We start from the raw sequence: 64,842 nt of genomic DNA, 5'->3' as shown, positions 1-64,842 counted from the left end.
TCTCCAATCTCCACAGAGGAACTCTGGAGCTCTGTCAGTGTTACCATCAGTGGTGGAAAAAGTACTCAATTGTTATACTTGAGTAAAAGTAAAGATACCTTAATAGAAAATTACTCAAGTAAAAGTCACCAAGTAAAATATTACTTGCGTAAAAGTCTAAAAGTATCTGGTTTTAAATGTACTTATGTACAGTGGTGTAAAAAGTACTCAATCATCATACTTGAGTAAAAGTAACAAAGTGAAAGTACATGTTATACATTAAATTCCATATATTAAACAGTGGTGGATGTTTTCCTTCATTTCATACTTTTACTTTTGATACTTAAGTACATCCACCACTGCTTAATATAAGGAATTTAATTTGATATTTAAGTACCTCCAGCACTACTTAATATAAGGAATTTAATTTGATACTTAAGAGCCGTAAATCCAAAAAACAAAATTGCCAGATCTTTTATTTGGTTTGAGCTTTTCTGAAAGGATACAGTCTTACAGATGCAAAAAGAGCTCAGATAAAAAAAAGTGGATTCTCAAACACTTCAAAATACATCTCTTACAGACAAAATACAATTATGTCTTAATAATGAAGGAATATAGCCAGTAAACATAAGAATTTATGGTTCATGTTCAGTAAAAGCTGTTTTCAAAGTTTCTGGAATCCAGCCTTGCTCTCCTGGGGCTGAAAACAAGTCCTGCAATGCTGAACAGCCTTTCACAGGCAGCTGATGCAGGTAAGGGTGTGTTTAACCTCAGAGACAGCTTACAGACTGCCGGGAAGGACTTGAGCAACGCCGTATGATCAGCTGAACAGGCCAGGTGTCCGTCCAGCTGTTTGGAGCTTTCTTGTACTTGAGATGTTTTCATGGCAGAGAAGAAGTCCTCCTCATCTGATGAACTGGTGCCATCACCTAGCTGCAGCAAGGGTTCTTCCAGGTGGTCCTTGATGTAGTCCATTCCTGAAATACAAGGAAGATGACATGAGAATCATGCAGTTATGAGCCAACATTAATTGATCCCCATCCCCAATATATGTTGTTAGGTTCTAATTCTCAGAGTAAAAAATTCAACAAACACTATGAAAGCTTAACCAAGTTTATTCTTCCGAGAGGATCAATACAGCTGCATTAGACAAAAAACATTTCCACACAAGCACTGATTTTTTTTTATTTTATACATTTTTATTTCACCTTTATTTAACCAGGTAGGCCAGTTGAGATCAAGTTCTCATTTACAACTGCGACCTGGCCAAGATAAAGCAAAGCAGTGCGACACAAACAACAACACAGAGTTACACAAGGAATAAACAAACATGCAGTCAATAATATAATAGAAAACGTCTATATACAGTGTGTGCAAATGAGGTAAGATAAGGGAGGTAAGGCAATAAATAGGTCATAGTGGCGAAATAATAACAATATAGAAATTAAACACTGGAATGGTAGATGTGCAGAAGATGAATGTGCAAGTAGAGATACTGAGGTGCAAAGGAGCAAAATAAATGAAATAAATAAGTATGGGGATGAGGTAGCTGGATGGGCTATTTACAGATGGGCTATGTACAGGTGCAGTGATCTGTGAGCTGCTCTGACAGCTGGTGCTTAAAGTTAGTGAGGGAGATATGAGTCTCCAGCTTCAGTGATTTTTCCAGTTCGTTCCAGTCATTGGCAGCAGAGAACTGGAAGGAAAGGAGGCCGAAAGAGGAATTAGCTTTAGGAGTGACCAGTGAAATATACCTGCTGGAACACGTGCTACGGGTGGGTGCTGCTAGGGTGACCAGTGAGCTGAGATAAGGTGGGGCTTTACCTAGCAAAGACATAGATGACCTGGAGCCAGTGGGTTTGGCGACGAATACGAAACGAGGGCCAGCCAACAACAGCATACAGGTCGCAGTGGTGGGTAGTATATGGGGCTTTGGTGACAAAACGAATGGCACTGTGATAGACTATTGAAACGTTCCTCATAGGCTGAGTCTCCTCCAACACATCTGTACAAACATCGTTCTTTACTGCTAGGCAGGACACTAAGTGATACGGGCCATAAACTTTTATTTCTCCCTTAACGTGACCTGACCTGATCTCGACCCCCCTCCATCACTAATCCATGGCTCTCTCCCCTTATCAATGTCTGCCACATGTGATCGCTTCCCTGCACTCAACACACGGCTGCCATGGTGCCTGCTACCAAACTGTGTCTCTTCTCCTCCCAGAGGATCCCTTCCATAGGATCCCTGATGGCTAACAATAACATATCCTGACATAATGTAAACGCTATACATTACTCTCTCTCCCTCAGTGACATGAATACGTATATTTCATATTCTCAGAACCCAACAATATAAACCAAGCAACAGGGCTAAGTAGGCTACCCATTGGACTGAACCACAAAGTCAGGATTGTAGTTTAAATGGGTGTTTCTCAAATCTTTGAAGTATCAAAATGTACACCATACACATTTGTTTATGAATAATAAAATACTGCTAATAAACCACATTGTGTCTTACCCATTCTGATAGTGGCGTCATCCTTTGTTCACGTTGTTTTGAATTTGGGGAGAAGGATTGCAGCTGCTATCAGCTCAGGGTCATGAAACATGTGGCTGAAGCGGTCCTTCAGTCCCAGTTTTAGCGCATCCACCAGAGGCTTACAGTACTTCAGGGACAACTTGATTCGGTCAAGTTTTGTGATCAGCAGGTCGATAGTTGGAAGTAGCCACCCCATCTGGACATTGGTTTCAGCCTGCAGGACGTTGATGGTCTTTGTGACTGGGCTCATGGTGGCAGCAAACTTTGTGAGGAAGGCGAGTTCAGCTGGATTGAACATATGAAAAAAAAAGTATAATAATACTGTGTTTCCTAACCCTGTACAAAGGGGACCACTAACCATTTCACCTGACTTAACTACTTAAATCAATGCCTGGATGAGTAGTTAACTACATGGATCAATGATAGTGTATGGCTAAAACATGTGAAACAGTTATTTGTCCCCAAGCAAAGGGTCAGGAAACACTGCAACAGATTTAGACAACATTCAAGACCTTAAATTATGACAAAATAATACATCATCCTTACTTACATTGGAACCTCGAAGTCTGTACAGAGAACTCTGACGGCCGCGTCTCTTTTGTCTTTGACGATCCTCAGGAGTCTTTCTACAGCCATGAACCAGGAGTTCCACCTTGTAGCATTTGGGTGCATCAGCTGGAGGTCGCAAGCATCTTCAACCGTTTCGGCTCCAAGTGTGGATCTTCCACATTTGTTCCAAAGTGCTTGGCACTTGCCAAATGTTGAACTGGATACTTTTTTGTAAGCCTCACTGGATGTTGCTTTCAGGACATCAACTGTAGATACTAAGATGAGTAGGTGGCAAGCACAGCGCTGGTGCTTCGGCAGTTGTTACTTAAAACCATAATCTTCATTTAGGATCAACAAACTCCACTTCTTCACTCTGCTCTTGTTCCTCTTCACCATCTTCATGTCCTGGTTGAGCTGCTGAGGTCAGGCTTGTCTATTACATGTCCCTGGTGCTATGCAGAATATCAGAAAGGGAAGAGGACAGGAGGAAACATTGTCTTCATATGTGAAAATATCTGTTAAACCATGTGAAGGGATGGTGTGATTAGTGGGGAACCAATTACTGGTTTCCACAATGTCTGTGCACCAGTCACTCCCTCCTTTGGCCTTGGGGGATGTGTGTGGTAGTGTCTAGAGTTGACAATTGATTTATGCCATTGGATGAGTTGGTGTTTTTTGCTAGGAGTAACAGGAACAAGATAGCAACCTCGTCTTAGGGGCCAAACTGAACGATAATTTATAGCGAATGTTATCTGGCTACGGGATACTCCTTTCTCATTTATAAAGTCTCACTTTGTGAACTGTTCCTAATATCTGTGGTTTGTCATGTCGACTAGGGGGGTGGATCTTTGCTATAAAAGATCTCAGTAGCCATTGTGTTGCCACTGTCAACGGATCATTAGGAAATGGTGAATCGTTGACAAGTCATTGCTATTGCAAAGCTCTTATTATTAAAGATATAGTTTAAGTATAACTCTGACTTGTGTGATAAGTTTGTCTCTCCTCATTTGATAGTAAAGAAATAAACCACCACAGTAGCCACCCTTTGCCTTGATGACAGTTTTGCACACTCCCAGAATGATGCAGAAAAGCTAATCCATGCTTTTGTCACTTCTAGATTAGACTACTACAAAGCTCTACTCTCTGGCTACCCTGATAAAGCACTAAATTATACTTCAGTTAGTGCTAAATACGGCTGCAAGAATCTAGACTAGAACCCCAAAAAAGTATCATATTACTCCAGTGCTAGCCTCTCTACACTGGCTTCCTGTTAAGGCTAGGGGTGATCAAGGTTTTACTGCTAACCTACAATGCAGTACATGGACTTGCTACCTATCTCTCCGATTTGGTCCTGCCGTACATACCTACATGTACGCTACGGTCACAAGACGCAGGCCTCCTTATTGTCCCTAGAATTTCTAAGCAAACAGCTGAAGGCAGGGCTTTCCCCTATAGAGCTACATTTTTATGGAATGGTCTGCTTATCCATGTGAGATACTTAGACTCGGTATTGACCTTTTAAGTCTTTACTGAAAACTAATATCTTCAGTAGGTCCTAAGATTTGAGTGTAGTCTGGCCCAGGAATGCGAAGGTGAACGGCAAGGCACTCAAATGACAAAAAGCCCTTGCTGTCTTGCCTGGCCGGATCCCCTCTCTCCACTGGGATTCTCTGCCTCTAACCCTATGATGGGGTCTGAATCACTAGCTGAAGCACCCTCTACAACAACTGTGATTATTATTTGACCCTGCTGGTCATCTATGAACGTTTGAATATCTTGAAGAATAATGTGGCTTTAATGGCCATGTACTATCTCCACCCGGCTCAGTCAGAAGAGGAATGGCCCCCCCTCAGAGCTTGTTTCCTCTCTAGGTTTCTTTCTAGGTTCCTGCCTTTCTAGGGAGTTTTTCCTAGCCACCATGCTTCTAGATCTGCATTGCTTGCTGTTTGGGGTTTTAGGCTGGGTTTCTGTATAAGCACTTCGTGACATCTGCTGATGTAAAAAGGGCTTTAAAAATACATTTGATTGATTTGATTGATGTAGTATAACTATTCTTCAATAGAGGGCACTAAACACCAAGGCTAGAAGAAGCTACATGACAGGCCTTTTTTTGCCTGCCACTTCAAAGTTTATTAGAGGTGCCTGAAAGAGATCCTGGAGGGGAATCGGAGGAGCATAAAGCATTGGGAAATTGGAGGAGCCTAAAGCGTTGCCAAAACAAACTGTTAAATAACCACAGTTAACCTCTCCACCCTGACTGTTTGTCTTTGAGTCAGCATGTAGGGCTTCCCCTGACAGTTGGTTGGCCTATTTATAGACAAAATGTTCAAATGTTTTAGGAAACAAGGGATCAAGAAAGTACTCAAGAAGGGCTTCCCCTGGGATGGCTGGCAGGATTTATGGACTACTGTGGTGTATGTGGTCTTTAGGAAACAGACAGTGGATCGTGTGTGTGTGTGTGTGTGTGTGTGTGTGTGTGTGTGTGTGTGTGTGTGTGTGTGTGTGTGTGTGTGTGTGTGTGTGTGTGTGTGTGTGTGTGTGTGCGTGCGTGTTGTCGGCGAACTTAATGAGGGTGTTGGGAGTCGTGCGCAGACACACAGTTGTGGGTGAACAGGGAGTACAGGACGGGACTAAGCACGCACCCCTGAGGGGCCCACGTGTTGAGGGTCAGTGTGGCGAATGTGTTGTTGCAAACCCTCACCACCTGGGGAGGCCTGTCAGGAAGTCCACGGCGATGTTCCAAAATGCATGCTTGTTTTCTATCTAGAGCGTAAAAAGGATTACGGAAGTCATCTGTCACTTTTCAAGTGTGATTCCAAAAACAGGAACGAGAAAAGGCAAGTATGTACTAAGTTTACCGGAAGTTCAATAAGCGTACTAGAGAGCTGGAAAACAAAGTGCGCACGGGAGCATACTTTTTCGTTTCCTTTGATGGGGAAGCTATCCCATAGCACCTTGCAACACAGCGAAAATTCCCAAAACTTCTGTATCAATGGCAGACTGAAGACCCTTTTGGGGAAAAAATATTCCCGTGGAGCAATTGGGGGAGAAGGGCCTTGGTCCGGGAGGTGACCAACGGCCACTCTGACAGAGCTCCAAAGTTCCTCTGTGTTCCTCTGATGGGAGAACCTTCTAGAAGGACAACGATCTTTGCAGCACTCCACCAATCAGACCATCATGGTAGAGTGGCCAGTCAGAAGCCACTCCTCAGTAAAAGGCACATGACAGCCCACTTGGAGTTTGCCAAAAGGCACCTAAAGGACTCTCAGATCATGAGAAACAAGATTCTCTGGCCTGAATTCCAAGCATCACGTCTGGAGGAAACCTGGCACCATCTCTACGATGAAGCATTGTGGTGGCAGCATCATGCTGTGGGGATGTTTTTCAGCGGCAGGGACTGGGAGACTAGTCAGGATTGAGGGAAAGATGAACGTAACAAAGTACAGAAAGATCCTTGATGAAATCCTGCTCCAGAGCGCTCAGGACCTCCGTCTGTGGTAAAGATTCACCTTCCAACAGTACAATGACCCTAAGTACACAGCTAAGACAATGGAGGAGTGGCTTCGGGACAAGTCTCTGAATGTCCTTGAGTGGCCCAGCCATAGCCCGGACTTGAACCTGATCGAACATCTATGGAGAGACCTGAAAATAGCTGTGCAGCAACGCTCCACATCCAACCTGACAGAGCTTGAGAGGATCTGCAGAGAAGAATGGAAGAAACTCCCCAAATACAAGTGTGCCTAGCTTGTAGCGTCACACCCAAGAAGACTCAAGGCTGTAATCGCTGCCAAAGGTGCTTCAACGAAGTACTGAGTAAAGGGTCTGAATACTTATGTAAATGGTATATTTCAGTTGTTGTTTTTTTAAATGTGCAAACATTTCTAAAATCCTGTTTTTGCTTTGACATTTTGGGTTATTGTGTGTAGATTGATGAAGAAAAAAACGATGTAATACATTTTAGAATAAGGCTGTAATGTACCAAAATTTTAAAAAGTGAAGGGGTCTGAATACATTCTGAATGCACTGTATTATCTGTTCAAAAGATCAGGAACCATCAGCCAGGTGAAACAAAAAAGCTGGCGCAGGGTCCAGATCAGGGGAGATCGATCTTCATGGTCAATCTTTGTGTACATTCTTTTTTTAAGACAATCATGGTTCCAATAATTGTTTCTATGACACCAGATGCCTGTTAGGTTAACTCTTTATGGTGTGGCTGGCTAGCTAGCAAGCTGGCTAATTGTTTTTGTTCAAATTATGTATCTGGACCAATGACTGTATTTACAGTACCAGTCAAAAGTTTTGGGCACACCTACTCATTCAAGGGTTTTTCATTATTTTGACTATTTTCTTCATTGTAGAATAATAGTGAAGACATCCAAACTATGAAATAACACATATGGAATCATGTAGTAACCAAAAAAAGTATATTTTATATTTGAGATTCTTCAATGTCGCCAGCCTTTGCCATGATGACAGCTTTGCACACTCTTGGCATTCTCTCAACCAGCTTCAACTGGAATGCTTTTCCAACAGTCTTGAAGAAGTTCCCACATGTGCTGAGCATACATATTTTTTAGAACTTGTACCAGCATGCAATTCAAAGAGAAAATCTATATTTCATTCTATGCATAACATTAGTCAGTACTTAAATTAATACATCCGTGTCGACTACACCACTCTCCCCATATGAAAAAGGCAACGTAAGTATCTTTGCTAACACTCTGCAGTCACCACCAGACTATGTAAATAACTAATTCTGTGAACCATTGGTGTATTAAAAGGAGCAGAGAGCATGTGACGCAGTGGCAGCAGCAGGAATTTCTCACAGAGGGTGGCTTGGTTGTTGTATAGTGGTGCATGCAATAATTCAATAATTTATTATTAGACAAGCTGTAGCAAGTCTTCACCCTTTTAGGAAAAAAGCATTTCCTGTATTCGGTAATGTTACACTTATCCACATTTACCAAAGGGATCAAATTGCAATGAGTTGGAGGCTAGATCACTTTGTCAGCATAGGACTACCAAACACATACAGTGGGGGGAAAAAGTATTTGATCCCCTGCTGATTTTGTACGTTTGCCCACTTACAAAGTAAATGATCAGTCTATAAATTTAATGGTAGGTTTATATGAACAGTGAGAGACAGAATAACAAAAAAATCCAGAAAAACGCATGTCAAAAATGTTATGAATTGATTTGCATTTTAATGAGGGAAATAAATATTTGACCCCTCTGCAAAACATGACTTAGTACTTGGTGACAAAACCCTTGTTGGCAATCACAGAGGTCAGACGTTTCTTGTAGTTGGCCACCAGGTTTGCACACATCTCAGGAGGGATTTTGTCCCACTCATCTTTGCAGATCTTCTCCAAGTCATTAAGGTTTCGAGGCTGACGTTTGGCAACTCGAACCTTCAGCTCCCTCCACAGATATTCTATGGGATTAAGGTCTGGAGACTGGCTAGGCCACTCCAGGACCTTAATGTGCTTCTTCTTGAGCCACTCCTTTGTTGCCTTGGCCATGTGTTTTGGGTCATTGTCATGCTGGAATACCCATCCACGACCCATTTTCAATGCCCTGGCTTAGGGAAGGAGGTTCTCACCCAAGATTTGACAGTACATGGCCCCGTCAAATGATGCGGTGAAGTTGTCCTGTCCCCTTAGCAGAAAAACACCCCCAAAGCATAATGTTTCCACCTCCATGTTTGACAGTGGAGATGGTGTTCTTGGGGTCATAGGCAGCATTCCTCCTCCTCCAAACACGGTGAGTTGAGTTGATGCCAAAGAGCTCCATTTTGGTCTCATCTGACCACAACACTTTCACCAGTTGTCCTCTGAATCATTCAGATGTTCATTGGCAAACTTCAGACGGGCATGTATATGTATTCTTGAGCAGGGGGACCTTGCGGGCGCTGCTGGATTTCAGTCCTTCACGGCGTAATGTGTTACCAATTGTTTTCTTGGTGACTATGGTCCCAGCTGCCTTGAAATCATTGACAAGATCCTCCCATGTAGTTCTGGGCTGATTCCTCACCGTTCTCATGATCATTCCAACTCCACGAGGTGAGATCTTGCATGGAGACCCAGGCCGAGGGATGTTGACAGTTCTTTTGTGTTTCTTCCATTTGCGAATAATCGCACCAAATGTTGTCACCTTCTCACCAAGCTTCTTGGCGATGGTCTTGTAGCCCATTCCAGCCTTGTGTAGGTCTACAATCTTGTCCCTGACATCCTTGGAGAGCTCTTTGGTCTTGGCCATGGTGGAGAGTTTGGAATCTGATTGATTGATTGCTTCTGTGGACAGGTGTCTTTTATACAGGTAACAAACTGAGATTAGGAGCACTCCCTTTAAGAGTGTGCTCCTATTCTCAGCTCGTTACCTGTATAAAAGACACCTGGGAGCCAGAAATCTTTCTGATTGAGAAGGGGGTCAAATACTTATTTCCCTCATTAAAATGCAACTCAATTTATAACATTTTTGACATTTTTGACATGCGTTTTTCTTATTCTGTCTCTCACTGTTCAAATAAACCTCCATTAAAATTATAGACTGATCATTTCTTTGTCAGTGGGCAAACATACAAAATCAGCAGGGGATCAAATACTTTTTACCCCCACTGTAACTGGGGCTTCACAGTTTTATGAGAAGGCTATAAATAGAATCCACTGTGGCGGGAGAGGTTGGAATGAAGGCCAGACAGTCAGTCAACACAGACTTGATACATGGTGTCATTTGGCAGTTTTTGAAGCAGTGAGCAGTTACCCACTCTGTAAGCCTACATTATTTGCAGGCTAGATGGGTGTCACGTCCTGACCAGTATAAGAGGTTATTGGTTATTGTAGTTTGGTCAGGACGTGGCAGGGGGTATTTGTTTTATGTGGTTCGGGGTTTATTGGGATTTGTATTTACGTAAGAGTTTGTTTTATGTGTTTCGGGGTTTTTGGGTAATGTTCTTGTTTTGTATTTCTAAGGTTTTCTATGTTGTGTATTTCTTTGTTGGCCTGGTATGGCTCTCAATCAGGAACAGCTGTACATCGTTGTTTCTGATTGGGAGTCATACTTAGGTAGCCCTTTTTTAACCTGTGGTTTGTGGGAAGTTGTTGATGCATAGCTGTGTGTGTAGCCTGCAATACTGTTAGTTCGATCGTTTTCTTGTTTTGTTTCGTATGTGTTCAAATAAAGTTAAGATGAGCACTCAACCCGCTGCGCCTTAGTCCATTACGGACGACGACCGTTACAGAACTTCCCACCACCAACGGACCAAGCAGCGGGCCCAGGAGGAGGAAGGATCCTGGGCCAGGGAGAGAAGGGAGTGGAGGACATCTTAAACATGGGAGGAGGAATGGCAGGGGACAAGACCCTGCCATGGAGACAGGTGGAAACAGCGAGGGAGGAACGGCGAAGGTGGAGCGAAGACTGGGACTGTTATATTGGTACACGATTGGCATTTAAGCCTGAGTGGCAGCCCCAATAATTTTTTGGGGCGGGGCACACGGGTAGTTTGGCTGGGCCAGGGTTAAGCCCCAAGCCAACTCCCCGTGCTTACCGGAGGCAGCATGTTACTGGTCAGGCCCCGTGCTATGGGGTGATGCGCACGGCGTCGAGGCCGAGCATTCACAGGCCGGTGTGCGCGGTGCCAGCGCCCCGCATTTGCCAGGGGGAAGCGGGCATCCAGCCAGTAAGGGTGGTGCCAGTACTGCGCCCAAGACCGCCAATGCGCCTTCACGGCCCAGTGTATCCTGTCCCCGCTTCTCGCACCAGCCCTGAGGTGCGTGTATCCAGTCTGGCGTATCCAAAGCCATCCCCACGCACCAGGCTTCCTGTGCGTCAGCCCAGTCAAACTCGTCCTGTTCCTGCTCCTCGCACTAGCCTTGGGGTGCGTGTATCCAGTCTGGTACCTCCACTACCAGCCCCACGCACCAGGCCTCCAGTGCGTCAGCCCAGTCCAGCTCGTCCTACTCCTGCTCCTCGCACTAGCCCTGAGGTGCATGTATCCAGTCTGGCATCTCCAGTACCAGCCCCACGCACCAGGCCTCCAGTGCGTCAGCCCAGTCCAACTCGTCCTGTTCCTGCTCCTCGCACTAGCCTTGGGGTGTGTGTAGCCAGTCTGGTACCTCCACTACCAGCCCCACGCACCAGGCTTCCAGTGCGTCATCCCAGTCCAACTCGTCCTGTTCCTGCTCCTCGCACTAGCCTTGGGGTGCGTGTCTCCAGTCTGGTACCTCCACTACCAGCCCCACGCATCAGGCTTTCAGTGCGCAGTCCCCGTCCAGAGCTTCCGACGACAGTACCCCGTCCAGAGCTTCCGACGACAGTACCCCGTCCAGAGCTTCCGGCAATAGTGCCTCATCTTGAGCTTCTGGCAACAGTGCCCCGTCCAGAGTGTCTGGCAACAGTGCCCGTCTAGAGTGTCCGGAAACAGTGCCCCGTCCAGAGTGTCTGGCGACAGTGCCCCGTCTAGAGATGGCCCACAGTCCGGAACCGAGAGAGACGGCCCACAGTCCGGAACCGAGTGAGACGGCCCACAGTCCGGAACCGAGTGAGACGTTCTACAGTCCGGAACCGAGTGAGACGCCCTACAGTCTGGAACCGAGTGAGACGGCCTACAGTCCAGAACCAGCGCAGCCAGAGTCGCCCTACAGTCCGGAACCGTCGCAGCCAGAATTGCCCTACAGTCCGGAGCTCCCAGAGTCGCCCTACAGTCCGGAGCTCCCGGAGTCGCCCTACAGTCCGGAGCTCCCAGAGTCGCACTACAGTCCAGAGCTCCCAGAGTCGCCCTTCTGCCCGAGGTATACAGCGAAGCGCTTCAGCCCGAGGTCTACAGTGACGCGCTTCAGCCCGAGGTATTCAGCGACACGCTTCAGCCCGAGGTATTCAGCGGGGGTGGACAGGTTAGGTGGGGTGACTAAGGCCAGAGCCTGAGCCACCTCCACAGTAGGAGGATTGGGAAGAGGGGGTGTAGCACGGGAACCGTCGGTGACGGCAGCCACCCTCCCTTTAGTTTGGGGGGTTTATTGTTGTGTTTATTTTTTGTGTGAGGTGCATCCGGGTTCTGCACCTTTGGGGGGGGTACTGTCACGTCCTGACCAGTATAAGGGGTTATTGGTTATTGTAGTTTGGTCAGGACGTGGCAGGGGGTATTTGTTTTATGTAGTTCGGGATTTATTGGGATTTGTATTTATGTAAGAGGGGTGTTTGTTTTATGTGTTTCGGGTTTTTGGGTAATGTTCTTGTTTTGTATTTCTATGGTTTTCTATGTTGTGTATTTCTTTGTTGGCCTGGTATGGCTCTCAATCAGGAACAGCTGTACATCGTTGTTTCTGATTGGGAGTCATACTTGGGTAGCCCTTTTTTCACCTGTGGTTTGTGGGAAGTTGTTGTTGCATAGCTGTGTGTGTAGCCTGCAATACTGTTCGTTCGATCGTTTTCTTGTTTTGTTTCGTATTTGTTCAAATAAAGTTAAGATGAGCACTCAACCCGCTGCGCCTTGGTCCATTACGGACGACGACCGTTACAATGGGATACAGCTTATGTCAAAATGACATCAAAAGTTTAAACATTTTGCATTTTAGCTAACCCTAACTCTTTTCCTAACCTTAACCTAATTATCCTAACCTGCTGTGTAAATTCTAACCTGCTTCAAAAATTCAATCCTGACATAGAGCTGTATACCAATCCAAATAGAGAAAAGAGAAAGGTCCTGCCTCAGGACCATGGAGTGTGAGGGGAAGTTGATCAGACACATTGGTCCCACACTAATGTCACTTCAATGTGATTTTGAACATATTTAGCGTTCAACATGTAAAAATGAAGTGGATTATGAATAGGTTCTGAAAGAGGAAACATTAACTACTTGAGGAAGGAAGGTTAGCTAGAAAGTCAGTCTGTATACCACATTATTGTAGCTATTAGAAAGTTATTGGGGTGGTTCCTCACCAAACTAGAAAAAAAAATATTTGGGGATTTTCACATTTAATCCATAGTAGGGTCCTTTGGAAGAAGGATTGTTGACATATATTTGACATTTGCATCTTAAAGCATAATTTAATAAATAAAGCATTTAAGTTGGAACATTTGTGACATTTAACAATCCGGTTTAAAAATCTGGTATGTGGTTATTGTTAATGGCTGAACAGAACATGAGAGGTGGGCAGTGTTTTGTGTAACTCCATGTAGGTTCATTTGCTGAATTTCATTGAAAATGTTGACATATTGGCTTAGATGTAATGGTATAAAGATTTTTAATTTAACATTGAGCATTGAACAATGCCTTATTAAGAAGCCTGTGGCCACCAGCTTCTTAATGTTTTGCTACGGTGTACCTAATGAACACAACCCTGATTCTGATCCAACAAGTTGAGTACAACATTATTTATATAATTGCAATATTAAAGTTGACTGTTATTATGACTGTTTGACATGTTATCACTTTTTGGTTCATAAATCGCAGGACTATAAAGCAGGGGCTCCTATCATCAAGTCTTCAGTCATCCCAGATATAACAGCTGCTATAGACGTCAAGGATATTACCAAAGCAGCAGTTAAACTGGACAACTTCTATTCATCACCTTCTATTCAACTCATTCACTGGCAGACAGGAACACTTCCCATTTCCCCCATGATTTAAATCAGTCTTCTAATTGTGAGACTGGATGTGAAGGGTTTAACTTCCAAACGGTGATCTTTGGTGGGGTCATCTAGTGGATTGGGCTGTCACGTGTCTTTTCTGTTCCAAAAGCCTTGGCTAGGAAGAGTCCCCTGTCTCCCAGAGACACTTGTGTTCCAACAGCTGCAGCTGAAGGGAGGGTGTGGGATTCCCAGTTTTATTGATGTTCTCTGTTGTGGACTTTACTTATATTGTCCATGACTGTGTTTTCCTGCGATCTCTGTTGTTTTTACATTTGAAAGTCTAAAAATAAAGCTGTCCAAAAGAAGCAGGTATTTGACTGGTCCGTTTAATGGCCATATCAGTTATAAGTCTGTTTCCTACATGGCCATATCCTCTAGGGTACGGCTCAGCAGGTATCATGAAGCAATCCCAGAGGGTCATAAAGCAATCCCAATTGACTTCAGGCTGCATATATTTCTGACACGCAGTTTCATATCATGGCCATGGTTGGAGGTCACTGAAAGGGGGTAATCATTTGGATTAAAGATCTGTACAGCTTGCTGAAAAACACAACAGCTCCCCATTTGATCCAAGTTTTTCTTCTTGTAAATGTATTAGATTAATATGACATTTAGCCCTCCATTGACATAACACTGCATGATGAAAAGTGAAGACCTCATACCTATACTGTAGACCACAGTGAGATCTGATACAGGCCAGCACATTATTCTGACCTTATTAGTCAACCAGACGGTCCTCACATTGCTGCTACCGTAATAGATTTATAGTGAGATATGTGACCTGGAAAATAAGATCTCAATTAACCGAGCCAAGATTGGATGTTTTGTGGATCCATGCCACAAGCATCTGACATTTCATGTCCAGATTTAGATTTTTACTGGCTGTGACATTTTAATGGATTGATTCATGTAAAAGAAATGCTGACTTGAGCCAAGGCGCTGGGGTGTCTCAGCCAAACTCCTGTCTATAGTGATAAAACTACTTTGCAAGCATAGAGTGATCATTTAAAGCACCCTTAAAATGTATTGGATCAAGAGTTACTATTCGATTCCTCCATGTGCCAATACGTACAAAACAGTTTTATAATGACAGTTTACTCAACTGCTTAATAACAGTATATCCGGGGCCTGCAACTCCTGTTCTGGACAGCCCATCCACATGGTTTGCAGGATCTTGTTTCACCCAAAGCACTAAGTGAGCAGGTTAAGCTAAATCAATAAGTTGTGAAGGGTCATCCCACTGGGTACACCACATCATTTCAACGTGGATAATTGGGTAATATTTGGTTGAGATGTTAATCAATGAGATTACAACTTATATTCACGCACTCATAAAGACAGCCAAAAGATCGTTGAATTTCCAATGTGTGATCATTATGCTTTCAAACATCTTAATTAAAGCGTAACCAAATTCCAATGAAAAAATGATATCTGGTTTATGGTTTAATGTCACCCAAATGTCTATCACTGCATTTTCAATCAAAGTTCACATTTTGTTTCTTTCCCTGAGGGTAACTTCTGCCCAGAGCAAGTTTGGAGCTCATGCTGTGTGTACACGGCAGGTCATATATCATACAAGATCTTTGCACATTAAAATAACTTAATGTCATAAACATTTAGTTTGCATGGTGCTAATGTTCTCTCCAACCACAAACATGGCAAGTAAATATCTTGTCGAATAACAGTGGCATGAGTGCCAGAATTAGGCTGCTTCGGCAGATATATCAAACAATAAATCTTGGCTGCAATGAAGATGAGAGCACAGTCCAAGAAATGAAAAGGCCTAGATGGGGTTCTCCAGATGGTCAGCCCCCTGCTCATCTAGTGTGTCCAGTAGCTCCCCCCCTTTGGGGCTTCTTATAGGGGAGACTGGGGTTGGTTGTCTCACGGGTTGGTTGTCAGAGTGCTAATTATTCCCAATCTAAATGGCGCTGTGTAATATTTTTAAGGTTCAAATGTGTGAATTCTCTGAGCTTTCGTAGCATTAAGATAATCTTTAGAACCTTCTTACAATGTCTCCTTAATAGTCAAGGTGTTTCCCAGAGCCTTTGTTAGTAACGTGTTAGTAACCAAATGGTCTAACGATGCAACGTTTTCTCTATGTGCTTGTTTGGGAAACACTTAAAAAATTGGCTCGAGAAATAACGATGCATTTGGTGCGATCATCGCAATGCTTAAGTTACATCACAACTGGGAAACGAGGCCCTGGTCAATTCATGTGAGCATGACAAAACATTGATGTGAGGGGAATTTATGTTTTTTTGTAAATGTTCGAACTATGAGAAAATCCATGAATTCTCTTTGTTGAAAAGAAGAAAGGGAGAGCTGTATTTCAAACCTATTTTCTGACTTTCTAGGTCAAGCCATGGGGGGTATACATTAATGTATAGAGTATACAGCCAGTATACATTAAATGCCTAGATCAAAATGTCATATGCTTTTCTTAAAGCATAAAATTCAGCATTTTGTTAGGAATATTGTTCTTTCAAAGAAAGAATTGGCTATTGCTAAGTGTCACGGTTGTCTGAAGAATGGGACCAAAGAGCAGCGTGTGTATCGTTACACATTTTATTATAACTGTGAAACTATGCAAGTCACAAATAAACTAATGAACAAAACAATAAACTGTGACGAAGAGGTGCAACATACACTTACTCAAAATAATCTCCCACAAAACCTAGTGGGAAAACCAACAACTTAAATATGATCCCCAATTAGAGACAACGTTGACCAGCTGCCTCTAATTTCAGATCATCCTAAAAAAAAACAGAGAAATATAGAAACTAGAATCCCACATAGAAATACAGAAACTAGACAAAACCCAACATAGAAAAAAGAAACTAGAACCAACATAGAAATAAATAAACTAGACAAAACCCCCTGTCACGCCCTGACCTACTCTACCATAGAAAATAAAAGCTTTCTATTGCCAGAACGTGACAGTACCCCCCCCCTCCCCCCCAAAGGTGCGGACTCCGAACGCAAAACCCTAAACAAAAAAGACAGGGAGGGTTAGGATGGGTGTCTAATGTCGGTGGCGGCTCTGGTGCAGGACGAAGAACCTTCTCATCCGTGCGTGGAGCCGGGACAGGTGGCCCCAGACTGGTGACAGGCACTTCAGGGTGAGTGCGAGGAGCAGGCACAGGGCGTACTGGGCTATGGAGGCGCACTGGAGGTCTGGAGCGTAGGGCTGGCACAATCCGTCCTGGCTGGATGCTCACTTTAGCCCGGCAAGTGCAAGGCGCTGGCACAGGATGCACTGGGCTGTGAATGCGCACTGGAGACACCGTGCGTATCACCGCAAAACATGGTGCCTGAGTTCACCTGTCAAACTGCTAAGGTCAGAGGTTCCAGGACCATTCTAATCATTCTATGGTCATAACACTGTCATAGGGCACCACAACACACATACCGTGCCTTCGGAAAGTATTCAGACCCCTTGACTTTTTCCACATTTTGTTACGTTACAGCCATATTCCAACATGTATTAAATTGTTTTTCACCCCCTCATCAATCTACACACAATACCCCATAATGGCAAAGCAAAAAAAGTTTTAAAGATTTTTTTTCATGTTATAAATAAAAACAGAAAAATCACATTTACATAAGTATTCAGACACAGCATGATGCTGCCACCACCATGCTTCACCTTGGGGATGGTGCCAGATTTCCTCCAGACGTGACGCTTGTCATTCAGGCCAAAGCGTTCAATCTTGGTTTCACCAAACCAGAGAATCTTGTTTCTCATGGTCCTTTAGGTGAGAGTCCTTTAGGTGCCTTTTGGCAATCTCCAAACGGGCTGTCATGTGTCTTTTACTGAGGAGTGGCTTCCTTCTGGTCACTCTACCATATAGGCCTGATTGGTAGAGTGCTGCAGTGATGGTTGTCCTTCTGGAAGGTTGTCCTTCTGGAAGGTTCTCTCATCTCCACAGAGGAACCCTGGAGCTCTGTCAGTGTTACCATCAGTGGTGGAAAATGTACTCAATTGTTATACTTGAGTAAAAGTAAAGATACCTTAATAGAAAATTACTCAAGTAAAAGTCACCAAGTAAAACACTACTTGAGTAAAAGTCTAAAAGTATCTGGTTTTAAATGTACTTATGTACAGTGGTGTAAAAAGTACTCAATCATCATACTTGTGTAAAAGTAACAAAGTGAAAGTACATGTTATACATTAAATTCCATATATTAAACAGTGGTGGATGTTTTCCTTCATTTCATACTTTTACTTTTGATACTTAAGTACATCCACCACTGCTTAATATAAGGAATTTAATGCATAACGTGTACTTTTAGTTTTGATACTTAAGAACCGTAAATCCAAAAAGCAAAATAGCCAGACCTTTTATTTGGTTTGAGCTTTTCTGAAAGGTATCAGTCTTACGGATGCAAGAAGAACTCAGATTAAAAAAAAAGTGGATTCTCAAATAGGCAACACTTCAAAATACATCTCTTACAGACAAAATAGAATTATGCCTTAATAATTAAGGAATATAGCCAGTAAACGTAAGCACTTACGAGTCACTTTGCTTTAGAAAAAACATCCTATAATAGAACCCTACACATAAAAATAAAATGTTTTATGAGCTCATCAAAGTACATGTACAGAACTGCACACACTCACTGTAGGAATATAAGGACATCACCACTGATGGAACTGTATTAGAAATCAGTATGTCGGGTCATGCCTTTGTAACAAGGACACCTATAACTTGTGGATTTTGGTGGTCCTTGGTGTAGTCCATTCCTGAAATACAAGGAAGATGACAATAGAAATCATGAAGTTATGAGCCTACATTAATCCATCCCCATCCCCCATATATATTGTTAGGTTCTAATTCTCAGAGTAAACAATTCATTCAACAAACACTATGAAAGCTTAACCAAGTTTATTCTTCCTAGAGGATCAATACAGCTGCATTAGACAAAAAATATTTTCACACAAGCACTGATGATTAAACGTTCCTCATAGGTTGAGTCTCCTCCTACACATCTGTACAAACATCGTTCTTTACTGCTAGGCACTAATTAATACGGCCATAAACTTTTATTTCTCCCTTAATGTGACTTGACCTGATCTCGACCCCCCTCCATCACTAATCCATGGCTCTCTCCCCTTATCAATGTCTGCCACATGTGATCGCTTCCCTGCACTCAACACACGGCTGCCATGGTGCCTGCTACCAAACTGTGTCTCTTCTCCTCCCAGAGGATCCCTTCCATAGGATCCCTGATGGCTAACAATAACATATCCTGACATAATGTAAACGCTATACATTACTCTCTCTCCCTCAGTGACATGAATACGTATATTTCATATTCTCAGAACCCAACAATATAAACCAAGCAACAGGGCTAAGTAGGCTACCCATTGGACTGAACCACAAAGTCAGGATTGTAGTTTAAATGGGTGTTTCTCAAATCTTTGAAGTGTCAAAATGTACACCATACACATTTGTTTATGAATAATAAAATACTGTTAATAAACCACATTGTGTCTTACCCATTCTGATAGTGGCGTCATCCTTTGTTCACGTTGTTTTGAATTTGGGGAGAAGGATTGCAGCTGCTATCAGCTCAGGGTCATGAAACATGTGGCTGAAGCGGTCCTTCAGTCCCAGTTTTAGCGCATCCACCAGAGGCTTACAGTACTTCAGGGACAACTTGATTCGGTCAAGTTTTGTGATCAGCAGGTCGATAGTTGGAAGTAGCCACCCCATCTGGACATTGGTTTCAGCCTGCAGGACGTTGATGGTCTTTGTGACTGGGCTCATGGTGGCAGCAAACTTTGTGAGGAAGGCGAGTTCAGCTGGATTGAACATATGAAAAAAAGTATAATAATACTGTGTTTCCTAACCCTGTACAAAGGGGACCACTAACCATTTCACCTGACTTAACTACTTGAATCAATGCCTGGATGAGTAGTTGACTAAATGGATCAATGCTAACCTTAGCTTTCCTAACTGCCTGTGTATATTTGTTCCTAACTTCCCTGAAAAATTGCATACCGCAGGGGCTATTCGATGCTAATGCAGAACGCCACAGGATGTTTTTGTGCTGGTCAAGGGCAGACAGGTCTGGAGTGAACCAAGGACTATATCTATTCCTGGTTCTACATTTTTTTAATGGAGCATGCTTATTTAAGAAGGCGAGGAAGGCACTTTTAAAGAATAACCAGGCATCCTCTACTGACGGGTTGAGGTCAATGTCATTCCAGGATACCCCGGCCAGGTCGATTAGAAAGGCCTGCTCGCAGAAGTGTTTTAGGCAGCGTTTGACAGTGATGAGGGGTGGTCATTTGATCGCAGACCCATTACGGATGCAGGCAATGAGGCAGTGATCGCTGAGATCTTGATTGAAAACAGCAGAGGTGTATTTGGAGGGCGAGTAAGTTAGGATGATATCTATGAGGGCGCCCGTGTTTACGGATTTGGGGTTGTACCTGGTAGGTTCATTGATAATTTGTGTGAGATTGAGGGCATCAAGCTTAGATTGTAGGATGGCCGGGGTGTTAAGCATGTCCCAGTTTAGGTCACCTAGCAGCACGAGCTAGTTTACCTTGTTCTTTTCATCTTCTCCAAAAACTTAGAAAGCTTTCAAGAAGTTAGAGCCGTTGTCTGTTGTTATTCTCACAATCTTAACCCGGATTTCAAACTTAGAATGAATGTCATTTAGGGCACCTGCCAACACATCAAAGGTGTGCGATCCTCTCAACTGTTTACAGGCCAGTGCTTCAGAGCATCTGTTGAGACTGTCAGGGTCTATCCAGTGGGCTGCAACACCAATGAAGCTCCGTCTTCTTGCAGACCAGCAGTCGGTGGTGGTGGTGATGTGGTCAACTCCTCTCATGGCCTCAGTCACCTTCTTCATTTCTTTGGAGGCTTCATCAATCCTGGAGCACAGTGATAAGATCTTTGAGTTAGGCTGCAGAACCTTGACAAACTCTCTGAACGGTTCTTGTTCTACAACATTGAATGGTTGGAGCCCTTGGACTACATACTTCACCACAGCTTTGTCGAAGGATTTTTGAGACACTGTCTACAGTAATGTGCTCTGCTTGCTGTGGAGGGAGTCTTGGGGGCGTTTATCTAAATCGACAGGGTAAACTCTGTCGGATATATTTTGTTGTCTCTGTCTTTCATAGCACAGATTCACTCTAGGCCTAATATATAGGCTAATATATTGTCTAATAGACACACACACACACACACACACATATATATATATATATATATATATATATATATATATATATGTGTGTGTGTGTGTGTATATATACACTGCTCAAAAAAATAAAGGGAACACTTAAACAACACAATGTAACTCCAAGTCAATCACACTTCTGTGAAATCAAACTGTCCACTTAGGAAGCAACACTGATTGACAATAAATTTCACATGCTGTTGTGCAAATGGAATAGACAACAGGTGGAAATTATAGGCAATTAGCAAGACACCCCCAAAAAAGGAGTGGTTCTGCAGGTGGGGACCACAGACCACTTCTCAGTTCCTATGCTTTCTGGCTGATGTTTTGGTCACTTTTGAATGCTGGTGGTGCTTTCAATCTAGTGGTAGCATGAGACGGAGTCTACAACCCACACAAGTGGCTCAGGTAGTGCAGCTCATCCAGGATGGCACATCAATGCGAGCTGTGGCAAGAAGGTTTGCTGTGTCTGTCAGCGTAGTGTCCAGAGCATGGAGGCGCTACCAGGAGACAGGCCAGTACATCAGGAGACGTGGAGGAGGCCGTAGGAGGGTAGCAACCCAGCAGCAGGACCGCTACCTCCGTCTTTGTGCAAGGAGGAGCAGAAGGAGCACTGCCAGAGCCCTGCAAAATGACCTCCAGCAGGCCACAAATGTGCATGTGTCTCCTCAAACGGTCAGAAACAGACTCCATGAGGGTGGTATGAGGGCCCGACGTCCACAGGTGGGGGTTGTGCTTACAGCCCAACACCGTGCAGGACGTTTGGCATTTGCCAGAGAACACCAAGATTGGCAAATTCGCCACTGGCGCCCTGTGCTCTTCACAGATGAAAGCAGGTTCACACTGAGCACGTGACAAACGTGACAGAGTCTGGAGACGCCGTGGAGAACGTTCTGCTGCCTGCAACATCCTCCAGCATGACCGGTTTGGCGGTGGGTCAGTCATGGTGTGGGGTGGCATTTCTTTGGGGGGCCGCACAGCCCTCCATGTGCTCACCAGAGGTAGCCTGACTGCCATTAGGTACCGAGATGAGATCCTCAGACCCCTTGTGAGACCATATGCTGGTGCGGTTGGCCCTGGGTTCCTCCTAATGCAAGACAATGCTAGACCTCATGTGGCTGGAGTGTGTCAGCAGTTCCTGCAAGAGGAAGGCATTCATGCTATGGACCGCCCGTTCCCTAGACCTGAATCCAATTGAGCACATCTGGGACATCATGTCTCGCTCCATCCACCAACGCCACGTTGCACCACAGACTGTCCAGGAGTTGGCGGATGCTTTAGTCCAGGTCTGGGAGGAGATCCCTCAGGAGACCATCCGCCACCTCATCAGGAGCATGTCCAGGCCTTGTAGGGAGGTCATACAGGCACGTGGAGGCCACACACACTACTGAGCCTCATTTTGACTTGTTTTAAGGACATTACATCAAAGTTGGATCAGCCTGTAGTGTGGTTTTCCACTTTCATTTTGAGTGTGACTCCAAATCCAGACCTCCATGGGTTGATAAATTGGATTTCTAGTGATTATTTTTGTGTGATTTTGTTGTCAGCACATTCAACTATGTAAAGAAAAAAGTATTTAATAAGATTATTTCTTTCATTCAGATTTAGGATGTGTTGTTTAAGTGTTCCCTTTATTTTTTTGAGCAGTATATATATACATATATATATATATATATATATATATATATATATATATATATATATATATATTAGAGGTCGACCGATTAGTTGGCCATGGCCGATTAATTAGGGCCGATTTCAAGTTTTCATAACAATCGGTAATAACAATCGGCATTTTTGGTTGCCGATTGTGGCCGACTACATTGCATTCTACGAGGAGACTACGTGGCAGGCTGACCACCTGTTACGCGAATGTATTAAACTTACCTTATAAAAAACAATCAATCTTAACATAATCACTAGTTAACTACACATGGTAGATGATATTACTAGGTTAACTAGCTTGTCCTTCGTTGTATATAATCAATGCGGTGCCTGTTAATTTATCATCGAATCACAGCCTACTTCGCCAAACGGGGGATGATTTAACAAAAGCGCATTCGTGAAAAAAGCACAATCGATGCACGAATGTACCTGACCATACACATCAATTCCTTTATTAAAATCAATACACAGAAGTATATTTTTTTTAAGCCTGCATATTTAGTTAAAAGAAATTCATGTTAGCAGGAAATATTAACTAGGGAAATTGTGTCAATTCTCTTGCGTTCATTGCACGCAGAGTCAGAGTATATGCAACAGTTTGGGCCGCCTGGCTTGTTGCGAACTAATTTGCCAGAATTTTACATAATTATGACATAACTTTGAAGGTTGTGCAATGTAACAGCAATATTTAGACTTAGGGTTGCCACCCATTTGATAAAATATGGAACGGTTCCGTATTTCACTGAAAGAATAAACGTTTTGTTTTCGAAATCATAGTTTCCGGATTCGACCATATTAATGACCTAAGGCTCGTATTTCTGTGTGTTTATTATATTATAATTACGTCTATGATTTGATAGAGCAGTCTGACTGAGTTGTGGCAGGCAGCAGCAGGCTCGTAAGCATTAATTCAAAATTTACTGCGTTTGCCAGCAGCTCTTCGCTGTGCTTTCAGCATTGCACTGTTTATGACTTCAAGCCTATCAACTCCTGAGATTAGGCTGGCAATACTAAAGAGCCTATTAGAACACCCAATAGTCAAAGGTATATGAAATACAAATGGTATAGAGAGAAATAGTCAACGCGTCATAATTCCTATAATAACTACAACCTAAAACTTCTTAACTGGGAATATTGAAGAACTGGGAATTTTGAACCACCAGCTTTCATATGTTCTCATGTTCTCAGCAAGGAACTTAAACGTTAGCTTTTTTACATGGCACATATTGCACTTTTTCTTTCTTCTCCAACACTGTGTTTTTGCATGATTTTAACCAAATTAAGCCTGTTTCATTATTTATTTGAGACTAAATAGATTTTATTTATGTATTATATTAAGTTAAAATAAAAGTGTTCATTGTTCATGCAGTGTTGTTGTAATTGTCATTACTACATATACATATATACATATACATATATATATATATAAACTGCTTTTTTTATTCCTCCAATAATCGGTATCGGTATCGGCGTTGAAAAATCATAATCGGACGACCTCAAATATATATATATACAGTTGAAGTCGGAAATGTACATGCATTTAAACTCAGTTTTTCACAATTCCTGACATTTAATCCTAGTAAAAATGTCCTGTCTTAGGTCAGTTAGGATCACCACTTTATTTTAAGAATGTGAAATGTCAGAATAATAGTAGAGAGAATGATTTCTTTCAGCTTTTATTTCTTTCATCACATTCCCAGTGGGTCAGAAGTTTATATACACTCAATTAGTATTTGGTAACATTGCCTTTAAAGTGTTTAACTGGGGTCAAACGTTTCGGATAGCCTTCCACAAGCTTCCCACAATAAGGTGGGTGAATTTTGGGGTTTGAGGTTTGAGGTTTGTAGGCCTCCTTGCTCGCACACACTTTTTCAGTTCTGCCCACAATTTTCTATGGGATTGAGGTCAGGGCTTTGTGATGGCCACTCCAATACCTTGACTTTGTTGTCTTTAAGCCATTTTGCCACAACTTTGGAAGTATGCTTGGTGTCATTGTCCATTTGGAAAACCTATTTTGTGAAGTGCACCAGTCCCTCCTGCAGCAAAGCACCCCCACAACATGATGCTGGCAACCCCGTGCTTCACGGTTGGGATGGTGTTCTTCGGCTTGCAAGCCTCCCCCTTTTTGCTCCAAACATAACGATGGTCATTGTGGCCAAACAGTTCTATTTTTGTTTCATCTGACCAGAGGACATTTCTCCAAAAAGTATGATCTTTGTCCCCTTGTGTACAGTCATGGCCAAAAGTTTTGAGAATGACACAAATATTCATTTTCACAAAGTCTGCTGCCTCAGTTTGTATGATCGCAATTTGCATGTACTCCAGAATGTTAATAAGAGTGATCAGATGAATTGCAATTAATTGCAAAGTCCCTCTTTGCCATGCAAATGAACTGAATGTCACACTCTGACCTAGGAGAGCTGTGTTTTCTCTGTTTAGTTAGGTCAGGGTGTGACAGGTGGGTGGGCATTCTATGTTTTGTGTTCTATGTTTTGGCCGGGTATGGTTTCCAATCAGAGGCAGCTGTCATTTGTTGTCTCTGATTGGAAGCCATACTTAGGCAGCCTGTTTTTCCCTGTGTTTTCGTGGGATCTTGTTTTTGTGCAGCTGTGTTTGTGCAGCCCCAGAACGTCACGTTTGTTTCAGTTTCACCTGTTTATTGTTTTGTTCGAGTTCACAAATAAAATATGTGGAACTATCGGCACGCTGCGCCTTGGCTGATTTATGACAGGGAATTCGAAGACAGCACTCGTGACACTGAATCCCCCAAAAACATGTCCACTGCATTTCAGCCCTGCCACAAAAGGACCAGCTGACATCATGTCAGTGATTCTCTCGTTAACACAGGTGTGAGTGTTGAAGAGGACAAGGCTGGAGATCACTCTGTCATGCTGATTGAGTTTGAAAAGCAGACTGGAAGCTTCAAAAGGAAGGTGGTGGTTGGAATCGTTGTTCTTCCTCTGTCAACCATGGTTTCCTGCAAGGAAACACTTGCCGTCATCATTGCTTTGCACAAAAAGGGCTTCACAGGCTGCCAGTAAGATTGCACCTAAATCAACCATTTATTGGGTCATCAAGAACTTCAAGGAGAGTGGTTCAATTGTTGTGAAGAAGGCTTCAGGGCGCCCAAGAAAGTCCAGTAAGCACCAGGACCGTCTCCTAAAGTTGATTCAGCTGCAGGATCGGGGCCCCACCGTTACAGAGCTTGCTCAGGAATGGCAGCAGGCAGGTGTGAGTTCATCTGCATGCACAGTGAGACAAAGACTTTTGGAGGATGGCCTGGTGTCAAGAAGGGCAGCAAAGAAGCCTCTTCTCTCCAGGAAAAACATCAGGGACAGACTGATATTCTGCAAAAGGTACCGGGATTGGACTGCTGAGGACTGGGGTAAAGTCATTTTCTCTGATGAATCCCCTTTCCGATTGTTTGGGGCATCCGGAAAAAAGCTTGTCCGGAGAAGACAAGGTGAGCGCTACCATCGGTCCTGTGTCATGCCAACAGTAAAGCATCCTGAGACCATTCATGTGTGGGGTTGCTTCTCAGCCAAGGGAGTGGGCTCACTCACAATTTTGCCTAAGAACTCATCCATGAATAAAGAATGATACCAACACATCCTCCGAGAGCAACTTCTCCCAACCATCCAGGAACAGTTTGGTGACGAACAATGCCTTTTCCAGCATGATAGAGCACCCTGCCATAAGGCAAAAGTGATAACTAAGTGGCTCGGGGACAAAACATCGATATTTTGGGTCCATGGCCAGAAAACTCCCCATTGAGAACTTGTGGTCAATCCTCAAGAGGCGGGTGGACAAACAAAACCTCACAAATTCTGACAAACTCCAAGCATTGATTATGCAAGAATGGGCTGCCATCAGTCAGGATGTGGCCCAGAAGTTAATTGACAGCATGCCAGGGCGAATTGCAGAGGTCTTGAACAAGAAGGGTCAACACTGCAAATATTGACTCTCTGCATCAACTTCATGTAATTGTCAAAAAAGCCTTTGACACTTATGAAATGCTTGTAATTATACTTCAGTATTCCATAGTAACATCTGACAAAAATGTCTAAAGACACTGAAGCAGCAAACTTTGTGGAAATTAATATTTGTGTCATTCTCAAAACTTTTGGCCATGACTGTAGTTGTAAACCGTAGTCTGGCTTTTTTATGGCGGTTTTGTAGCAGTGGCTTCTTCCTTGCTGAGGGGCCTTTCAGGTTATGTAGATATAGGACTCGTTTTACTGTGGAGATAGATACTCTTGTACCTGTTTCCTCCAGCATCTTCACAAGGTCCTTTGCTATTGTTCTGGGATTGATTTGCACTTTTAGCACCAAAGTACATTCGTCTCTAGGAGACAGAACGCGTCTCCTTCCTGAGCGGTATGATGGCTGCATGATCCCATGGTGTTTATACTTGCATACTATTGTTTGTGCAAATGAACGTGGTACCTTCAGGCATTTGGAAATTGCTCCCAAGGATGAACCAGACATGTGGAGGTCTACAATTGTTTTTATGTGGTCTTGGCTGATTTCTTTAGATTTTCTTATGATGTCAAGCAAAGAGGCACTGAGTTTGAAGGTAGGCCTTGAAATACATCCACAGGTACACCTTCAATTGACTCAAATGATGTCAATTAGCCTATCAGAAGCTTCTAAAACCATGACATCATTTCCTGGAATTTTCCAAGCTGTTTAAAGACACAGTCAACTTAGTGTATGTAAACTTCTGACCCTCTGGAATTGTGATACAGTGAATTACTGTCACGGCTGTCGTAGGAATGAGCGGACCAAAGTGCAGCGTGTGTGTCATTCCACATTTTATATATACTGTGAAACTATGCAATACATAAATAAGCTGAATGACAAAAAACAACAAACCCTAACGCAGAGGTGAAACATACACTACTCAAAAACAATCTCCCACAAACCCAGGTGGAAAAAAATCCTACTTAAGTATGATCTCCAATTAGAGACAGCGAGGACCAGCTGCCTCTAATTGGAGATCATCCCAAACAAAACCCAACATAGAAATACCAAACTAAAACCTGACAACTTAGAAATAGAAAACATAGAATAGAACAAAGAACTACAAATCTCGAATGCCCACCCAAATCACACCCTGACCTAACCAAAATAGAGAAACAAAACATCTCTCTCAGGTCAGGGTGTGACAGTACCCCCCCCAAAGGTGCGGACTCCCGGCCGCAAACCTGAACCTACAGGGGAGGGTCCTGGTGGGCATCTACCTATGGTGGCGGCTCCGGTTCGGGGCGTAGCCCCCGCTCCACCCGCTGATCCCTCTGCTTTTGTGTCGCCAGAGGAACCAGACCGTGGATCATCACCGGAAGCTCTGAACTGTGGATCGTCACTGGATGAACCGGGCCGTAGATCATCGCCGGAGGTTCTGGACTGCAGACCGCCGCTGAAGGCTCTGAGCTGCGGACCGCCGCTGGAGGCTCTGGGCTGCGGACCGCCGCTGGAGGTTCTGGGCTGCGGACCACCGCTGAAGACTCTGGACTGCGGACCGCCGCTGAAGACTCTGGACTGCGGACTGCCGCTGGAGGGTCCGGACTGCGGCCCGTCTCAGGAGGTTCTGGACTGCAGGCCGTCACTGGAGGTTCCGGACTGTAGGCCGTCTCAGGAGGTTCCGGACTTTGGACCGTTGCTGCAGGCTCCATGCCATGGATCATCACAGCAGGCTCTGCGCCATGGATCACCACTGGAGGCTTTGTGCCATGGATCATCCCTACAGGCTCCGGGCCATGGATCATCCCTACAGACTTCTTGCCATGGATTATCCCTACAGGCTCCGGGCCATGGATCATCCCTACAGGCTTCGTGCCATGGGTCATCACTGGAGGCTTCGGACCATGGATCATCACTGGAGGCTTCTTACGTGGAGCCGGAACAGGTCTCACCAGACTGGGGAACGTCGCTGGAAGGCTCCGGACTGGGGGACGTCGCCGGAAGCTCTGGACTGGGAAGACACACTGGAGGCCTGATGCATGGAGCTGGCACAGGTGGCACCAGACTGGAAACACGCACCTCAGGGCGAGTGCGAGGAGCAGGAACAGGACACACCGGACTGGGCAGGCGCACTAGAGACCTGATGAGTGGGCCTGGCACAGGTGGCGCCAGACTGGTGACACGCACCTCACGGTAAGCACTAGGAGTTGGATCAGGTCTCCAACCTGACTCTGCCAATCTCCCCGTGTACCCGCCCCCCAATTTATTTTGGGGCTGCCTCTCGTGCTTCCCTTGTTGCTGCGCTCTCGCTGCCTCCACCTGTTCCCATGGGAGGCGCTTTTCTCCTGCCCCTAAATCCTCCAAAGCCCTTGATATAGTCCTCCTTATCTCCTCAATAGTCCTCTGGTCCATACCACGCTGCTTGGTCCTTTGGTGGTGGGAGATTCTGTCACGGCTGTCGTAGGAATGAGCGAACCTGACAACTTAGAAATATAAAACATAGAATAGAACAAAGAACTACAAATCTCGAATGCCCACCCAAATCACACCCTGACCTAACCAAAATAGAGAAAGAAAACATCTCTCTCAGGTCAGGACGTGACAATTACAACTGAAATAATCTGTCTGTAAACAATTGTTGGAAAAATGACTTGTGTCATGCACAAAGTAGATGTCCTATCCGACTTGCCAAAACTATAGTTTGTTAACAAGAAATTTGTGGAGTGGTTGAAAAACGAGTTTTAATGATTCCAACCTAAGTGTATGTAAACATCCGACTGAGGCATGGTCCTAGGGCTCAGGTCCTCCGGGAGGGAGAGAAAGAGAGAATTAGAATTCACACAGGACACCAGGTAAGACAGGAGAATGATACCAGATATAACAGACTGACCCTAGCCCCCAGGCACATAGACTATTGCAGCATAGATACTGGAGGCTGAGACAAGGGACAGGGCCAACCAGGCAGTATATAACCCCACCAACTTTGCCAAAACACAACCTCCACACCACTAGAGGGATATCAACAGACCACCAACTTACTTCCCTGAGACAAGGCTGAGTGTAGTCCACAAAGAGCTCCACTGCACGAGCTCGAGGAGGCGCAAGACCAGACAGGAAGATCACGTCAGTGACTTAGCCCAGTCAAGTCGAGTATAGCAGAAAATAGACTGGCACGATGTGACGCACCCCTACTAGGGACGGCATGGAAGAGCACTAGTAAGCTAGTGACTCCACCCCGTAATAGGGTCAGAGGCAGAGAATCACAGTGGAGAGAGGGGAGCCAGCCAGGCAAGACAGCAAGGGCAGTTTGTCATTCGAGTGCCTTGCCGTTCACCTTCGCAGTCCTGGGCCAGCCTACACTCAAATCTTAGGACCAACTGAAGAGACGAGTTTTTAGTAAAGACTTCAAAGATCAAGACCGAGTCTAAGTCTCTCACATGGATAAGCCCTGCCTCTAGCTGTTTGCCTAGAAATTCTAGGGACAATAAGGAAGCCTGCGTCCTGTGACCGTAGCGTACGTGTAGGTATGCACGGCTCATGGGTCTCCTGGTCGCGGCTGACTGCGGCCTCCATCATTCTTAAATGGAAAATATTTGAAACCACCAAGAGCTGGCCGTCTGGCCAAACTGAGCAATCGGGGGAGAAGGGCCTTGGTCCGGGAGGTGACCAACAACCCAATGGTCACTCTGACAGAGCTCCAGAGTTCCTCTGTGTTCCTCTGATGGGAGAACCTTCTAGAAGGACAACCATCACTGCAGCACTCCACCAATCAGAACTTTATGGTAGAGTGGCCAGTCAGAAGCCACTCCTCAGTAAAAGGCACATGACATCCCGCTTGGAGTTTGCCAAAAGGCACCTAAAGAACTCTCAGATCATGAGAAACAAGATTCTCTGGCCTGAATGCCAACCGCCACTTTTGGAGGAAACCAGGCACCGCTCATCACCTGGCCAATACCATCTCTATGGTAAAGCATGGTGGTGGCAGCATCATGCTGTGGGGATGTTTTTCAGTGGCAGAGACTGGGAGACTAGTCAGGATCTAGGGAAAATCAACATAGCAAAGTACAGAGAGACCCTTGATGAAAACCTGCTCCAGAGAACTCAAGACCACAGACTGGGGTGAAGTTTCACCTTCCAACAGGACAATGACCCTAAGCACACAGCCAAGACAATGCAGGAGTGGCTTCGGGACAAGTCTCTGAATGTCTTTGAGTGGCCCAGCCATAGCCCGGACTTGAACCCGATCAAACATCTCTGGACGTCTCTGGAGATACGTGAAAATAGCTGTGCAGCAACGTTCCCCAAAAACCTGACAGAGCTTGAGAGGATCTGCAGAGAAGAATGGGAGAAACTCCACAAATACAAGTGTGCCAAGCTTGTAGCGTCATACCCAAGAAGACTCAAGGCTGTAATCGCTGCCAAAGGTGCTTCAACGACCTACTGAGTAAAGGGTCTGAATACTTATGTGAATGTAATATTTCAGTTTTTTTTTTTTAAATGTGCAAACATTTCTAAAATCCTGTTTTTGCTTTGACATTATGGGGCATTGTGTGTAGATTGATGAAGAAATAAAAGATTTAATAAATTTAAGAATAAGGCTGTAATGTTACAAAACGTGAAAAAGTGAAGGGGTCTAAATACTTTCTGAATGCACTGTATTATCTGTTTGATATGCATGCGTATAATTAAATTGGACATTCTCCTTTACAATATGCCAGTGTTTGTTTTGTATCCAATGCATTAGGCTTACATTAGGGTGAAGTAGTCTAGGCCTTCTAATCAAGTAGACTTGCCAGCAGGTCAGCGCATGCTCTGTAGCTATTCCGTCTGGCCCTGTGACCGTACATACATATGTTAAAAGGTCTCACTCACATCGGCTACGGAGAGCAGTCATCACACAGTCATCCGGAACGGCTGGTGGTCTATTGCATGGTTCAGTGTTGCTTGCCTCGAAGTGAGCATAGAAGGTACTTAGCTCGTCTGGTAAGGTCGCGTCACTGGACAGCTCGCGGCTGGGTTTCCTTTGGTAATCTATGATAGTTTGCAAGCCCTGCCACATCCGACTACCGTCAGAACAAGTGTTGTAGGATTAGATCTTGGTCCTGTATTAATGCTTTGCCCATTTGATGGTCCATCGGAGGGTGTAGTGGGATTTCTTATCTGCGTCCGGATCAGTGTCCTGCTCCATTTCAAGCAGCAGCTCTAGCCTTTAGTTCAGTGCGGATGTTACCTGTAATCCGTGATTCTGGTTGGGATATGTACAGTTGAAGTCGGAAGTTTACATACACTTAGGTTGGAGTCATTAAAACTAGTTTTTCAAACACACCACAAACTTCTTGTTAACAAACTATAGTTTTGGCAAGTCGGTTAGGACATCTACTTTGTGCATGACACAAGTAATTTATCAAACAATTGTTTACAGACAGATTATTTCACTTATCATTCACTGTATCCCAATTCCAGTCGGTCAGAAGTTTACATACACTAAGTTGACTGTGCCTTGAAACAGCTTGGAAAATTCCAGAAAATTATGTCATGACTTTGGAAGATTCTGATAGGCTAATTGACATCATTTGAGTCAATTGGAGGTGTACCAGTGAATGTATTTCAAGGCCTACCTTCAAACTCAGTGCCTCTTTGCTTGACATCATGGGAAAATCAAAAGAAATCAGCCAAGACTTCAGAAAAACAATTGTAGACCTCCACAAGTCTGGCTCATCCTTGCTCCATGTGTAACTGTCCGGAGCCGCCAGAGCCACCCGCCAGTCCGGGGCCGCCAGAGCCGTCCGCCTGTCTAGAGCCGCCCGCCTGTCCGGAGCTGCAAGAGCCGCCCACCTGTCCGGAGCCGCCCGCCTGTCCGGCGCTGCCAGAGTCGCCCGCTGCGAGGGTCCCCAGCCCGGGGTCGGCGGCGAGGGACCTCGCTCTAGAGGCGCCACCAAAGTGGGGTGAGCCAGTGATGGAGCGGGGTCTGCGTCCCGCTCCTGAGCCACCTCCGTAGGGGGAAGGATTGGGAAGGGGGGGGGGGGGTTGCACAAGAACTGTCGGTGACAGTGGGTACCCTCCCTTTAGTTTGGGGTTATTGTTTTTGTGAGTTTTTTTTTCTCAGGTGCATTCGGGGTCTGCACCTTTGGGAGGGGGGGGGGGTTCTGTCACGTCCTGACCAGTAAAGGGGTCATTTTGTTATTGTAGTATGGTCAGGACGTGGCAGGGGTGTGTTTGTTTTGTGTTGTTGGGATTTTTGGGTACAGTTCTATGTCATGTATTTCTATGTTTGTATTTCCAGTTATATTTCTATGTTCAGGGTTTTGGTTTGGCCTTCAATTGGAGGCAGCTGTTCTTCGTTGCCTCTAATTGGAGGCCATATTTAAGTAGGGGTTTTCAGCTTGTGTTTTGTGGGTGGTTGTTTACATGTATTGTCTGTGTACCTTACAGGACTGTTTTCGTCCTGTTCATTTCTTTAATAAACAAGAAGATGATTCACATACCCGCTGCATATTGGTCCCCTCACTACGACGAGTGTGACATTACAAGGATAAACACTTGGATCAAATGGGGAGCTGTTGTGTTTTTCAGCAAGCTGTACAGATCTTTAGACAGATCTTTAGTCCAAATTATTCAAATTATTACCCCTTTCAGTGACCTCCAACCATGGCCATGATATGAAACTGTGTCAGAAATACTTGCAGCCTGAAGTCAATTGGGATTGATTTATGACCCTCTGGGATTGCTTCATGATATCTGCTGAGCTGTTCTTGAAACAAAAAATGTATCCCATACACTCGATGGCAAAGTTACAAGACGTGTGCCAAAGCAACAGATCATTTACAAGCCCAATATGTCCATGTTCAGAAATGGGTGGATCAGAAATACATACAGCTTCCCCAGCAATATATCTAAAGTAATTTGGCATTGGTTTATTGGCAGATCTGATGCCATTTGAGCTGTGCACCAGAGGATATGACCATATATGAAACAGACGTTTAACTGATATGGCCATTAAACGGACCAGTCAAATACCTGCTTCTCTTTTGACAGCTATATTTTAGACTTTAAAATGAAAAAACAACAGAGATCGCAGGAAGACACGGTCAAGGACAATATAAGTAAAGTCCATGACAGAGAACATCAATAAAACTGGGAATCCCACACCCTCCCTTCAGCTGCAGCTGTTGGAACACAAGTGTCTCTGGGAGAGCAGGGGACTCTTCCTAGCCAAGGCTTTTGGAACAGAAAAGACGTGACAGCCCAATCCACTAGATGACCGCACCAAGGATCACTGTTTAGAAGTTAAACCCTTCATATCCAGTCTCACAATTGGAAGACTGATTTAAATCATGGGGGAAATGGGAAGTGTTCCTGTCTACCGGTGAATGAGTTGAATAGAAGGTGTTGAATAGAAAGTTGTCCAGTTTAACTGCTGCTTTGGTAACAGTCTTGACGTCTATAGCAGCTGTTATATCTGGGATGACTGAAGACTTGATGATAGGAGCCCCTGCTTTATAGTCCTGCAATTTATGAACCAAAAAGTGATAACATGTCAAACAGTCATAATAACAGTCAACTTTAGTATCGCAATCATCTAAATAATGTTGTACTAAACTTGTTGGATCAGAATCAGGGCTGTGTTCATTAGGTACAGTGTAGCAAAACATTAAGAAGCTAGTGGCCACCGGCTCCTTAATTAGGCATTGTTCAATACTTTATACCATCACATCTTTATACCATCACATCTAAGTCAAAATAACAACAATTTCAATTACACTTAGCAAATTAACTTGTATGGAGGTGCACAACACACTCCCCATCCTCTCGTCATGTTCTGTTCAGCCGTTAACGAGAACCACATACTTGATTTATTAACAGGGTCGTTAAATGTCACAAATGTTCCAACTTAAATGGTTTATTTCTCAATTGTGCTTTAAGATACAAATGTGAAATATATGTCAACAATCCTTCCTCCAAAGGACCCTTCTATGGATTAAATGTGAAAATCCCCAAATCTTTTTTGTTCTAGTTTGGTGAGGAACCACCCCAATAACTTTCTAATAGCTACAATAATGTGGCATACAGACTGTGACTTTCTAGCTAACCTTCCTTTCTCAAGTAGTTAATGTTTCCTCTTTCAGAACCTATTCATAATCCACTTCATTTTTACATGTTGAACGCTAAATATGTTCAAAATCACATTGAGGTGACATTAGTGTGGGACCAATGTGTCTGATCAACTTCCCCTCGCACTCCATGGTCCTGGACCTTTCTCTTTGGTTTTGACTAGATGGTATACAGCTCTATGTCAGAATGAATTTTTTGAATTTACACAGCAGCTTAGGAAAATTTGGTGAAGGTTAGGAAAAGGGTTAGGGTTAGCTAAAATGCAAAATGTTTAAACTTAAAGCTGTATCCCATCTAGCCTGCAACTAAAGTTAGCTTACAGAGTGGGTAACTGCTCACTGCTCCAAAAACTGCCTTCTGGCACCATGTATTTAGTCTGTGTTGACTAACTGTTTGACCTTCATTCCATCCTCTCCCGCCACTGTAGATTATATTTATAGCCTTCTCATAAAACTGTGAAGCCTCCGTTATGTGTTTGGTAGGCCTATGCTGACAACGCTATCTGGCATCTAACTCATTGCAATTTGAACCCTCTGGTAAATGTGGATAAGTGTAACATTACCGAATACATGAAATGCTTTTTTCCTAAATGGGTATAGACTTGTTAGTGCTTGTCTAATAATATATTATTGAATTATTGCAAACACCCCTACGCAACAACCAAGCCACCCTCTGTGAGAAATTCCTTAATGTCATAAACATTTAGTTTGCATGGTGCTAATGTTCTCTCCAACCACAAACATGGCAAGTAAATATCTTGTTTAATAACAGTGGCATCAGTGCCAGAATTAGGCTGCTTTGGCAGATATATCAAACAATAAATCTTGGCTGCAATGAAGATGAGAGCACAGTCCAAGAAATGAAAAGGCCCCAATGGGGTTCTTCCAGATGGTCCGCCCCCTGCTCATCTAGTGTGTCCAGTAGCTCCCCCTCTTTCGGGGCTTCTTGTAGGGGAGACTGGGGTTGGTTGTCTCATGGGTTGGTTGTCAGAGTGCTAATTATTCCCAATCTAAATGGCGCTGTGTAATATTTTTAAGGTTCAAATGTGTGAATTCTCTGAGCTTTCGTAGCATTAAGATAATCTTTAGAACCTTCTTACAATGTCTCTTTAATAGTCAAGGTGTTTCCCAGAGCCTTTGTTAGTAACGTGTCTCTTAAGAAGCTTTGCACATCTACGAGTGACCACTCGTAGAGCAGCCAAAGTGCATTGTTATTCACAGATCTCCGCTAAACATAGAATCAAGAAGTTTGGGTTATCTGTCTGACTGTGACTGCAGATAACTTCAGAACAAAGTTGACTACAAATACAAAGTTGCCAAGGCACTTTAAATTGTTATAAACAAGTGAAGGATAAAATGATAGGCTTTTCAATCATATTGAAATAAATGTAATGTTCAATCAACTGAAGTCTATTTTGCGACCAGGCTACTATCTGTAATTTTTGCCTCTGTGTTTCATGATGTGCAACACCATGTCTGCAAATTATGTTCCCAATCTGTGATTTAGTGCATTATTATTGGGTAAGCATAATAAGCCGCCTCAATTGCCTATTTGCAGCCATAGGTGATAATATCGCTCTAGGAGCTGATCTGTCATCAGTATTGTGGAATAATTCTTTCCATCCTATCAGAATCGACAAATGGTCTAACGATGCACTTAGCAAACGCTTTCTCTACGTGCTTGTTTGGGAAACACTCTTCAAAATTTGGCTTTCAATATAATGCTGCATCTAGTGCGATAATTGTAATGCTTAAGTTACATCGCAACTGGGAAACGAGGCCCTGGGCAATTCATGTGAGCATGACAAAACATTAATGTGAGCGTCTGCTAAATGACGTAAATGTAAATGTAAAATGTATGCTTTTCTTGTAAATGTTCGAACTATGAGAGAATCCATGAATTGTGTTTGTTGAAAAGAAGAAAGGGAGAGCTATATTTCAAACCTATTTTCTGACTTCCTACGTCAAGCCATGGGGGTATACATTAATGTATAGAGTATATTGCCAGTATACATTAAATACCAAGATCAAAATGTCATATGCTTTTCTTAAAGCATAAAATTCTGCATTTTGTTAGGAATATTGTTCAATCAAAGAAAGACATGGCTATTGCTAAGATTCTGTTTGCTCTATTGCATCACTTCCTCTTACCACAAGAATAACCCCATACTGTGTGACATCATCAGTTTTGTGGAATAATACTGCCCCTGCGATGGGGCTGGTTGTCACAAGTGGACAGAGTGTGTTTGATGACTCATAACTCCATGTTGGAATAAGATATGAGGATAAAAAGGGTCCCCATTTCAACCCAAGACATTGGTTTCCTCATAAAATGTTGTCGCGTTGGTATGAAGGATCGGGAGACAGGCGCAGGAATGCGTAATAGGGGTTTTAATTTCGCAAATGACAGCGTGCCATGTTTAAGGCACGGGGACAAAGATCAAACAAACACGTATACAAAACACAGGGTTGAGACCCTAACAAAAGAGCGAGGAGTACATTGAATAAATACACCGGGACGAGACCCGTAACACACACGCACACAATGATTCCACACGGGACGAAAACCGTAATCATCTGCACAATAACAATGGCACGAAAGCCAACACAACATAGCACAGGTACTCACACGAACCAACAGACATTGTGACAATAATCGACAGGACACTGGTAAACCCAAGGCATACTTATACAATTACTAATCACTGGGAATAGGAACCAGGTGTGCATAATGACAGTTCCGGAGGGATCCGTGACAGATATACTGGTGATGAGAAATACACACCAGAGTAAAAAGTGACAACCAACCCCGGTCCCCCTACTAATGTGCTGGGTGGACACAGCACCCCAAACACACAGGGTGTATTCAGGTGGTGAAAATGCAACGTAAATGTAAAGGAATCTGTTACTTTATTGTAACTATTCCCTACTCATTTTATAACAGTTTTACTGAAGTCAGCTCAGCTGCTAAGCGGTTAACTTCAGAGTGTAATAAAAGTTTGAGGCAGCTATATCGCTGTCAGCAATATGAGTGGATAAGATGATTGAAATACTGGTATGATGTTATGTAAGTCATAAGAATCCTACTGGACTGTTTTAGCCAACTGAAATGTGAGACAAATAAAAGCGTCTCGAGAATCTTTTTAATAGATCATATTGTAGATAAATAACACGTTAGATTTAACGCTTTTATAAGCTGTTATTGAAAGCCTAAATGTTTCTGTTCTAGATTTTAAATCTTAATTTAAGATGGTTCCACCAGGGTGATAAATCAAAGTGAGCAAAGCACGAGGTAACGGCCAACTCCGTCGCAAGCATGAGGTGAGGAGACAGTTCAGATGTGTTTACAAGCTAAATAATATAAATAACAGGTGAACATATATATAAAGTTGTTGATGAGGATTAATGCCACTAAAATGGAACTAAATACGGCCAGATTAGGTTTAATGAAAACTATTTTAGTTGTAGTGGGGCAACATGGACTCACTCCATTACAGTATATGAGGTTCAGTAGAAGTAACATTGGGATGAATCAAACTTTTGATATTGTCATAATTTTTAGTAATGACATCTCTCATTTACATAAATTCAGCGAAATTCAATTCAGAGACAAATATGACATAAAAAAGTAATGTAATGGGAGTGTGGTGCTCCTGGAAGTAGGAGGTGCTAGTGAGACACAGACACACAGAGGTCTCTCATCCAATTCATTTCCTTTCCCAGAGTGGTCCATAATTAACTTTTGCTTGGTTAGCACTTCCAACCAGATATAAGGAGGCTGAGGCCCCAGCATCCATAAGTCAGATACCTTCTTCCTCTGTGGTAAGACCTCTCCACCTCCTTAGATTTGTATATTTGTCTCATCTTTACTCAGCAACTGAGGCAGTAGCTAACTGCACTGTTTAAATTGAGTGCTGCATGTCTCTTGTAAGATTTGACAATATGCAATCAAGTGCCATTGGTTTTCTTTAAACGTGCATTACTTCAAATCTGTAACTTCCTTTTATGGTCTAAAGTGGTGCTCCAGCACCTGTTTGTAAATTAAGGGAGTAGTCTAGAATGCATCTGGGTTTTCAGGGGTATTTATTTCAGTAGTAAAGTGAGATGCTATTAGGAAAATGAAAGTTAGCAGTTGCACCTGTAGTTTAAATTGCCATGGCTTTAATTATTTAGTTAAATGTTTTTTAGACATTCTGGGGTTAAAATGATAATGATTTTGACTTTTGCGTTTTCACAACACTCTCATGTTTCACAGGGTCCTCCAAGAAGTACACATTCGTCTGTAGGAGGGGAAAAAGAAGGTGAGACATGGTTTCAGTCTTCACATAAAAAGTGAGAATATTCTGTTAGAGATACCACTCACCTAACTCTGTTGACTGGGAAGGAAGCACCACAGAGTTAATCATGTTTCATCTCTTTCCTAGTTATCCGTCACCATGAGTACGGACGCGGAGATGCAAATCTACGGCAAGGCTGCCATATACCTCCGTAAGCCTGAGAGGGAGAGGATGGAGGCACAAACCGCACCCTTTGATTCAAAGAACTCCTGCTATGTGACAGACAAGGCAGAGCTGTACCTTAAGGGTCTGGTCACTGCCAGGGCAGACGGGAAGTGTACTGTAACAGTCACGAAACCTGACGGCACTAAGGAGGTAAGCCTGATCTGAAAAGTATTCAAGCTCGTGTAATTACTCTGTTTCATGAAAAATCATCAAAATGATCAAAAACATTTCAATAGACAATATGTAATCAGTAACAACAGATAGATTGAACATGTATTTGTTTTTGTAACCTTCAAACACATCATGTTTAAAGCTCAAGAATCAGTCAAGAACGTATGTGTCAGTGGGTGATAACTAAGTAGTTGGATTAAATGTTGGATTGAACTGTAATATTAATGAGCAAAAAGCATTCAGTCATGTCCACTTTGATCAAATCAAATCAAACTTTATTTGTCACATGCGCCGAATACAACAAGTGTTGACCTTAGCGTGAGATGCTTACTTACAAGCCCTTAACCAACAGCGCAGTTCAAGAAGAGATAAGAAAATATTTCCCAACTAAACTAAAACAAATAATAAAAAGTAACACAATAAAATAACAATAACAAGGCTATATACAGGGGTACTGGTAACGAGTCAATGTGCGGGGGTACAGGTTAGTCAAGGTAATTTGTACATGTAGGTAGGGGTGAAGTGACTTTGCATAGATAATAAACAGCGAGTAGCATCAGTGTACAAAACAAATGGGGGGGGGTCCAATTTAAATAGTCCGGTGGCCATTTGATTAATTGTTCAGCAGTCTTATGGCTTGGGGGTAGAAACCGTTAAGGAGCCTTTTGGTCCTTGACTTGGCACTCCGGTACCGCTTGCCGTGCGGTAGTAGAGAAAACAGTCTATGACTTGGGAGACGAGTCAATTGTTTGGGCTTTCATCTGACACCGCCTATTATATAGGTCCTGGATGGCAGGAAGCTTGGCCCCAGTGATGTACTGGGCCGTTATCTGTGTGTAATCTATATTCCTGACTATTTCAGGAAGGAAAAGAGTTCAAAGATGCAGACATCTTCGAGATGAATCCCCCTAAGTACGACAAGATTGAGGACATGGCCATGATGACCTACCTGAATGAAGCCTCTGTGTTGTATAACCTCAAAGAGCGTTATGCAACATGGATGATCTATGTAAGAAACCTGCACATACAAACACTCACATACATGAACATAAATAAATACACACATAAATGAATGGTAGAAACCAAAACAAATCAATACAGTCGACCCACATCAGTATACCAAAGTACACCCACATCCTTACATAAATCCAGGTAAAAGTTCATCTGACTTTACTAATCCACAAATGTAATTATACTTTCATCCAGACCTACTCTGGGCTCTTCTGTGCCACGGTGAACACCTACAAATGGCTCCCAGTGTACGACGCAGAGGTTGTCAACGCCTACAGAGGGAAGAAGAGGATGGAGGCTCCACCCCATATCTTCTCCGTCTCTGACAACGCCTTTCAGTTCAGGATGATTGGTACAAGCTCTCATGGATGGTTGGATGGAGGAATGGATGGTTGGATGGATGGAGGGATGGACGGAGGGATGGATTGATGGTTGGATGGATGGAGGGATGGACGGAGGGATGGATTGATGGTTGGATGGATGGAGGGATGGACGGAGGGATGGATGGTTGGTTGGTTGGATGGATGGTTGGATGGATGGACGGAGGGATGGATTGATGGTTGGATGGATAGAGGGATGGATGGTTGGTTGGATGGATGGATGGTTGGATGGATGGACGGAGGGATGGATGGTTGGTTGGTTGGATGGATGGTTGGATGGATGGACGGAGGGATGGATTGATGGTTGGATGGATGGAGGGATGGACGGAGGGATGGATGGTTGGTTGGTTGGATAGATGTCCATTAAGTGCTCATAGATAGATAGATGGATGGATGCATCAATGGAAATTAAAATATGCATCAGAAAGGTATCTCCTGTGTTCTAGTCAGGGTAATAACAGTTTGCTGGGAATATCTGATGTCACTACCCTTGAAAGGAAAATGTACCAAATTGAAATTCGTGATGATGCTATGAATTAAATAATGTCCCCATAATGTTGCTTGAGTATGATAGGCAATGTGTTTTTTGGTTCCAGATAAGGAGAACCAGTCCGTCCTGATTACGTAAGTTGTTTACTAAAATGTCCCTTGAGAAGTGTTTCTATTGTAATAAGTTGGGTCACTTGGTGTGATGAAATACATGACAATATGAATGGATTAGAGCATTAGGCTATGTGTAATAACGAGTCGATGAGAAGTAGTATTTGTTAAAGACTTATGTCAGAACACAGGTTAACAGTGTATTGTTCTATGCTATTTCTTAGTGAAAGCCAATCTGACACTCGGACATGTAACTAAAACCCCTCTTTCTCTGTCATATAAACCAGTGGAGAATCCGGTGCAGGAAAGACTGTCAACACCAAGCGTGTCATCCAGTACTTTGCCACCATTGCAGTGTCTGGGGCCAAGAAGGAAGCAGAACCTGGCAAAATGCAGGTAGGTTGTTGTTATGTTTGCCTTTTTAACACATTTCAGTTTGGTTGGCTGTGTAAACTTGTTTTCCAGTGGTGAATCCTCTTTCAAGCAATTGAGAAAAACTAACTCGACAATGTTACCAGTTTTTGAGTAACTTGTGTTTGTCTCAATCAGGGGTCTCTTGAGGATCAGATCATTGCAGCTAACCCTCTGCTGGAGTCTTACGGTAATGCCAAGACAGTGAGGAACGACAACTCGTCTCGCTTTGTAAGTATGAAGGGCATACTGTGGAAGTTAACTTATATTGGAAAAATGTAATTCAGTAGTTCCCTTCTGTTATACAGATATAAGATGTTATTTTTATTTTTATCATTGGTTTTGTTGCTGAAATTCAAACTTGTAGTGTGTTGGAGGTTTTAAAATGTGAATTTTCCTCTTTAAAGTTTCAGACTTAATTCGCTGTAATATTTTTCATTTATCAACCATTACAAAACAATGTCCATTATTTATAATCCACATTATAATTCACATTTCCTGTTGCTGCAGGATTTTTTCCCCTGCTGTAGCAAACTGGATCCTACATCAAGATCCTATATCTGTATCAATAGATCCAATATCTGTCCAACAAACTGTAACATTTAAAGGGGTCTATCAAAGTAAAATGTTAGATGTATTTGTTGACCTATTTCTAACCCCCATGCTCTACTACAGGGTAAATTCATCAGGATTCACTTCCAAGGTGGCAAACTGGCTAAAGCTGACATTGAAACCTGTGAGTTGGTTTTGATTGTTTCTCAATGCTTTCCTAAATTCAAACAGATTTTTGGGGAGATCAAATTGAAATGTATCTCATGTTCTCTGTCTTGCTCTCTCTCTCTCATTCTCGCTCTCCTCTTCCTCTTTGTGTCATTCACTCTCTCTCTCCTTTCTCTCTCAGACCTGCTGGAAAAGTCCAGAGTATCCTTCCAACTGCCCGATGAGAGAGGCTACCACATCTTCTTCCAGATGATGACAGGCCACAAACCTGAGCTAGTTGGGACGACAAGTAGAGGTCCAGAGGAAATTATTCCCACCCCCATCAATGGAATATATAAAAAATATTCATAATCCACAATTTGAATACTATTACAATGAGTACATCCAAGGTAACAAGACATCTAGACATTTGGAAGGTCTCTGGGAAATATCTATCAAGTAATGCACTGTGAAGCAGTAGTCCACAAGTCTCAGTCTCCTCTAATTGATGCTATTTATTATATACTACTTGTATCCTTGAGTCCATCTATTGAGTAAAGGAGGGAGAGATACTGTTTTAGTTTTTAACCTTTATTTAACTAGGCAAGTCAGTTAAGAATAAATTCTTATTTACAATGACAGCCTACCCAGGCCAAACACTAACCCCGAACGACGGTGGGCCAATTGTGTGCCACCCTATGGGACTCCGAATCACGGCCAGATGTGATATAGCCTGGAATCGAACCAGGGTCTGTAGTGACGCCTCTAGCACCGAAATGAGTACCTTAAACCGCTGCGCCACTCAGGAGCCCCCCAAAATACTGTAAAGGTGGGACAGCAGAATTCTAAGAGATTTAACTGACAAGCTGTTCTCTGTTGTCCACAGAAGTGGCGCTCATCACCACTAACCCCTACGACTTCCCCATGTGCAGCCAGGGTCAGATCGCTGTGGCCAGCATCAATGACAATGAAGAGCTGGATGCCACAGATGTGAGTCAAACAAAGGGTTAACCAAACTCTAGATATGGAATTGATAGGACCACCATACACACTGAATGCACTGTGAAATTCCAACTTGGTGGCAGCTGGGAATGTTCATGTATGTTTTTGTTTGATTCTAAATGCCTTGTGTTAGTTAGGCATGTGCCTCAAGGAATTCTTCATGCCTTCCACAAGAGAGCACCACTAAGTGCCCTGTGTAACTGCATAACTGTGCTGCCATCTACTAATGTGTTGGCCAAGCGTTATCATGTGGAACAGAGAAGCCAGTCAAATCTATCCATCCCATTTGTTCTGCAGTGAGCAGCACAGACCTCTAGTGTAACTAAGCAAACTATCATTCAGTTCATCTCTGTTGTACTTCCTCTTTAATGTCAGGATGCCATTACAGTCCTGGGCTTCAGTAATGATGAGAAGGTTGGCATCTACAAGCTGACAGGAGCAGTATTGCACCATGGAAACTTGAAATTCAAGCAGAAGCAGCGTGAGGAGCAGGCCGAGCCAGACGGCACAGAGGGTGAGTCACTCATAGATATACAATATTTACAGCATTAGTCCCACTCCCAGTCCCCAACATAGAAATAGAACACCTAAGACAGACAGTGCCACGTGAACGTCAGGCAGGAGATCATTTTTGGAGAACAAATTACAACCTCCACAAATGTGGGTGAATCAAAACCTAAGCCACAAAGAAATTAACCAAACTATTTTGTCAGTGTGAAATCAGAAACAAGTGATCTTGTGTCCCTGAGTCTGTTGTTGTTGGTTCTCTCTCCAGTGGCTGATAAAATCGCCTACCTGCTGGGCCTGAACTCAGCTGAGATGTTGAAGGCCCTGTGCTACCCAAGAGTGAAGGTCGGCAACGAGTATGTGACCAAGGGACAGACAGTGCCTCAGGTAAGGCGGCCAAACACAGCAGCTACCATTTTTTGAGCACTGGAATTATTTTGGGGACGAGTGCATTGCTTTTGTTTTTCCCAAGCTTGTTTCACCTTATGATTAGACATGGTCAATATCGCATGTATTAATTTGAGGTATTATCATTGCAGGTTAATAACTCAGTCTCGGCTCTGGCCAAGTCCATCTATGAGAGGATGTTCTTGTGGATGGTCATCCGTATCAATGAGATGTTGGACACCAAGAATCCAAGGCAGTTCTATATCGGTGTGCTCGACATTGCCGGGTTTGAGATCTTTGATGTGAGTATGACAATAGAACAAGACAATTAGATGTGATTGAGATGGATTACAGCCTTGTATGATGAAATTATCCCTTTTAAAACTCCATCAACAGTACAACAGCATGGAGCAGCTGTGCATCAACTTCACCAATGAGAAACTGCAACAGTTTTTCAACCACACCATGTTCGTCCTGGAGCAAGAGGAGTACAAGAAGGAGGGAATCGTCTGGGCCTTCATTGACTTCGGCATGGACTTGGCTGCCTGCATTGAGCTTATTGAGAAGGTACGCTGTCTGTGGGGATTTTAGTGGACCATAACAGCAAAGCTCATATGGAGCGCTGTGTGATATATTATCACAGTGGTACAACGTATACAGTATTAAAATCACTGGGGAAGCCAATCGAGTCCAAAAAATCCAGAACAACCAATGTGTTGTTATAATTGCATTGTTTGCTCTATAACCTGTTAGTTTATATGCTTTGACACCGTGATATATAGGCCTAAGGCCGAGACAATAAGAAGACACAGTGGCAGAATAAATTCATCCACATATTTGTTTCATCACAAAACCGGAGAGCAACATCTCTCCCATGGAGTCGACAAAGCATAATGCATGTAACAAACAGTTACATGACCTACAGCATGGTCAGTCAAGTACATTTTCGGCCATTTTCGGACCACTAAACATCTATTGATTTAGAACCACAGAGAGTTACCGCAAGTCGCATAGAAAACAGGAGCTGCCTCCCTCCAATATTCCAGCGCCATTTCAATTTCAACATTTCAACATCAACAAATCACCTATGCTTAGTCTTATACAGTGACAACTAAAAGATTCCAAAAACTATTTTAGTCCAATCAACGGAAGCTAGATATCATGTGGCTGTCCATGGTAATAATTTCTGTGTTTGTGTGAGTAAGTAGAAAATACATGGAAACGCCATCCTCCTGTCTTTCATGTTGCAGAAAACGCTATACATTTTTTTTGTCCTAGGCTACTTGAGTAAAATGCTTGCTCGCTATTCTAACTTCCTTTCCTGGGCAACAATTAGCTAGTAAACATTAGCCTACTACATCTAGCTACACATTGAACTTCCATCCTCTCAGACCAAATGCACAATGTATTAATTTATGGTTGGGTCAGAATTGGTGTTAGAATCACTGGCCAGTACGGGGAATTAAGTAAAACTATGAGTCCAAGTCCCTATCTCCATCCACGGCCAACTTAGGAAATGGCCCATTTTAGCTAGCTACCTATCCTCCAGAGGACAACAACACAATGAGATGCAACAATTGAAGTTTTTCTTTCTGTCAATGACGTTTGGCTTGATTTGGTGTGAAGCCAAATCAAAACTGGCTTTCCTTGACACGTTTTTTGGTGCACCAGGACCATTCACAGATTAGCTCACTCAGTTTAGCTCAACTCTGATTCGCTGTTATTGTATAAAAAAATATCAAGGGAGGCCAAATGCTCTCTGGCTTCTTTTGCATTCAATGCTACAATATCATACTCTTTTTGACCAGACAGCATCAGATAGAAGGGCTACAAATACAGAGACAGACGAGCGCAGTTTTGCTTTACCTGGTGAGACACATTCAGCCTCTTGCTAAGCGAGACGAAACATACATTATATTATATGTCAATTTTTTGGGGAAAGCTCGCTTCCCTTGGCACCCATTAATATATGCCACTGACTGTTGAGAACTCAATATGTTTCCTATTATGTGTCCCTAAAGGAATATAACCCTATAATGGCATGTTTACTAACGGAATAAATGTCATCCTAAATGGAAATATCACTAATTTGACATACATCTCTTTTCGTAAAGCCATTGGGCATCTTCTCCATCCTTGAAGAGGAGTGCATGTTCCCCAAGTCTTCAGACACTACCTTCAAGGACAAGCTGTACGCCCAGCATCTTGGCAAAACAAATGCGTTTGAGAAGCCCAAGCCTGCCAAAGGCAAGGCAGAGGCCCACTTCTCCCTGGTGCATTACGCCGGTACTGTGGACTACAACATCACTGGCTGGCTGGAGAAGAACAAGGATCCCCTGAACGACTCAGTTTGCCAGCTGTACCAGAAGTCCTCTGTCAAAATTTTGGCTGCCCTGTATCCTCCTCCCCCTCCTGAGGGTAAGACTAGCATCACGTCACAATATTTAACTAAATACTAGTTATAACTCAGACCCAAATGTTCTTTAAAGTCTTTCAATGTATCACAATTTCTCAGGGTTTATCACTGGTTTGATTTACTAATATACTTGGTTAATTTATTCATACAATAGGTGTTATTTTAAACAATCTCATTTGCCTCTAGATAAGTGTGAAGTTAACCAGAGATTCTCTGGTTTATAATTAGTGTGCTTGCTGAAGACAAGACCACTCTAGATTTCTTACATACTCTTATTATTATTCTATTTATTCCACCCCCTCTAGGAAATGTACTTTTCTAGTTATCTTTAACTTTTCCCCATTTTAACAGATAAAGCCAAGAAAGGAGGCAAGAAGAAGGGTGGTTCCATGCAGACTGTGTCCTCCCAGTTCAGGGTGAGCTTTTGAAATGTGTAGATTCAGTCCTTTAAAAGGTGCAATTATTATAAATTATTTCTGAGAAAATGGTTTGTAACCCTCTTACAGGAGAACTTACATAAGCTGATGACCAACTTGAGGAGCACTCATCCTCACTTTGTGCGCTGCCTGATCCCCAACGAGTCAAAGACTCCAGGTACAAGAAATATTGAGTTAAATATGTAATCTTATCAGTACAGTACCAGTAACCTTAACAATCCCAATCTTTAACCTGTTTATGAGTATTAAAAGAGACTTGTTTTGTTTTACCAGGTCTGATGAAGAACTTCCTGGTTATCCACCAGCTCAGGTGTAATGGTGTACTGGAGGGTATCAGGATCTGCAGAAAGGGCTTCCCAAGCAGAATCATCTATGCTGACTTCAAACAGAGGTACACACACGCAAGCACGCACACACACACGCACATACACATGCACACACCACAGAAAATATCTGTTCCAAGGGTATTCCCAGCATCAGAATAGGCTTACTTTTTACGAAATATAACTAAGATATTACAACTTGACATGTTAAAAATGTCTCCTCATTCAGGTACAAAGTACTGAATGCCAGTGTCATCCCTGAGGGCCAGTTCATGGACAACAAGAAGGCTTCTGAGAAGCTGCTTGGGTCCATTGATGTGAATCACGAGGATTACAAGTTTGGACACACCAAGGTCAGTCAAAAACCCCCAGTAAAAGCTGACAACAAAACACAACTTGAATGATAATTTAAACCTCTACCATATAAAATCTCTCCAGGTGATCTATCCATCCTTTTGTTCTTTCTTCTTCATTTAACTAATGGAAAAGGTGGAAAAACATTGGACTGTTTTTTTTTTCAAAATCGTTCATCACAAGTATAGAAGAGAACTAAACTCATTACCATGTGCATAGTGTTAGAGTGGTATGGCTGCAGCTATCTGTATCTGTGTACATTATTAATCTACAACTGTACAATAACTAACAACTTAGAAACAACATATCACATGGTTTGTTTGTAGCCATAGCGAAGTTAATGTTGTTTAAATCAATCTAGTTGTGTTGTTCCCCTCTTTTGATTCCAACATTTCTATCTGTCACCATCTGTGGTTCCATTGACCATGTTAAACTGTGTCTCAGGTGTTCTTCAAAGCCGGTCTGCTGGGTGTCCTGGAGGAGATGAGAGATGAGAAGCTGGCCTCTCTCTTCGGTCGGCATGGTCCAGGCTCTCAGCCGTGGATTCCTCATGAGGAGAGAGTTTAGCAAGATGATGGAGAGGAGGTGAGGAATAGTAGACATCTTGGCAAAGCTTTCTGTCAACCACCTGTATCTAATGCATTATGATTACATACTGTATATGCTGTGAGCTGTTCAGAATGAGAAAGTACATCTTATAATGGTCTACTAAAGCTTTTGGGTTAATTCATTTAGTCCAGAAATAGATGTAGCAACTAAAGGATTCTAGCTTTATAGTTGGAGTTTGGGATTTGGCTGTTCAATTGTCATTTAAACATGGAATTTACACGTTCATTCTTAAAGTATATAAAATGCCTCATGAGCTTAGCACGCACGACCTGTCAGTACTTGCATCTAGAGAGCTGTCTATGAATTTAAGAGGGGTTACATTTCCCTAGCCCCATTCCTCAGCTGTAAACAAACAGTGGTGGGGGTTCCAGTTTGTTGTTCATCTAATCACAGACTGTAGCTTTAAGCATGTCACTCACCATGCCACTCTATCCTTTCTGTCGACCTGAGAATCAGTTTACGCCATCCAGTACAACATCCGCTCATTCATGAATGTGAAAACCTGGCCATGGATGAAGTTGTACTTCAAGATCAAGCCCCTGCTGCAGAGCGCTGAGACTGAGAAGGAGCTGGCCAACATGAAGGAGAACTATGATAAGATGACAGCAGACCTGGCCAAGGCTCTGTCCACGAAGAAGCAAATGGAGGAGAAGTTGGTGGCCCTGACGCAGGAGAAGAACGACCTGGCACTCCAAGTAGCATCTGTGGGTGAAAAAACAACCTTCATTACTGTCAAATTTACATTCACATGAATAAACGTACATATGTACACACCTATTTATTACTAATGTTATAGACTTTATATATCTCATGAATTTCGATTGGTTTACTCTGACCTTCAATATACAAAGTGAGGCCTCTGATTTTTTCCCCCCCGTTCTGAAACCAGGAAGGAGAGAGTCTGAACGATGCTGAGGAAAGGTGCGAGGGGCTCATCAAGAGCAAGATCCAGCAGGAGGCCAAACTCAAAGAGACGACCGAGAGGCTGGAGGATGAGGAGGAGATCAATGCTGAGTTGACTGCCAAGAAGAGGAAGCTGGAGGATGAGTGCTCTGAGCTGAAGAAGGACATTGATGACCTGGAGCTCACCCTGGCCAAAGTGGAAAAGGAGAAGCACGCCACTGAAAACAAGGTCTTGTGTCTTACCATAGGCAGTCTAACCAAACAATAATCCAAACAATAATCAACTCAAAACATAGCTTAACAGAAATGGAATTCACGTTGTACAATAGTAGAATTTCAGTTGTGGGGTACTCACAACATTCATTGCATGTTCTGCTCCCCTCATTTATGACTTCCATTCAGTACACTGGCATGATGAACACTGACATCTAGTGTTGAATATATAGTACAGTAATTGTTGATGCAGTGCGAATCTAAATTAAATGAATGCAATATATAACAAACTAAATCTCCCCTTTAAGTGACCAAAGACTCATTTTGATGTTGCCGTTTTCAGGTTAAAAACCTGACTGAGGAGATGGCATCTATGGATGAGAGTGTTGCCAAGCTGACCAAGGAGAAGAAAGCCCTCCAAGAGGCCCACCAGCAGACACTGGATGACCTGCAGGCAGAGGAGGACAAAGTCAACACTCTGACCAAGGCCAAGACCAAGCTGGAACAGCAAGTGGACGACGTGAGTGGAGTTGAACATTTTGGCCATGATAGCATGTAAGATGATATTATCTTCAGTTGTTTAGATTTTAACAATATATGTATTTTTATCCTCTAGCTTGAGGGTTCCCTGGAGCAAGAGAAGAAGCTTCGTATGGACCTTGAGAGATCCAAGAGAAAGCTCGAGGGAGATCTGAAACTGGCCCAGGAGTCCATAATGGACCTGGAGAATGACAAGCAGCAAGCTGATGAAAAAATCAAGAAGTAAACACAAACAAATGACTACAGTATTACCTGCTATAATGGTTGTTCTTGACTAATTATTGTAATTATAAATTAGCATGTGCATGTGATTCTTAAAAGCAAAGTGAATGGTATGATCCTCCCCCTTTACACATTAAAGCAAAACCAACTCTGCAATCAACGTCTTTGTGTTTCTTAGGAAGGAGTTTGAGACCACCCAGCTCCTCAGCAAGATTGAGGATGAGCAGTCTCTGGGAGCTCAGCTGCAGAAGAAGATCAAGGAACTCCAGGTACAGTACAGGATATAAGCTCCAGTACAGAAAAGCACAGACTTGAATAATTTCCTTTAAAAAAAGCACACTTTTTCTGGCAGCAGTTTTCCAGGTGGCTTCTGATGGCTCAGTAGGTTGGAAGATGGTGTTTCTTGTTGGTGCCTCTTACTATCCCCCCTCAGCCCTCAATGACAATATCCATATTAAAATGGCTTATATCCATCTAGAGTCCTCTGTCTAACTTCTTACCTTTGAGGGTTTGGCTCCTGCATGGGACACTGTCTACTGAATATATTAGTGTAACTGGCTTTGTATTAAACACATTTATGCAAAATATACATACTATTATTACTTTGTGAGGTTCAATTGTTTCAACTGTATTGTAGTGTTCATCCCCCCTGCTCCTGCCCCTGTTCTAGGCCCGTATTGAGGAGCTGGAGGAGGAAATTGAGGCTGAGCGTGCTGCCAGGGCTAAGGTTGAGAAACAGAGGGCCGATCTCTCCAGGGAACTTGAGGAGATCAGCGAGAGGTTGGAGGAGGCCGGAGGCGCCACTGCTGCTCAGATTGAGGTGAACAAGAAGCGTGAGGCTGAGTTCCAGAAGCTGCGTCGTGATCTTGAAGAGTCCACCCTGCAGCATGAGGCCACAGCCGCCGCTCTGCGCAAGAAGCAGGCCGACAGTGTGGCTGAGCTCGGGGAGCAAATCGACAACCTGCAGCGCGTCAAGCAGAAGCTGGAGAAGGAGAAGAGCGAATTCAAGATGGAGATTGATGACCTCTCCAGCAACATGGAGGCTGTCGCCAAGGCTAAGGTGAGTAGTAATGTTTTGATCAAGCAGTGTTGAGGATGGTCAACTACATAACCATTCAAGTGAACTGAAGTTGACAGGAGTCACAAATATAAAGTAATGATGGTACATGTTTCACTAACAGGGCAATCTGGAGAAGATGTGCCGTACTCTTGAGGACCAGCTGAGTGAGCTCAAGACTAAGAATGATGAGAATGTTCGCCAGGTCAATGACATCAGCGGACAGAGGGCCAGACTCCTGACAGAAAATGGTACCATCAACAATGAACAACAAGCCAATGCTTACCTTTAGTAGAAAACAATACATGTTGTGGGCTGTATCCACATAGGTGGTGAATAGTACAGTAGAAACTAATATTGCCCTACGATACCTCAAAATACATTTTCAATCTTAGAAAACAGTGACCCTATTAACAAGATGTTCCTCTGTCCTGCAGGTGAGTTTGGTCGCCAGCTGGAGGAGAAGGAAGCTCTCGTGTCTCAACTGACCAGAGGAAAACAGGCCTTCACCCAGCAGGTGGAGGAGCTGAAGAGGGTGATTGAGGAGGAGGTCAAGGTAAGGGACCCAAAATGGAGAGTTTAGAGCCATATCTTTACATAGACGGTGACTACACCACCCTCAGAGACTCCTACTGTCTCTCCACCCTCAGAGACTAGTGTAAGCAGGAGGAGAAGCCTCATTTAACACAGTAAATTCATCAGGCTTAAGCCATGTTTCAGTCAAGCCAATGACATCAAGATTATGATCAGTGATTAGTTCATTGACTATGGAAGTGAGGGATCTAACATTAAGTAGCCCTATTTTGAGATGTGAGATATCACAATCTCTTTCAATAATGACAGGAATGGAGGAGGTCTTTATTCCAGTGAGATTGCTAGAGCGAACACCTCCATGTTTAGTTTTGCACAACCTAGATCGAGGCACAGACACGGTCTCAATGGGGATAGCTGAGCTGACTACACTGACTGTGCTAGAGGCAGACACTACTAAGCTGACAGGCTGGCTAACAGCCTGCTGCCTGGCCTGCACCCTATCTCATTGTGGAGCTAGAGCCCTGTCTATGTTCATAGATAAGATGAAAGCACCCATCCAGCTTGGATGGAATCCATCACTCCTCAGCAGCCCAGGCTTGGTCCTGTTTGTGGGTGAGTCCCAGAAAGAGAGTCAATTATCTACAAATTCTATCTTTTGGGAGGGGCAGAAAAAAGTTTTCAACCAGCGATTGAGTTGTGAGACTCATCACTCCCCCTAACTGGGAGGGGGCCAGAGACAATTACTCGATGCCGACACATCTTTCTAGCTAATTTACACGCTGAAGCTATGTTGCGCTTGGTGATCTCTGACTGTTTCATCCTAACATCGTTGGTGCCGACGTGGATAACAATATCCCTATACTCTCTACACTCACCAGTTTTAGCCTTAGCCAGCACCATCTTCAGATGAGCCTTTACGTCGGTAGCCCTGCCCCCTGGTAAACAGTGTATGATCGCTGGATGATTCTTTTTAAGTCTAATACTGCGGGTAATGGAGTCACCAATGACTAGGGTTTTCAATTTGTCAAAGCTAATGGTGGGAGGCTTCGTCGGCTCAGACCCCGTAACGGGTGGAGGAGAGACCAGAGAAGGCTCGGCCTCCGACTCTGACTCATTGCTTATTTTAATGGGGGAAAACGGTTTAAAGTTTCTGTCGGCTGAATGAGTGACACTGGTTTAGCATTCCTACAGCATTTCCTTTCAGAAGCCATGAGAAAATGTCCGGCTGCGGGGACTGTGCGAGGGGATTTATACTACTATCTGTACTTATTGGTGGCACAGACGCTGTTTCATCCTTTCCTACACTTAAATTACCCTTGCCTAACGATTGTGTCTGAAGCTGGGCTTGCAGCACTTGCAGCACCTCACCATAAGGCGATCGTTCTCCTGTATATTATGAGTACAGCGACTGCAATTAGAAGGCATAATGTTAATGTTACTACTTAGCTTTGGCTGGTGGAGGTAGTGTAGAACCATGTCCAGATAAAGCGTCAGGGGTGAAAAAGTTGAATGTAAAAAGTCGAGCGAGGGAAAAAATGTAAATACAAAATGGTAATTAAAAAGTAAAAACGTAATTTTGGCAGGTAGCAAAATAACGATAGCAACAAACCACATAGCTTCACGTAAACAAGTCCACATAATTTGTTTGACTATCTCACTCATCTCTCCTTGTCTTCTTTCTCACAGGCTAAAAACGCACTGGCCCACGGTGTCCAGTCTGCCCGCCATGACTGTGACCTCCTGAGGGAGCAGTTTGAGGAGGAGCAGGAGGCCAAGGCAGAGCTGCAACGCGGCATGTCCAAGGCCAACAGTGAGGTGGCTCAGTGGAGGACTAAGTATGAAACTGATGCTATCCAGCGCACAGAGGAGCTGGAGGAGGCCAAGTGAGTCGCACGCAACAGAAAAAAACTCAGATATTGTGTGGATGGTGAGGGTGGTAGGGGGCTCTGAGAAAATGTTACATCAATATGTATTGTGTCGTGTCTTTGGGTACCATTAAACTGAAGATAGGTTTATCAATTAACTCCCTGTAATTATTATCACGCGATTAAACTGATTAATCGTTTAATTGTAATTAACTAGAAGATCGGGGCACCAAGAAAAATATTCAGATTACAAAGTTATAATTTTCCTAATATAACTTTCCTATATTATAATATAGGCCGATTATCTTCTGGTTTGAATGGTGTATTTTACCTCGCGTCCAGTCTCATTCCCAAACGTCGTAAATTGTTGTATCTGCACGAACCCATTCTTTACTAAAATCATCCATACATCAATTGTCTTAAAATCATTTATTTACTACACTAAGTAATTAACAGAAAACATACAAACAGTAATTATCGTCACAAAGGATTGGTATAGTAATGTGCCCTAATGGCTAACAAGCATGGCTGGTCTTCTACCCAGTCAATGGGTCATAAACGGTAAGCTGAGAAGTTACACGGAGTTCATTAATATTAACAATTGACAATTGAAGGCTCACTCATTCGGGAACAATTGCAATCAATATATATTTACGCTCATGTGTCGTCGGGATCCCTTTTGAAGAGTTATGTTCTTATGGAGAGTTTTGTCCGCGTTCTCTCTCTCTCTCTCTCTCTCTCTCTCTCTCTCTCTCTCTCTCGGTTAGAATGGATCTTTCAGAGCGACATTCATTAATGTCGTCATAGAATGGATGTGGTTGGTCTTCGCGTTCGATGATATAATTTACTTAGCTGCAGACTAATAATTAATATCAAAGACTTGTTCTTATTCTGTCGATATCGATAGTCTAAAAGTTAACCACGTGGTATGGTTCACTTTCAGTAGAGTACTTGGATGATAAAACCTAATGGCCATGGAGTGGAGGCCTGGTCTCTAGAAATGTAAATCAGGGGGTGTTTTATAGTGCCCATAGAACAGGCTTGTCAAATGACGCCTGGTCCTGTATGTGTCCCTGGGGGCGTGCCTATGACTGAGTTAGACTTGGTTACAGAAATACAATTCTATCACATTAACGTCAGTACATAGCATCTCAATGTATTACAAATAGCTTTATCCTTATTAATACATTTTATACAACCATTATGATGCCAGTCTCATCGCTGAGGCTATTATATAAACAGTTTTAAGGTAATATGGCTATATTGTCTCTTCTGAGTATCACAAAATGGTACCAAGCGGACCAGTTCGTAGCTGGAGTCCTCATCAATCTTCCATATCCTCTCTAGAAAACACATGTCGCTCGGTTCTCCAATTCTATGAGTTGGAAGAATTTCCTTTGTCTCTCTATGAAACATGTTGTAGTAGATTCTCCTCTTGGAATGTTTACAACCCTGGGTTGGGGGGAAGGTAGGTTGGGTGATGGTACAAAGGGGAGGGGGTCAACTGTCCTTCCTGTACCCAAAGAGGCCAACGTCATGACAATTGTAACATATCTTTTACACCACAAAACCACCCTCTGTTGTCCAACAGGAAGAAGCTGGCCCAGCGTCTGCAGGAGGCCGAGGAGACCATTGAGGCGACCAACTCCAAGTGCGCCTCCCTGGAGAAGACCAAGCAGAGGCTGCAGGGAGAGGTGGAGGACCTCATGATTGAGGTTGAGAGAGCCAACGCATTGGCCGCCAACCTCGACAAGAAGCAGAGGAACTTTGACAAGGTGAAAATGAATAAACCTCACCTTAGTCTGATATTTACTGTCTGAAAGATGATCAAATGTAGTATAATTGTAGCATATTTCTAATTCAAAACTCTTCATCAATAACTTCTGATGAAAATCCCATGGATTCCCCTAGGTTCTGGCAGAGTGGAAGCAGAAGTATGAGGAGGGCCAGGCTGAGCTGGAAGGAGCTCAGAAGGAGGCTCGCTCTATGAGCATGGAGCTCTTCAAGATGAAGAACTCCTACGAGGAGGCTCTGGATCATCTGGAGACTCTGAAGAGAGAGAACAAGAACCTGCAACGTGAGCATTTGACAGCAATATTATTTGGCTCATGTTTCATTAGCAATATTAATTTCTGTTAATTAATTCACTGTTATTATGATTCAATGTCAACTTCAGTGGATTGGCAATATCAACTAAAACTGTCCAAAGTCTAAACTGCTCTTGTGTGTGTGTGTGTGTGTGTGTGTGTGTGCAGAGGAGATCTCTGACCTGACTGAGCAGATTGGAGAGACTGGCAAGAGCATCCATGAGCTGGAGAAGGCCAAGAAGACCGTGGAGACAGAGAAGTCTGAGATCCAGACCGCTCTGGAGGAGGCTGAGGTACAAACTACAGCTGTTTGATGGGAAAAGCAGAGTTAAACTAGCCAACGCCAGCTACAGTCTAATGATCCCTGTAATGATGTTTATTGTAGTCATATATATATATATATATACATATATATATTTACGTCCTTTTGTTATATACATACAAATGTATTGAACACAATTGGCCTGACTGCTTCTGTTTGTCCAGGGAACACTGGAGCACGAGGAATCCAAGATTTTGCGTGTGCAGCTGGAGCTGAACCAGATCAAGGGTGAGGTGGACAGGAAGATCGCTGAGAAGGACGAGGAGATGGAGCAGATCAAGAGGAACAGCCAGAGGGTGGTTGACTCCATGCAGAGCACCCTGGACTCTGAGGTCAGGAGCAGGAATGATGCCCTGAGGGTGAAGAAGAAGATGGAGGGAGACCTGAACGAGATGGAGATCCAGCTGAGCCACTCCAACAGGCAGGCCGCTGAGGCCCAGAAACAGCTGAGGAACGTCCAGGGACAGCTCAAGGTAAAGGGACTGGGACATCAGGCTCAAAAGCCTGAACATGGAGAGGGATTTGTTTTTGAATCTGTAGAAAATAATACAACAGAGGATTTGAATAGAGTGGCTTATGTACTAAAGGTAGCGATACTGGGGAAATTCTTACCAATGAACATTTCTATCACTGATTGATCCTATCCCCCCTATTTCCACAAGTCCTAATGAATGTATGTCATTGTGAACCCCAGGATGCCCAATTGCACCTTGATGATGCCGTCCGTGTCGCAGAAGACATGAAGGAGCAGGCAGCCATGGTGGAGCGCAGAAACGGTCTGATGGTGGCTGAAATCGAGGAGCTGAGAGTTGCTCTCGAGCAGACAGAGAGAGGCCGCAAAGTGGCTGAGACTGAGCTGGTAGATGCCAGCGAGCGTGTTGGACTGCTGCACTCCCAGGTATGGGTCAAAAGCCATTTCTAATGAAACTCAACCAAGCATACAGTTTAAACACACCTGGAATTTGACAGTGCTTGCCTTAGATTTTCATAATTTCAGCCTTGTGACTTGCAAGTTCTCTTGAGAGTCGAACAAATTATCTTGTTTCCTTCTTCAGAACACCAGCCTTCTGAACACCAAGAAGAAGCTGGAGACTGACCTGGTGCAGGTGCAGGGAGAGGTGGACGACATCGTCCAGGAGGCCAGGAATGCAGAGGAGAAGGCCAAGAAGGCAATCACTGATGTGAGTCCTTGAATTACATGCACTTGATTTGTCCCCAAGTGCCAAAGAAAGTAGGGCTAGTTAAGAACAACAAAGATCTGAGAGGGACGTTATGATTGGTCATTAAATTAAACAAACTATTATTCCAGGCGGCCATGATGGCTGAGGAGCTGAAGAAAGAGCAGGACACCAGCTCTGACCTGGAGAGGATGAAGAAGAACCTGGAGGTCACAGTCAAGGACCTGCAGCACCGCCTGGATGAGGCTGAGAATCTGGCCATGAAGGGAGGCAAGAAACAGCTCCAGAAACTGGAGTCCAGGGTGAGTTACCAGCAGGGTGGATTAGGGTGGATTGAAAGACTGACTGCTGGAAATGTATTTGATCATATACAAATTCACAGGAGCATTGTTTAGTGACTTGTTCTCGCAATAACCCACCAAGATCAAGGGTTCCCAAACTTCTTACCCCTTTTGTGATAGTGAATTCATCAGGGACGCCCCTCTTAATATCAGAACACAACTCCTACTTTAAAGTGCGATAAAAATAGCATCCACGCAGATTTCCTATGACTTCTGCAGTGCACGACTGGACTAATCAAGTCTCAGGCCCTGGGAAATAACATTTTTAAGTCCCCCCTCTTTGCATCAGAGAGAAAATATTGCAGTTTTAAAGCTTAAATTACAGTGAATTTATGATCAAAACAAGGTATAGTCTTCTATCCAGTCAAGGGGGCACAACTGTTATCTGTTCCTATGTATTCGTTTAAAACATTTATTGAAGGGGTCTGTAATAATAACAACAACTTTTCATTATCTAGGTCAGTGGTTCTCAAAGTGGAATTTACCTTTCAATTTGTTTATGTATATTTCTAGCAAGAACAGATTTAACAGCCAGGGATCTTTGGAAAACGTTTACAAATATTTGTTACGTCTGATTTCATGACCTCCAACAAACTCCTACGTTTATTTGTTCCACAAAGGTGCGTGAGCTCGAGACAGAGGTGGAGGCCGAGCAGAGAAGAGGTGTAGACGCAGTAAAGGGAGTCCGCAAGTATGAGCGCAGAGTCAAGGAGCTCACTTACCAGGTAAGAGAAAGTGCCATCTTCACACACTTGACACTAACACAGAGAGGTTTGTGTATAAAACTATTGTGACATTGATTCTTTGCTCTTCTCTCACAGACTGAGGAGGATAAGAAGAACGTTAACAGACTTCAGGACCTGGTAGATAAGCTGCAGATGAAAGTGAAGGCCTACAAGAGGCATTCTGAGGAAGCGGTGAGTCACAGAGGGCAATCGAAATCAATCAATTTTTCTCTACAAAACGTAATGTCCATACAGTTTAGCTGAAGTGTTACTACAGCACACCAGTAAACAATGACTCAATTGATATTACAAGTAATTGCTGAAGAAATTACACACATTTCTGAGTGCCTCCTATGCCTGTGTTACCAACTTAAAGGAGAGGGGGTTGAATATGAATTTGCTGGTCTAGTGCTAGTGCTGGAAGCAGCGGTTTGATCCCCAGTTCTGACACTCACTTTCTCTGCAGTATCTTCTATCTCCCTGTATACATTGCTATCCTAAATCTGCCAATATGTGTTTTGTGAAAAATAATATTTTAATTTACTACCTGAAGCTTCAAACTTGAAATGCTGATGTTCTGCTCTCCCTCTCTTTTCCTCACCCAGGAGGAAGCAGCAAACCAGCACATGTCTAAGTTCAGGAAGGTTCAGCATGAGCTGGAGGAGGCTGAGGAGCGTGCTGACATCGCTGAGACTCAGGTCAACAAGCTCAGAGCCAAGACCCGTGACTCTGGAAAGGTACAGAACTGCTGCTAAACCTGTACCTGACTCATGTTCAGATATGACCACATCAACACCACCTATGATTCAGTCTTCTCAGAGGTCAATACTGACCTTTTACACTTGTTCAGCTGTATTTAAGATCACCAAGCAGCACGTTTCAAGAATTGCTAAAAAAGAAAGGTTAATTCTGTTGGTAGTTCAAAATTGAAAATCCAAGCTGAGCACTGAGCATTAAATGCTTGATATATTATATTCTGTCCAAGTCTATCCACATATTTATCATGTTCATTATTATTACTGATCCATTATATTCTATCCAAGTCTATCCATATATTTATCATGTTCATTATTATTACTGATCCATTATATTCTATCTTTCTTCTTACAGGGGAAAGAAGTTGCTGAATAAACAAGACCAAAGTATTGAAGATCAAAGTCTTACCATTTTCCTGTGTTCCATAAAATATGATTTTCATGGTGAAATGTTGAGCATTGATTAAAAACATGTAGGCCTACATACACTTCCTTTGTGACTGTGGACTTATTACTCAGCAAACAGATTTTTAATACCATAAAATATTGTACTTTAATTAATGGAGAAATCTGGGATTCCAACTGCAAAAGTCACCCCGACAAAGCAGTCCGTTTTTTGAGTAAACAGATGAGGAATGAGGCTGGAGAAATTGAACCACTCTCAAATTCTCAGACTGAGCTATGGAGGCAAAGACAGCAAGTTTGTTCTTGCTGAGTCTTACATTTATTGAATTCAATGTAGTTCAGCCAGCCTCTGTATTTAAGCTGCTTCTTTATACAAGGTAATGCTTGTAGATTGCCATTGGAAATAATGACTCTAGTGTGTAAAAATCTGACACTGGCTAAATATGCATGTCAATTTTGAGCCTTACCCCCAGCCATTTATTTTGTACTTGTATTTATTATGGATCCCCATTTGTTCCTGCCCAGGCAGCAGCCACTCTTCCTGGCATCCGTCAAAATTAAGGCAGTTATATAATTTGAAATACATTACAATACATTCATAACAGATTTCACAACACACTGTGTGCCTTCAGGCCACTACTCTACTACCACATATCTACAACACAAAATCTATTATCATGTGTCTGTGACAATGGTTGTGTTGCTTCACAGTCCCCGCTGTTCAATAAGGTGAATTTTTATCTGTTTTTTAAATCTGTTATTTTAAATACTTTCTTGACACGTATTTTTCTTACAACTGCATTGTTGGTTAAGGGCTTGTAAGTAAGCATTCTAGTGGAAATCTAGTGGTCTTGCCTTCTAATTATTGTTTTCCATTGCAAAATGATTCAAGATGTGTTTCGTTGCATGCCCTAATGAACATGACCTTGCTCATGGGCCTTATTTAGGTCAGTGCTATCCGGGATCCTTGGGACTTCCCTACCCTAAACCTGACCTTGACCCCTGCCATTATCCTGACCTTGACTCCAGCCTTAAACCCTGAGACTGACCCCTGCCCTTACCCTAAACCTCAACTTAAAGGGATACTTCAGAATTTTGATAATGAGGCACTTTGTCTACTTCCCCAGAGTCAAATGACTCATGGATACCATTAATATGTCTATACATCCAGTATAAAGGAACTTAGAGTTTCGCAAGACAATGCCAACTAGCGTTAGCACAATGACTGGAAGTCTATGGTGTCTACAAGTATCTCCAAACACCTGTAGTATAACTATTCTCCAATAGAGGGCACTAAAACACCAAGGTTAGAAGAAGCTACATGATGGGCCTTTTTTTGCCTGCCACTGCAAAGTTTCTGGAGGTGTCTGACAGAGATCCTGGAGGGTAATCAGAGGAGCCTAAAGCATTGTGGAATCGGAGGAGCCTGAAGCATTGCCAAAACAAACGGTTAATAATAACCACTGTTAACCTCTCCACCCTGACTGTCTGAGAGTCAGCATGTAGTGAGGGCTTTCCCTGACAGTTGGTTGGCTAGCATATTTATAGACAACATGTGTGAGTGTTTTAGGAAACTGGGGATCACGGCTTTACTCAGCAAGGGCTTCCCCTAGGCTGGCTGGCAGTATTTATGGTCTACCGTGGTGTGTGTGCTCTTTAAGAAACAGACAGGGGATCACCGCTGTACGTGTGTGCATAGAAGGAAATTGAATTATTTTCCCACCCAGTTTTTTAAAATCTTAATTAGCATGAGCAGTGCAAACGGGTAATAATTATGAATAATAATAATAATAATAATAATATATTAAACTTCTATAGCGATTTTTCAACAGAAAGAAATCTTAAGGTGCTTCAAGAGCAAGAAACAAACAACCAATACATCATCATGAGTAGTATAGCTATGCTAGCTAGGTCAACCAATACACAATCATGAGTAGCTTAGCTATAGATAGTTAGGTCAACCAATACATCATAGGTAGGTCAACCAATCATGAGTATCCTAGCTATAGCTAGCTAGGTCAACCAATAGAGGCCAAGTCTTTTGGTGCATGCATGGAGAGAGACAGTTCCTGGCTTGATCAGAGGAAGGTGGTCAGAGAGATGGTTGATGAAGATGGAGTCTAGTGACGACCTTGTAGAGGGCTACTCTGGGAACCAGCCTGAGTCATGTAGCCACTGGAATTCTCCTCCTTCGCAATGTGTAGCACCCACTTTGGTGATTCCTCAGCAGCTCTGGGTGCCAGAAAGCTCACCACATATACAGTTCAGAGTAGTAGCCAGTCGTCCTCACTGAGCCCTGTGCCTCAGCACTGCATTCCTACCGGAGTTCCTATTCCTCTCAAGCTTCAGGTGACTCCTCAAATGAAGGAACCAGCAGCCAGGTGAAACAAGAAGCTGGTACTGTGTCCAGATGCATTTCAAACAAAAACATAAGACAGCTTGCTAGCAATAACATTACATTACATTACATTTAAGTCATTTAGCAGACGCTCTTATCCAGAGCGACTTACAAATTGGTGCATTCACCTTATGATATCCAGTGGAACAACCACTTTACAATAGTGCATCTAAATCTTTTAAGGGGGGGGGGTTAGAAGGATTACTTTATCCTATCCCAGGTATTCCTTAAAGAGGTGGGGTTTCAGGTGTCTCCGGAAGGTGGTGATTGACTCCGCTGTCCTGGCGTCGTGAGGGAGCTTGTTCCACCATTGGGGTGCCAGAGTAGCGAACAGTTTGGACTGGGCTGAGCGGGAACCGTGCTTCCTCAGAGGTAGGGAGGCCAGCAGGCCAGAGGTGGATGAACACAGTGCCCTTGTTTGGGTGTAGGGCCTGATCAGAGCCTGAAGGTATGGAGGTGCCGTTCCCCTCACAGCTCCGTAGGCAAGCACCATGGTCTTGTAGCGGATGCGAGCTTCAACTGGAAGCCAGTGGAGAGAGCGGAGGAGCGGGGTGACGTGAGAGAACTTGGGAAGGTTGAACACCAGACGGGCTGCGGCGTTCTGGATGAGTTGTAGGGGTTTAATGGCACAGGCAGGGAGCCCAGCCAACAGCGAGTTGCAGTAATCCAGACGGGAGATGACAAGTGCCTGGATTAGGACCTGCGTCGCTTCCTGTGTGAGGCAGGGTCGTACTCTGCGAATGTTGTAGAGCATGAACCTACAGGATCGGGTCACCGCCTTGATGTTAGTGGAGAACGACAGGGTGTTGTCCAGGATCACGCCAAGGTTCTTAGCACTCTGGGAGGAGGACACAAGGGAGTTGTCAACCGTGATGGCGAGATCATGGAACGGGCAGTCCTTCCCCGGGAGGAAGAGCAGCTCCGTCTTGCCGAGGTTCAGCTTGAGGTGGTGATCCGTCATCCACACTGATATGTCTGCCAGACATGCAGAGATGCGATTCGCCGCCTGGTTATCAGAAGGGGGAAAGGAGAAGATTAATTGTGTGTCGTCTGCATAGCAATGATAGGAGAGACCATGTGAGGATATGACAGAGCCAAGTGACTTGGTGTATAGCGAGAATAGGAGAGGGCCTAGAACAGAGCCCTGGGGGACACCAGTGGTGAGAGTGCGTGGTGCGGAGACAGATTCTCGCCACGCCACCTGGTAGGAGTGACCTGTCAGGTAGGACGCAATCCAAGCGTGGGCCGCGCCGGAGATGCCCAACTCGGAGAGGGTGGAGAGGAGGATCTGATGGTTCACAGTATCGAAGGCAGCAGATAGGTCTAGAAGGATGAGAGCAGAGGAGAGAGAGTTAGCTTTAGCAGTGCGGAGAGCCTCCGTGACACAGAGAAGAGCAGTCTCAGTTGAATGCCCAGTCTTGAAACCTGACTGATTAGGATCAAGAAGGTCATTCTGAGAGAGATAGCAGGAGAGCTGGCCAAGGACGGCACGTTCAAGAGTTTTGGAGAGAAAAGAAAGAAGGGATACTGGTCTGTAGTTGTTGACATGGGAGGGATCGAGTGTAGGTTTTTTCAGAAGGGGTGCAACTCTCGCTCTCTTGAAGACGGAAGGGACGTATCCAGCGGTCAAGGATGAGTTGATGAGCGAGGTGAGGTAGGGGAGAAGGTCTCCGGAAATGGTCTGGAGAAGAGAGGAGGTCAATAAAGAGTTAACCTGCCAGACAATCTGCAAATCTGTGGGTGAAAACCACCAGATATATGCAATAAAAACTACATGTTACCAAAAACAAAATACCTAAACATATAACTATTAAAAACACTTAAACATCCTGAGTGGTGTAGTGGTCCAAGGTGCTGCATCTCAGTGCTAGAGGTTTCACTGTAATCCCTGGTTCAAATCCAGGCTGCATCACATCTGGCTGTGATTGGAAGTCCCATAGGACGGTGCACAATTGGCCCAGTGTTGTCTGGGCTAGGCTGTCATTGCAAATAAGAATGTGTTCTTAACTGACTTGCCTAGTTAAATTAAGGTTACACATGTAAATATTTACAGAGATTGTGCAATTCAATGAGAAAATATACATTTCATGATATGTGTAACATTACTCAGTGTTTAAATTCATGAATCAGTGATGACTACACCATTCAGCACAGATATGGGGAAACCAGTATCTTTGCTCACATCCTGCAGTCAGGTTTTCACACCAGTAGACTAGCTAGCTACATAAGCAACGCCTTCTGCGGACATGTGATGATGGTTACAAGGCAGTGCATATTTACATTTGTTAAGATAATATTTTTAATGTTACCATTGGTGTATTAAAAGGAGCAGAAAGCATGTGACGCAGTGGCGGCACCAGGAATATTTCCCTGAGGGTTGGCTTGGTCATTGAGTAGGGGTGCTTGCAATAATTCAATAATATATTATCAGACAAGCAATAACAAGTCCATACCCGTTTAGAAAAAAAACAGTTAATGTCTTCGGTAATGTTATACTTATCCACATTTACCAGAGGGTTCAAATTACAATGACTTGGAGGCAAGATAGCTTTTTCAGCATAGGCCTATCAAACACGTAACAGAGTCTTCCCAGTTTTATGAGAAGGCTATAAATATAAATTACAGTGGCGGGAGAGGTTGGAATGAAGGTCAAACAGTCAGCAAACACAGACTAGATACATGGGGTCAGAAGGTCGTTTTTGGAGCAGTGAGCAGTTACCTACTCTGTCAGATTACTGTGGTTCTGTGGTAATCTGTGGTTCTGAAACACAATGGCCACCCTCCATGCTGACTACATTGAAGACGCATGCCAGATCCCAGAACGCCTGGATTGATGTTCATTAACAT

At 43.4% G+C, this 64,842-nt stretch overlaps 1 pseudogene; it reads left to right on the top strand.

Annotated features, from left to right (window-relative positions):
* Positions 1 to 39,065: 39,065 nt before the first annotated feature.
* LOC115177984 (myosin heavy chain, fast skeletal muscle-like) lies at positions 39,066 to 59,208 on the top strand (annotated as a pseudogene).
* Positions 59,209 to 64,842: the final 5,634 nt, after the last annotated feature.

Source organism: Salmo trutta, chromosome 38 (assembly GCF_901001165.1).
Source record: "Salmo trutta chromosome 38, fSalTru1.1, whole genome shotgun sequence".
NCBI classification, from domain to species: Eukaryota; Metazoa; Chordata; class Actinopteri; order Salmoniformes; family Salmonidae; genus Salmo; species Salmo trutta.
The sequence above is the reverse complement of the archived record's forward strand: the minus strand, read 5'-3'. Positions and strand labels throughout refer to the sequence as shown.